Source organism: Tubulanus polymorphus, chromosome 6, assembly GCF_964204645.1.
Source record: "Tubulanus polymorphus chromosome 6, tnTubPoly1.2, whole genome shotgun sequence".
In the NCBI taxonomy this organism is placed as follows: Eukaryota; Metazoa; Nemertea; class Palaeonemertea; order Tubulaniformes; family Tubulanidae; genus Tubulanus; species Tubulanus polymorphus.
This window is the reverse complement of record NC_134030.1, coordinates 1,908,073-1,980,161: the sequence shown is the minus strand read 5'-3', so window position 1 is coordinate 1,980,161 and position 72,089 is coordinate 1,908,073. Positions and strand designations below refer to the sequence as shown.

General features: G+C 37.6%; 4 protein-coding genes across 5 annotated transcripts in view; 2 read left to right on the top strand and 2 right to left on the bottom strand.

Moving 5' to 3' along the window:
• The window catches only part of LOC141907333 (protein canopy homolog 2-like), a 2,899-nt gene extending 1,574 nt beyond the window's left edge, over positions 1 to 1,325 (bottom strand). The window contains exons 1-4 of one of the 2 annotated variants that reach the window (XM_074796943.1): positions 1,276 to 1,325; positions 1,002 to 1,095; positions 765 to 883; positions 384 to 581 (exon numbers count right to left, since the gene is read on the bottom strand). In XM_074796943.1, coding sequence (XP_074653044.1) covers positions 384 to 581; positions 765 to 883; positions 1,002 to 1,077 — 393 coding nt within the window. In that variant the 5' untranslated portion in view covers positions 1,078 to 1,095; positions 1,276 to 1,325. Of the gene's footprint in view, positions 1 to 383; positions 582 to 764; positions 884 to 1,001; positions 1,096 to 1,237 lie in introns of both variants that reach the window. The other variant, XM_074796942.1, reaches the window with a different exon arrangement.
• Positions 1,326 to 1,434: 109 nt separating this feature from the next.
• LOC141906938 (methionine aminopeptidase 1D, mitochondrial-like) lies at positions 1,435 to 4,339 on the top strand. The gene is made up of 8 exons (XM_074796435.1): positions 1,435 to 1,467; positions 1,561 to 1,687; positions 2,172 to 2,403; positions 2,759 to 2,950; positions 3,027 to 3,190; positions 3,368 to 3,465; positions 3,549 to 3,596; positions 4,016 to 4,339. The coding sequence occupies exons 1-8, from the start codon at positions 1,446 to 1,448 to the stop codon at positions 4,186 to 4,188; spliced, it is 1,056 nt and encodes a 351-aa protein (XP_074652536.1). The 5' UTR covers positions 1,435 to 1,445; the 3' UTR covers positions 4,189 to 4,339.
• An 8-nt stretch (positions 4,340 to 4,347) lies between these two features.
• LOC141906937 (tetratricopeptide repeat protein 21B-like) lies at positions 4,348 to 23,564 on the bottom strand. The gene is made up of 29 exons (XM_074796434.1): positions 23,531 to 23,564; positions 23,235 to 23,306; positions 22,711 to 22,846; positions 22,294 to 22,404; positions 22,077 to 22,141; positions 21,518 to 21,616; positions 20,471 to 20,559; positions 18,855 to 19,052; positions 18,353 to 18,536; positions 17,533 to 17,725; positions 17,145 to 17,242; positions 16,958 to 17,065; positions 16,414 to 16,636; positions 15,514 to 15,792; positions 14,981 to 15,093; positions 14,490 to 14,728; positions 14,342 to 14,414; positions 13,101 to 13,264; positions 12,646 to 12,734; positions 11,638 to 11,764; positions 11,031 to 11,199; positions 9,818 to 10,010; positions 8,867 to 9,017; positions 8,236 to 8,397; positions 7,110 to 7,299; positions 6,428 to 6,652; positions 5,802 to 5,922; positions 5,027 to 5,094; positions 4,348 to 4,932 (listed from the first exon to the last, which is right to left on the bottom strand). The coding sequence occupies exons 2-29, from the start codon at positions 23,259 to 23,261 to the stop codon at positions 4,855 to 4,857; spliced, it is 3,972 nt and encodes a 1,323-aa protein (XP_074652535.1). The 5' UTR covers positions 23,262 to 23,306; positions 23,531 to 23,564; the 3' UTR covers positions 4,348 to 4,854.
• A 10,006-nt stretch (positions 23,565 to 33,570) lies between these two features.
• On the top strand, positions 33,571 to 69,226 carry LOC141907146 (bromodomain adjacent to zinc finger domain protein 2B-like). Its single transcript, XM_074796721.1, is given in 37 exon segments — positions 33,571 to 33,752; positions 36,050 to 36,250; positions 38,078 to 38,332; positions 40,908 to 41,116; positions 41,194 to 41,346; positions 41,845 to 41,988; positions 43,314 to 43,583; positions 44,366 to 44,551; positions 45,180 to 45,237; positions 46,462 to 46,602; positions 47,106 to 47,166; positions 47,355 to 47,469; positions 47,893 to 47,988; positions 48,473 to 48,653; positions 48,731 to 48,823; positions 49,777 to 49,892; positions 51,957 to 52,022; positions 53,651 to 53,695; positions 54,084 to 54,125; positions 54,630 to 54,758; positions 55,007 to 55,208; positions 55,608 to 55,741; positions 56,178 to 56,288; positions 56,374 to 56,549; positions 57,354 to 57,519; positions 57,686 to 57,742; positions 58,305 to 59,273; positions 59,349 to 60,164; positions 60,287 to 60,596; positions 60,952 to 61,110; positions 61,667 to 61,839; positions 62,230 to 62,837; positions 63,302 to 63,581; positions 64,517 to 64,686; positions 65,616 to 65,804; positions 66,288 to 66,431; positions 66,994 to 69,226. Coding segments are annotated over 37 exon segments (7,509 nt in total). The 5' UTR covers positions 33,571 to 33,655; the 3' UTR covers positions 67,181 to 69,226.
• The last annotated feature ends 2,863 nt before the right edge of the window (positions 69,227 to 72,089 follow it).

The window sequence follows — 72,089 nt, the reverse complement described above, 5'->3', positions numbered from 1 at the left end:
ATATTGATAGAGATTTGAGATATTCTAGAGAGATTGTTATTTCAAAATATATCAACAAATCAAGAGAGATTTGAGAAACCTATAACTTGTTATTTCGAAATATCGATAGAGATTTGAGATATTCTAGAGAGATTGTTATTTCAAAATATATCAACAAATCTACTGAGATTTGAGAAACATATAACTTGTTATTTCGAAATATCAATAGAGATTTGAGATATTTTAGAGATTGTTATTTCAAAATATATCAAAAAATCAAGAGAGGTTTGAGAAACTTATATTGAAATATCAAAATCATGAGGGAAATTTGAGAAACTTGTAGCTTCTATTTCAAAATATCAAAAATCAGGAGAGAGAGTTGAGAAGAGGTTTTAGAAACTTACTGCTCTTTTTAATCGTAAACCTAGATCTCTATCGGTTGTAATTCCTAGAGTTCTGTATGAAGTGTAATCTCTCGATGTTGATCTCACACACAGAGACTCACTGCTGCCCTCTGGTGTATGTTTCGTGTAGTTGTGTAATTTTCCGCACAATTGTTCGACTACTTCGTGAAGTTTCTCTTCAGACGTCGCGTACGGAACCTGAATAAATTATACAGATATTTAAACACCTGAATAATGAAAGTGCTTACAGTAAAGACTCGTGACTCATAGCAAATTGACTTGGATTATCATAAACCCAGGACTCTGCTTGGCTAGCATGCTTTCCGTCGTATAAATCTGAGGCAAGAGCGCAATATTATACTATAGTTTATTCATACGCACCTGTCTGACGTGTGGTTGGTTTCCCTGACCGTCAACTCGAAAACTTCCAACTTTTATCATCTTTTTTGGATCGACTTGTTTTATTTCATTATTCACTTCATCGACGAGAGCCAAACATGCTGCAAAATATTCAACATGAAATTAACAAAATCTTGAACGCAAAACTGCAGTAGAGAGGCGGGAAGGGAGGCGGGTAGGGAGGCGGGTAAGGAGGGTGGGATAGGAACTTTCAATTACCTCCACATATTTCATCTTTACTCAGTTTCGCAGCGGATGAAAATGTCACCAACAAAACTAACATAAAAACAAACATCGCTGCAGCATCGATGACCTGAAAATTCAACATACTCATCTTTTGATTAATTAGCTTTTTGACAGCCACGACAGAAGGACAGCCAGTGACAGAGAATAAAATACGACACAATGAACAGTTTGATTATAACCGATAAGTTTAATTAGTTTAAATATATTACCACGTTGAGTTTCATGATGAATAGTGAATATATGATACCTGGGTATCTGATTCGAGCCCTAATCTGTATCAACCAACAGAATTCTGCCACATCGGTTCAAATTGTTTATGCGTGGCTGTATTCAATCTAGTTTTAATACAGCCACTGCGAAACAAATTAACGGAATTTTCTGTATAGGAGGTGAGAATGAAAGAAGATGTCAGCGCCCATGAAACCGGCAGCTGTCACAGGTGCGTGTGTTGCTTGTATTGTGTTTTTGAACGCAGGTGTTTCTGTGTTTGACTGTTATAAATGTATCTATCCTCTATATATCTATGTAACAGGTCGATCCTTGGTGAAACTCATGATTCCGTTGTCGCTGCCACTGTTCAGCAGGAAATCATTGTCGACATCGATATGGGTTCAACAAATCAGACACAAATCAGGATGGTTCGACATGTTCAAATTCAGGTGAATTTCAAGTCAGTGCCCGTTATGAATGAGATCACCATTCAGTTCTCAACGCTACTTCCAGGATGACCGCTGAAATATTGCCAATTTGTTTTGTGGCGGACCTCGATCTGATCGAGATCTAGGCTGCTTAACTTACTTAATTCAAATTTAATGAAAACTACACCATTCTCTTCATTATGCCTAGCCAATATCTGTTATAAGCACCCCATTATTCTTGGTCCCAGCAAACTCATAGCCTTGGCTCAGGGGCTGGATATTGAAGTTTGGGGTATTTAGAAACTAAGACGCTCCAATATCCCAACAACTACATAGTAATGATTACGTACAATAAAGTAGCGATAATTATCAATTGGAGCATCTCAGCTACTCAACCCCCCTGACCCCCTAAACTTCGACTATGAGCCACTGGTTTTGATTTCAATTATTAAACTTATGCTCTATAACTCATTGTAATTCTAAGTTATATTGTTTATGTCTACAGGAAACAGAAAACGAGTATAGTTGTTCCAGCTGATGTAAGTTCGCCGTTATCGGTTCCGCGGCGTATAAACTTACCCCCATACGCTGTAACTACTGACAACACAGCAGCAGCAGCAGCAGCTTATCCAATATTGTTGAAACCAGAAATTAAAACAGCGGAACAGATTCGCTGTATGAGAAAGGCGTGTGCGATAGCTCGAAAAGTACTTCATCATTCCGCTAAATTTATACAGGTAATTCATTTTTAGAAATGTTTGTAGCGAGTACGACAAATTCTTAAACTTGTGGAGATAAGGTCTGATTAGTCGCTTAAGTCCTGCTGATAAGTTCTTTCTTTTTGTGCTCAATGTCATGGAAATAAGGTCTAGGCCTACTACTTTAAGTCAAAATTTAAATTGATCGTTTCTTTATAGATTCTGAATTCAGTTGCATGCATTTTATTATTTCATTGATTTAAAACGTTTTTGGATTCAGAAGAATCGTGCTGACTTAGTTTTGTGCATTGAAAAAAAAGATCTGAAACTTCACTACTAGTTTTAATGCCCCTCTAGTAATATCAGCTCATACTCTGTCTTCTCTTCCACTCAGGCCGGTGTTACCACTGATGAAATCGATGAAATTGTTCACACGGAATGTATCCGTCACAATGCGTATCCCTCCCCGCTGAAATATCGCGGATTCCCGAAATCCGTTTGTACGTCCGTCAACAATGTATGTTGTCACGGGATACCGGACAGTCGGGCATTACGAGACGGGGATATTATAAACATCGATCTTACGGTAAATTCTAAATCATTCGTGTTCGGAAATATTCAAAATTTCAAACTGATTTGAAATATCCAATAAAAGTTTTCAGGTGTATTATAATGGTTACCACGGCGATACGTCTGCTACGTATGAAGTCGGTAGTGTTGATGAAAACGGTCGAAAACTGATCGAAACGACAGAGAAATGTTTAATGGCAGCTATTGATTCATGTGACCCGGGTGAATACTTCAACGTGATTGGTCGATCTGTCAGGTGAGACACCGCACATATTTCTGTTGATTTCAAAATAAGTACAAAATTCGAAATCGGGTCAAATCTTTTCATAAATCTTGAAGTAGAAATTTCGACCCACAATTGTAAAACTAGATCCAGTTGCCAATTTGTTATGAAACCAGGGAAAAATTGTGATAAAATATGCTATTTTTTCAGTAAAATTGCTTCCGAAAATGGTTTTAATGTAATCGGGAACCTGTGCGGACACGGGATAGGACAATATTTTCACGGTCCTCCTGATGTTATCCACGTCGGTAAGAACAGATTTGAAATGTTCGATTGCAAACTCTGATTTAGGCCGCAGTTAAATGAATAGTTTGTGCTCTTTCGCTCACAGATAATGATCGAACAAATCGCATGTTGCCTGGAATGACGTTTACAATCGGTAAGATATTTCCGTACCGGCAGAATCCTCTTTAGGGGACGTTCGTAAAGTATGTACGCGATCAGGGGACTGACAAAGAATGTCTACTTCTCCTGATGTTCGTAATGCTTATGCTTCATACATAGGAGCAAGGCTAAAAGTATGTGAAGTGTGAAATAGCGTACAATAAACCTTACCTAACTCAGACCAACTGACCACCAAATTTGGTCTGAATTTAACAAAGTCCGAGTTTTAAGAATTGGAAACATGTGATAAAGGAAATACAGAAAAAGATTTTGTTTAAGTCCCGAGTTGCCCATGTCCAGTTGGGCAAGGTTCGCAGTACATAGGGGTTGAAAATTGGCTGAATTTTGCTTTATCAATGATCCCTGTACTCGCTCGTAATCACTGATGTAATCCACATTGATGTGTAATTATAGAACCAGCTCTCAGTGAAGGTTCACCACAGTATCAGATACTAGCAGACGGATGGACGGCCGTTTCATTGGATAACAGTCGATCGGCACAGTTTGAACATACTGTATTAATAACAGATACTGCAGTCGAGATATTAACATCTGACAACAATATCAACGATCCTCCGATTCAGTGACCTACAACTCGTGACCTCCGACTCAGTGATCTCCAACTCAGTGATCTCCTACTCAGTGACTTCCAACTCAGTGATCTACTCAGTGACTTCCAACTCAGTGATCTACTCAGTGATCTCCAACTCAGTGAAATATTGAAGACATTTTTCAAATGATTCCATCTGTATATTTTGTACAATAAAGTTGAGTACATGTATTTATAAAATTCATTTTATGTAGAATAAATAATAAATATCTGGTTTAATTGAATTAACCAGAAACTGATATTTTTAAATATTTGTTAACAGTCATATTTTCAACATCTCGAGTGATACAATTTTGGAGAGCAGTAAACATTAAGAAAATTTTGCCTTTACAGAAAAATCTACGCAACGGTTTGTACAGGGTTCTAACAGATAAGGGAATTTCGTTTCCCCAACCTTTGACAAAAATTCCCCGATAAAATTGTAAGATATCCTCGGTGAGGGCTGTTTCTGATCAAAAGGTCCCTTATGCCACTTGTGTCACCAGCAAGAACGACAAGATACCAAAAATTCAAATTCCTTAACTTTCTTTTTGAAAAGTCGGAATTCCGTAAATTGCCCTTACTGGAAGAACCATGTTTGTATAGGCAGGAATGTTTCGGACGGATTTGATCCATATATTTCAGACAGTGACGAACGGAGATTCTAAACTCTAAGACTTGCTCGTGCTTTATCCAAGATATCTTTACGTATTTTCGGATAATTAGCGTGACTCGCCAAAACCTACAAAATAACAAAACAGACTCTTGATTTAAAAGACTGAAAACGACGAAAATATTTCCGAACCTTCATCAGGAGACTGTTCTACTTTACTTACATGATGGCAAATATCGATAGCATCAGTAAATCTTCTCGCCTTCAGATAATTAAAACCCAATTTATAACCTGAAACATCATCAAACAATTTATAAATAACAATAAGAGGAATACAGGATCCAGAACGATCCAAAAAACGATTTGAATGATTTTTGGTTTAGTTTTGTTTGTTTTGGCTTTTCGTCGCTTGGATCTTGGCTTCCCAAGACTAACCCTACTGGATTGTTCATTTAACCTCACTACGGGATGGCCACCTTTGAAGTGTTGACCGCACACTGTAAGCAGCCAGCAGGATTCGAACCCACTCATCACTGATAGTGGATACAACAGCATCATGCCTTATCTCGCAGAGCTACTGAGACTACTCCGCGTTGATCTGATAGAAATCCGATCGCATCAATTGTTTATTTGATTTTAACTTTGATCTCGTACCGTGCATGATAACGGTGAAAATACGATAATTTTACTGTTAAGACTCCGTGAAAAAGGTTTGAAATTTAGAATCAATATTTTTAGCACCATTTGCAACGCCACGACGCCTTATCTCACAGAGCTACCGAGACTGCTCTATTGAAATATCACGATTGTGGAACTGGTTGTGATAATGAGACTGCTCTATTGAAATATCACGATTGTGGAACTGGTTGTGATAATGAGACTGCTCTCATTGTGGAACTGGTTGTGATAATGAGACTGCTCTCATTGTGGAACTGGTTGTGATAATGAGACTGCTCTCATTGTGGAACTGGTTGTGGTAATGATGAATGTAAATTTACCGATAGCAGGATTATTCTTGTTTCCATATTTCCAGGCCATCTCGTAGTTTTTAGCAGCGTCTTTATACGACTGTTCTTTCTCCATCACGAATCCCATATATTCATACGCTTTACAACACGACTAAAAAACACAAATATGATAAATACCGAGTGAATGTTTGTGAAATAAAGACCAAGGATTTTCTCTTCAATTCTCCCAATTTACATGATGCTTATAGAATTGCGGAAATGAGGACTTGAATATTTGTCCCAATGAATAATAGAACATTCTGACATATATCTGTTTATCCTGATGATTTCATGACTGAAAACTCATTGAGTGATATTTTTCTTTTCGATAATCAAACCGTGGTTTTGCGTGAAGCAACATTTGTCCATGTTGAATAGAACTTGGACAGATGACTGTAAATCTGGACATGGAAGGGGGTGTGGCAAGGGGGTTGAAAATCGGCTAAATCACTTAGGGCAGAGGCCCGAAGAAGGGCAATAGTATGCGGCATGAGGGGCTACGTTCCCCAAAGTAGCACAGGACCTCTGGAGATACTTTTATTAGGTGCCCCTCTAAACCGAAAATACTGTCTAGACTCCATGCACCCCTGATAAACGAAGGAAACATCTAAACTTACTAGATTATGTTGCAAACATCGTTTCAGTAAATCCTGAGCCATATCGTATTTCCCGGATTGAATATAAATATCGGCGAGTAAGAGCCATCCTTTCTCTAAATCCTCGGCATCCTGCATGTTCCAGTTCACTTTGGCGATTCGTTTTAATTGATTACGCGCGCGAGGAACCTGTTTGAGAACCATGTAAGCAGTAGCCATTCCGTACAGCGCGCCTACGTGGTCCCGCTACAAATATAGAGATAGATAGATAGACAACTCATTAGACAGACCTGCATGATCTAACAATCTCAACTTATTTCCCTAACTTTTCATCGATTTTTTTAAGGTTTTTCTTTTTTACAAAGTTCTGAATCAAAAAGTAACACTAGTCATTACAATGTGGGCCCAGTTTAGATATCCATTGATGAGACACTAATCAACACACTCTGAGTCCGTGTTGTAATCAGATGAAATCTCATACGAGTCCTTGATGTTTCCTTAAGCTAATGTTTGTTTTTTCCTTATGATTTATCCAGCTTTTCGGCTATATCCTTGGAGTCATCTTCAGAATTAATTTTTCGTGTTAAAATTCGTTTTCAACAACTCTCAAATGACGGTTAATTTTCATATATTACGAAAACTCGATTTATTTCTGACGTTTCGATTCAATATTCTAATTAGAACAGAGATCCAGTATTTTTACCTCAGTCGACGCTATTTCCATAAACGCAGATAAAGCTTTCTCAACGTTAGCTTTATTTTTTGTAGCAACTAGAATCATATTCTCGAGTAATCTAGGACGAATATCACTCGGTTTAATACGTAATTCTTTCAGTAGTTTATCAGCGGTACGAACTGCTAATTGTTCACTATCGGCTTTTTCAGCTGCGCTTCTACAAAATATACATTTCAATTCAACTGTTAGAAATACTTATAAAATGATCAATCTGCAGCCCTTCGGTCATTCACCCTGTTTTAGTGTGAAGTGTGGACGTTTTTGAAAGTGTACTGATAAAATGTCTTATATCTGGTGTTCGTAGCTCATTTTCAATTAAAAATGTCACGGGTGAAGTTCTGAACACATGTGAAGTGTGAAGTGTGGATCAGTTTCTGAGAGTTGAAACTGTGCTGATAAAATGTCTAATATCAGATGTTACTAGTTCATTTTCAATTGAAAATGTCTCAGATGAAGCACTGAACACATGTGAAGTGTGGACGATCAGTTTTGAAAATGTGCTGATAAAATGTCTAATGTCTGGTGTTTGTAGTTCATTTTCAACTAAATATCAATGTCTCAGATGAAGTACTGAACACATGTGAAGTGTGGACGATCAGTTTCTGAGAGTTGAAACTGTGCTGATAAAATGTCTAATATCAGATGTTACTAGTTCATTTTCAATTGAAAATGTCTCAGGTGAAGCACTGAACACATGTGAAGTGTGGACGATCAGTTTTCGAAAATGTGCTGATAAAATGTCTAATGTCTGGTGTTTGTAGTTCATTTTCATTTAGAAATGTCTCAGATGAAGCACTGAACACAATATGTGAAGTGTGGACGATCAGTTTTTGAAAGCGCGCTGATAAAATGTCTAATATCTGGTGTTTGTAGTTCATTTTAAATAAAAAATGTCTCGGGTGAAGAACTGAACACATGTGAAGTGTAGACGATCAGTTTATGAGAGTTGAAACTGTGCTGATAAAATGTCTAATGTCTGGTGTTTGTAGTTCATTTTAAATAAAAAATGTCTCGGGTGAAGAACTGAACACATGTGGTAATCTGGAGTTTGTGCAGGTTCCAGGCTGTATTGAAGAATGAAATGTAATCTTACCCCGAATCATTATCCACAGATTCGAAAACTTCTCCTCCGATCGTTTCATTGTCCGGATTCAGACAGATTTCTATCATATTAAACACGGCTTTTTGTCCCCAATCTGTGTCTTTACGAGCTTTGTTAAAATGTCGTAACGCGGCGTTAGGGTTTCCTAAATGCCTGCAATACAGATATACGCATATATAACAGGGTGGCGCCGCTTTAAGCCAAAAAATACCAGGACCCGGTTTCATAGACTGAGTATCGAAGTTATCTCTAGGGATAAATCCTAAATCTGGGTAACAACCACCGTAGTAACGATGAGAACTGACGAATTTCAAAATATTCCCAGGGACTATTTTTCTTCCACATCTATGAAACCCAGCCCTGGAGTTCTACCTTATTTTTCCATGAACCGCAACCGAAATTTCCAATCATGAACTTTGACTTAAACAAAATTATCTGTAAATTCAACCACTGAATTGTAGTAAATTCTACGACTATTATATCTGTACTTTGATTTCTGATTTCAGAATCAAACTCCCTATTTTGCTCCCAGCAGGTGTGGTCGGGTTGTAAGGGACACAAGATCAAACAAAATCTACCAATCAAATAAATAATAGGGTCAATCCCTATAAATAATACGTACCATTCATAGATTCCTTTAGAATATTGAAATCCAGGTTCAATTTGAGCTTTATTCGATGCTTTCTCAGCAGTTTCGAGGAATCTGGGAGCATCTTCTAATTTACCAGCTCGACGTAGTAGATCAATTAACCGGGCTAACGCTTCATAGTGATCTATTCAAATACAAACAATCATTAATGAACTCTGAATACGTTTTGATCAGATTATGCAAAATCCTAAACTAACAATATAAAGATCATGAAATTTCTTTGTATGAGCTAGCATCTATTTCAACATTTCGACTATATCCTTATATCATCTTGAGCAATAATACTATAGCTTTGATTATTACAAAATCATGAGATATGTTTATATTCAATCCAGGGGCCAGTTACATAGTCGAGACTTAAGTCCGAAAGTGGTCTGAAACCTAAAGACTGGTCTTAATTTGTTAGATTGGCTATAGAACTAGGAGAGTCTTAGACTGGTTTAAGCCAGACTGGTCTTAGTCTAAGCCATGAATGACTATGGAGCCAGCCCCAGACGTAAGAAACTAAGAGACTAATTAAGTAGCGGTGATACGATACGAACTAGGGAGTATCGTTATATACAGCATAACAACAGTTACAAACTAAATGATCTAATTAACTACTCGCTCTAGGAAACATTACAGACTCCTATTCTTAGCATGGGATTTCATATCAATATACAATCATTGATAAAGATTGATTTTTTTTCAACACCCCCAACCCGCTAAGCGCCACGCAGGGCATTATAAGCGGGTTCGATGTTTCATTTCCCAATGGGGGAGAGACCAGAGAAGAACCTTCGACCAAGAAACTCTGTCACCACCAGGGTTTGAACCCATAAATCCTGGATTGACGAGACCAGTCAGTGACCGGCGGATTAACCCACTCGGCCACTTCGCCTCTCTCATGAAGATTGATGGTTTTCTCTCTCAGATGAAACTGACCTGGTTTACGTTCTAATAACTGTTGAAAGTGAAACGTCGCAGAATCGTACTCATTTTTACGGAACATTAAATCAGCCATCATCACAGTAGCGGCGTCATTCTCGGTATCGGCCTTCAGTAGGGTCATACATTGATGCTGACACGAATCTAAATCTTCAGTTAATAAATACAATCTCGCCAACTCTAACATTATCTATAAATAAATACATTCATTTATCAGAGAGCTTACAAATACAGTAGTTAACTCTCTCTTTTCATGCAGTAAAGTCTTGAGACTAAAAACTTTACTGCAGAAATGAGGGATAATACGTCAGAGATGAGGGACTTCTACCCTGAGTTGGTGTCAGCAACTGAGTAAGCAGTATGCAACAGGAAGAAATTTCTGTCCTTCCCGAGATTTGAACTCTCGATGCCTGGCGTCCAAGGCAGACGCTCTACCGCTGAGCTAAAGAGTATATTCCCGTTAGCTGAGCTAGTAGGAACGCTGTCATACACTCTGTCACAAGTAGACTCTGTGTCTCTTATTGCAGTAAAGTTAAGACTGGTAAAATTGTACCCCGAGTTGGTGTCAGATACTGAGTAAGCAGTAGACTCTGTGTGAAGTTAAGACTGGAAAATTCTACCCCAACTTGGTATCGAATACTGAGTAAGAGTTTGTGAAAGACCGTTGGCCCTCTTTTCCTAGTTCATACAGAAATCTTATGTGGAGCAGACTCTGTCTTTTCATGAGGTTATGTTTTGAGACTCACAACTTTACTGCAGTAAGAGACAAGTGACTGGTAAACTCCTACCAAGAGGTGGTATCAAATACCGAGTAAGAGTTTGTGAAAGACTGTTGGCCCTCTTTTTCTAGTTCATACAGAAATCTTATGTGGAGCAGACTCAGTCTTTTCATGAGGTTATGTTTTGAGACTCAAAACTTTACTGCAGTAAGAGACAAGTGACTGGTAAACTCCTACCAAGAGATGGTATCAAATACCGAGTAAGAGTTTGTGAAAGACTGTTGGCCCTCTAATTCTAGTTCATACAGAAATCTAATGTGGAGCAGACTCAGTCTTTTCATGAGGTTATGTTTTGAGACTCAAAACTTTACTGCAGTAAGAGACAAGGGAATGGTAAACTTCTACCAAGAGGTGGTATGAAATACCGAGTAAGAGTTGGTGAAAGACTCCTGTCCCTCTAATTCTAGTTGATAGAATAATTCAGTTTTTACCTTGCTGTCATTTTCCATATAAGTCAAAGCCTCTTTATATGATTTGATGGCTTTATCATATTCCCTGTGAGATGCAGCGTGTTCCGATACTTGACAACAGATGTCAGCAGCGAGCTGTTTCTGCGAGGAGACCGCGTCCGGCTGTTCGGTTTGAACTCTCTTTAAAACTCTGTTCACGATAGAAGATTGAAATAACAGTGTGAGAGAGAAAGAAAGAGGGGTTTAAACCCTGGAATAATCAGTTGAAGAATACATAGAAATGTAAAATGAAGAAGGGAATGCCGACTCTTCAAAAACCCACTAGACACGTCTACTAATCTTGTGTTCTGATCAGCAACCTCACCTTTATCAATAAACAATAGATTTTCTCAGCAATACTTTCGATGATATTTTCTCAGCGAGGATTGAGGATTGCATTTTCAAGACTTGGTTAAGTTGAAAGACTTTAACCAATCATGAAAAATGCTTATTAGAAATAGAGGCCGGTTACCAGTCTAGAAAATCTATTGTTGATCGCAACTGGTGAGGACGCTGAACAGAAGATTACAGGCAGATTTTTGTGAAGTCAGCCTTCCCTTCAGTTTACATTTCTGTGAATAAATTCTACCTGGACTGCATTTCCCTCGCTTTATTCAGATTAGTCAACGCCTCATCCACACGTCCAACTTTCTGATAGACCTTCGATAGTAACACATAGTATCGAGTTTTCTGCATTAGACCCTGAAGATCACTGCCTACAAAATAAACAAACAACTCATTATCAACCCCTGCCGATCACTGCTATTTTACTCAATCGAGTCCCTTTTCTCAACATGAGTAAAAGAAGTATGGAACTTGCATTAAGTTTGATGGTTCAACTCACTTCTGCGATTCTAGGGGTTACGTTAAGACCTAAATAAGGTATGTACCCCAAAAATATTGCAAAAAGAAACAAGTTTCATCAACGAATAAAACGATTATTGAAACAAAGAAACAACTCGCAATCATTATTATGATTCTTATCTATTGAGATGTTAGATTTTCCTCAGACTTAAACTAATGAGATGTAAGAAATATCATTAATAATCTCGACCAAATAGAAAACACGCGCGATCTGAGACAGACCAGCAGGTGTCGTCTGAAATGGGATCTTATCTCATACAAGGAAAATAATGTCATCATAGGAAACATCTTACACAGCTGGGACTGTGGGGGGAGGCAGTTTACACAGTCTAAATCAGTTAAATCATTGTAGTTGTGACCAAGATCATTACGCTGATGATTTACACTTAGTAAATTGAATTAGCAATACAAATTGAGACTCAAAAATAGAGATGACTTCAGTAATGTGACGACTTATCCAAATGATGACTTACACTTAGTAAATTGAATTAGAAATACAAATTGAGACTTAAAAATAGAGATGACTTCAGTAATGTGACGACTTATCCAAATGATGACTTACACTTAGTAAATTGAATTAGAAATACAAATTGAGACTCAAAAATAGGGCTTAAAAATAGAGATGACTTCAGTAATGTGACGACTTATCCAAATGATGACTTAGTAAATTGAATTAGAAATACAAATTTGGATTAAAAAGACACAGCTTCAGTAAACATGAATAGATTTGTACCTAAATCATCTTGTTCAATTGCTTGTTTGAGAACTTTTTCAGCTTTTTCGTACTGTCGTAATTTCAGTAACAGGTCGGCGAGATCATATCTGTAAACATCACACACACAAATACAATCAATAAACAATCAGCTCTTGAGTCTAAATTGTAAAATCCCGGCCCGAGGCTTGATTTATGGCATCAAATTTTAGGGAGTATTTTCTCAGGATACAAATTGTCGGTATCATGCAGCATCAATGATTAATATCCCAGTTTACTCCTTTAATCTAAATTTCTAATTAAGAAAACACAAGAAAGAATTGGATTAAACATCTTCTTACGGTGAAATCTGACATTTCTTGAATCCTGCCGGGATAGTTTTATTCCAATTTTTAGTATTCAAACAAAAAGTTCTAGCACCCTAGTACTGGGATACAGCCAAAATCAAGCCTGATTATTCATTTTATTTATCTGACCTGAGGTGAGATTGATTGCCTGATTTTAACGCGGCCTCGTAATAGTTGATGGCTTTTCCGTAATTATGAGTTTTAAACAACGCTTGACCCATTTTACTAGCGAGAGACGAATCGCGAGGATTCTTCTTTAAAGCAGCTTCATACGCTTCGATTGCTTTCTCCGGCTACAAATAGATAATGTATATAACAAGGATATATACATGATGACAATACAGGATTCCTGCAGATCAGTCATTCCAGAATTCAGAGACTTTTGTAACGAGGATATACGTTATGACAATACAGGGCTCCTACAGATCAGTCATTCCAGAATTCAAAGACTTTTGTAACGAGGATATACGTTATGACAATACAGGGCTCCTACAGATCAGTCATTCCAGAATTCACAGACTTTTGTAACGAGGATATACATGATGACAATACAGGGCTCCTACAGTTCAGTCATTTCAGAATTCACAGACTTTTGTAACGAGGATATACATGATGACAATACAGGGTTCCTATAGATCAGTCATTCCAGAATTCACAGACTTTTGTAACGAGGATATACGTTATGACAATACAGGGTTCCTGCAGATCAGTCATTCCAGAATTCACAGAAGATATACGTTATGACAATACAGGGCTCCTACGGATCAGTCATTCCAGAATTCAAAGACTTTTGTAACGAGGATATACGTTATGACAATACAGGGCTCCTACGGATCAGTCATTCCAGAATTCAAAGACTTTTGTAACGAGGATATACGTTATGACAATACAGGGCTCCTGCAGTTCAGTCATTCCAGAATTCACAGACTTTTGTAACGAGGATATACGTTATGACAATACAGGGCTCCTACAGATCAGTCATTCCAGAATTCAAAAACTTTTCAATGAGTTTTCATAGATAACAATTTCAAACTGTGAGGAAGCTTCGGCATCACGTTCATATCCCAATTACAGTAGACTCCTCTAAATCGGTTCTGTTTATCTTAGTAAACCAATCAATGCGATGGAATCTGTGCACAATAACTAGACCCTAAACCTAGAAATTTCCTAATTGCCAATTTCTCAAAATTCAAGGAATTTTCAAGGACTTATGGACATTTTGCTAAAATTCAAGGATATTCAAGGACCTTGAAAAATATTTTTGGTTTAGGCGTTTTAAAAGAATCAAGGAGTCGTAGGGACCCTGCAATAATCTCAGTGTGTCCGACACAATTTCTGACAAACATTATTACGTCATAATTTGTACATACCTCCTGTATTCCCATATAAGCGTCTCCTAGTAACAGGTAAGAATGAGGTGTAGGATTCTTCTCCACTAATTCTCTATACAAATAAATCAGACCAGTTAACGCAACAGAACGATCGGTTAGATTTGAATTTTGAATTATTGAAACGAACCTGTAACAGCCGGCGTACAGTCGTTTATCGTTACGATGTTGTAGATAAATTTCGGCCATTTTTTCACGAGCCTGGACGAAGTACGGCTGACCCGGTTGTACGTTACGTAACGTATTAATAGCCGAATCTACGTCGCCGTGGGCGATAGATATATCGGCGTTGGCGATTGTTATACGTATTTCCTCGGGAGTTCCTTCGAATTCACTGATCGCGTCTTGCATGATTTTAACAGCTTCGTGCTGAAGAAAATTGAATCCGATGAATGCAGCTTCACGAATAAGTTTAACTCTCATATTTTTGGTTTAATTGCAGTCAGTAAATTCATGTTTTCAGCGTTAACAATTCAAACTCATTGATTTTAAGCTTAAAACCTTTTATGAAAGGGAACACTAGAAATTAGTTCATTACCAATGCTGTCACCCAAAACAGTCATATTGCAACCGAAGAGAGAACAGTGAAACCGAGAAGATATTATAAATTTGATGACAAACCTGTTCATTACAAAGTCTATGAGCATCAGCGAGTTCGAGGAACACCGATACTCTGTCGTTCGTGCTGATATCTAACTGTTGTCGACCTGGTTTTCTTTGAACTGGACGCATAGCTATAAACAACATAACAACAAGTTGTTAAAACTATATTCGTCTTCGACATTTGTCAAACTGGGTCCGGCTTCGCGAAAAAGTTTTAACTCAAACGTTTGGGGTTTGATTACTGCTGGTTACTTCATAATAAGTCGAGAAGATACTTATTATCTGTATAAGATGAATACAAGAGAAATCCCACAGTAATTCAAGCACAGGTGTAAAGTTCTTGAGTAAAAAGTTCATATATTTGAGTAATGTTTTAGTGATGTCAAATATCTAGACTTCTTAATCAAAAACTTTGCATCAATGGCTGATTTATTGCGGGATTTTTCTCATGGCGGTTACTTAAACCTAAACCGTTTTAAGCTAAAACATTCTCATGAAACAGGACCCTCGAATGCGTTCACTACGAGTTCAAACTCTCTACTTATATTCACCTCGTTTACGAACTCCCGGTAAACTCATCGCGCTCTGAAGAGTTTTCACTGCTTCCTCGTTTTCGTTCATTTTTTTCTGTATACGAGCTTTAATCAAGTGATAAAGCGGATGTTCGCGAACCTCGAATCGATGACTCAATCCCATTTCTAACGATTGATCCGCCTGTTGATATTTGCCTTTCTCTAGTAATATCTGAGCGAGTAATAAATGAACCATCGCCATCGACGGATCGACGTCCAGACAATGTTCCAGGATACTTTGAGACGCGTCCATATTACCTGAAAATAAATAAATCATTTAAATAAATAAACAAATCAAAATACGAAACGAACTAAAACGGGGCCCAGTTTCACGAAAAAGTTTACATCTAAAACGGTTAAATTTGAATAGTTGTCCTCATTGAAGAAATGAAGAAACCAATAGCGATTACACCAAAAGTTTGAGTTCAACTTTTTTGTGAAACTGGGCCCAGGTATCAATCTACAGCCTAAACTCTGCACTAAAGATTTCAATGCAGCACCGAACCTTGAATCTCGCTGAGACTTTGAGACTTCTAATTGAACATTAACTACAAACACAAGGATCCAATTCTACAGTTGATGATTTAAACAAACATTTGTTATCAACTATTCCAAACTTCAGAATCAAACTTAACAAACAACAGTGGAACTGCGTCCCGGCATTAAACATTCTATCAGCTCACTTTCAAAAACTGAGCATCCACACTTCTATCTCCCCATTATGAGTTAAAATTGAACTACAAACATCGGATTTTAGACATTTTATCAGCACATTTTCAAAAACTAATCGTCCACACTTCACACTTACAATAGTGAATGTCTGTGAATGTAGATTCATACCTGTACAAGGTCCAAAACAGAAAATACAATAATTCTTACCAGAAATATATTTGATTTTAGCCATCAGATAGAGACCCTCTAACATTCCGGGTACAGCGCGATTCAATGGTTCTAATATCTGCGTACATCGTTTCAGTACCGGGTTTCCCTGATTCTGTTGACTCTCGACCTGCTGCGGCGCGTACATCAAATACTCATTAATTACTTGTAGTAGAAAATCAGGATTCAAATACATGTAATAATCCGGCCCCAGCGGTAAATCCTGTAAAAATAAATCATCACAAATATTTAGGTTTTCTCTCTTCTATCAATTTATGCCTCACCCTCAGACAACTGTGCATGAAGTCTCTAAATTTTCAGGTAAAAATATAATTCATTTCAATGCCTTGCGTCCAGACAGGAAAAACTAGTGAAGTCTTCAATCAGTTTTGTAAGAATCACAGGCAGCACATGTCTGAGAGGGGGAGGGGCTACAGGTATAATGAATGAGAGGGGGAGAGGCTTGATTGACAGCTACTACAGGTATAATGAATGAGAGGGGGAGAGGCTACAGGTATAATGAATTGTTTAGTAGTGTTTTTACCTTGATACCGATGAAATGTGTTTCAATCGCTTCATCGAGATTCTGTAGAACTATTTGCGGATCTTGATTACGTTTACGAGCGAGCACGGCGCTGAGATACATCAATTCCTGAAACAATCAAAGATCGGAACTTCAAAATGTGAGTCGCCAAGTAAACTATCAAAGAATTGAGGATTTCAATCTCTACCGATGTTTTTCCGATGCTTTGTTGAATTTCGTTTAAGAATTCTAATTGTTGAGCCGCGTCCTCTAATTGATCCTCTAATAACTGACAATGAATTATACCTGAAATATTCAAAATAAACATCACTGGGCACTGAGACAGTACACTCCACTTAAGTAAAGTCTTTAGGGACTAAATTGGTCTGATTTAGAGCAATATCTGAGTTTTAAGACTCAGCTCAAGTCGGATCTTTTGACTTGAGAGTGATATCTGAGTTGGATGATACAGTAGACTCCGCTCAAGTCTGATCTTTTGACTTGAGAGTGATATCTGAGTTGGATGATACAGTAGACTCCGCTCAAGTCAGAGTACTTGACTTGAGAGCGTAACGGTTATGATTGTTAATCTTTACCTGTCAACGCAGCGACGCTCGTCTCATCCAATTTCATCGCGTTTTTATAACATTTCATCGCGTCCTTCACGCGACCTTGTAACAATAGTTCATACCCGAGCTCATTAACATATTCAGCGTTCGTTGAATCGAGGCCGACTGCTCGTTCAGCCATAAAATACGTCTGCTGTAAGATACCGGTATTTCTACTCGCCTGAAAAAATAACAGATTCATTAGAATTTACAACGTTATTGATCTGCTGCGTGGACACTGAACCCTTCAGTCTGGAGCAAACCAGGCCGCAAGCAAATTCAGTACTTCACCTGAGACATTTTTAATTGAAAATGAACTACAAACACCAGATATTAGACATTTTATCAGCACACTTTCAAAAACTAATCGTCCACACTTCACATGTGTTCAGTGCTTCACCTGAGACATTTTTAATTGAAAATGAACTACAAACACCAGATATTAGACATTTTATCAGCACACTTTCAAAAACTAATCGTCCACACTTCACATGTGTTCAGTGCTTCACCTGAGACATTTTTAATTGAAAATGAACTACAAACACCAGATATTAGACATTTTATCAGCACACTTTCAAAAACTGATCGTCCACACTTCACATGTGTTCAGTAGTTAACGTGAGACATTTCTAAATGAAAATGAACTACAAACACCAGACATTTTATCAGCGCACTTTCAGAAACTGATCGTCCACACTTCACATGTGTTCAGTGCTTCATCTGAGACATTTTCAATTGAAAATACACTACATACACCAGACATGAAAAGGAATGAGTAAATGAGTACAGCAAGTGTCGAGTAACTTACAATTCTACAAAATCCTCTCGATAATTCGTAGAATTTATCAGCATTTTTCGGTTCAACTCGATCCATTAGTTGTAACAGATCGCCCAGACGCGACGCCGCCTCCTGATAGTTACCATCGCGACAAATCAAATTCAAAATCTGAAAACGTATCGCCTCCAAACAGTGAGAATCTAAACTCAACGCCCTGAAGATAATATCAAATAAAACAGATATTACAATCCATCAAATTTAACAAATATTACAATCCATCAAATTTAACAAATATAACAATCCATCAAATAAAACAAATATTACAATCCATCAAATTTAACAAATATTACAATCCATCAAATTTAACAAATATAACAATCCATCAAATAAAACAAATATTACAAAATCCATCAAATTTAACAAATATTACAATCCATCAAATAAAACAAATATTACAATACATCAAATTTAACAAATATTACAATCCATCAAATTTAACAAATATTTCAAATGAACGAAATAAAGATCATACCTATGCGTTACGTCTATAGTCTGTTCCCAATCCTGTACGGCTAATTGCAGCCTCATTTTTTCGATGAATCCCGGGATAAACGTCGGGAAAGCTACGATGACTTGATTGACGAACTCGAGGGCGCCGCTGAAATTATGACGCATCATGAAGAATCTGGCTTTACCCAACAACGCGTCGATCTCTTTAACTCCGTCCTGACTGAAAAATAAAATAAAACAAAAAAATAAAAATAAAATAAAACATTATCATAACCATTAGTGAAACATTCTGTATCATTCTGTAAACATGATGTTCACAATGAGAATAATAAGAGTCTGAAATGTTTCCTTTCAGCTAGTGTAGACTATTCAACATTGTTACTTTATCCTAATAGTCATCTTCAGGAATACTGAATTTTGTCCTCATATTAAATATTGAAATTGTGTGCACTGAGCTTTCTGAGAAACAGAGATTCAATTCGAGTCAGCTTTTACGCAATTTCATGTTTTAATGAATTAAGTATTTTTAGTAAACTACTTTCATTATCAGGAATGTAAAATTTTTGGAACGCAGCAAATTCAAAGCAATGAGTTGTTATATTTTGGTCACCGTGACAGATAGTAGCCAATTCATGTCTGACTATTATTGTGTTGCGTAGCCCTTGCATAATGATGCCTAGCACTTTCAGTAAGGTGAGTGTGAGGAAAAGTGAAAAAATTCACAATAAACGCAATAGGGCTTTAAAATGTTAAATCTACCTACATTTTAATAGAATCAACTAAACTGCAATTATGCAATTAACTTCAATGAAGCAGTTAATGTATGTATTCAACATTAGTTTTAATAACACAAAGCTGGAATTACGGATGATGCTAGAAAGACTACTGAAGCTGAAGAACAACATAATTCTTACCTTCCTTCTTCACTCCTACTATCAAACACATTATAACGTATAAATCAGTCGAACATTAACACAATAGCAACAAAACCCTTAGAAAGCGAAGTGTACCCGCACTCCCTTACCCTGGGTACAGCTAGCCCAGTTCACTTAACCCTTTCAGTGCTGGCTAATTAATACCCAATAGTGCTGAAGATAATTTGAAAATTCTGAAAAATTCCACCCTAGTGTGTTGAATAACGGGAATAGCACTATAGTGCGTCTACACCCTGGCGCGGTACACTATGTTTGACAGGTGCTGCCATCTTTCAAGAGAGATAATTAGTAATAACTAATTAAACAATACACCGCAGTGTGGTGTACCAGCAAAATCCACCACTGATTCGTACACCGCACTGCGGTGTAGACGCACTGAAAGGGTTAATACATAGTTCTAACGGATCAGAGAATCTAGAATTCTTGATTTTCCTGACCCTTTTCCAAACATTCCCTGATTAGTTTTTAAAGATATCCTCACTGAGGGCAGTTTCTTTATCAAGAGGTTCCTTATGTCACTCGTCAACATCAGCAACAACAACATGCCAAAAATTCAGTAAGGCCCTGTACACACAGAAATAACATTCATCTGGACCTAGTTCCACAGTTAAGAGTTAAAATTAGTTCATTTCCAATGAGTTAACTCAGGGTCAAATTTTTACTCTGTGGAACTGGACCCTGGGGTTCACAATTAATTACTTACTTCATTGCATCGTCGAAATATTTGACAGATTTTTTAGCATACGCGTCGCGACCACAGAATAAATCGATCCAACCTTTTATAATTAAACCCTGAAATAAACATAAACAGAAATTCAAACAGATTGAAATAAATCAGCAGAAATTTAGAGGTAGACTCACAGTTCTAAAGTTCTAAACTAATATCGATAAGTCGTCACATTACTGAAGTCATCTTTCTTTTTTGAGTCTCAATTCATGTATTTCTAATTCAATTTACTAAGTGTAATTCATCATTTGGATAAGTCTTCACATTACTGAAGTCATCTTTCTTTTTTGAGGCTAAATTCATGTATTTCTAATTCAATTTACTAAGTGTAATTCATCATTTGGATAAGTCGTCACATTACTGAAGTCATCTCTATTTTTGAGTCTCAATTTCTATTTCTAATTCAATTTACTGGGTATAAGTCATCATTTGGATAAGTCGTCACATTACTGAAGTCATCTCTATTTTTGAGTCTCAATTTCTATTTCTAATTCAATTTACTGGGTATAAGTCATCATTTGGATAAGTCGTCACATTACTGAAGTCATCTCTATTTTTGAGTCTAAATTTCTATTTCTAATTCAATTCACTAAGTGTAAGTCATCATTTGGATAAATCGTCACATTACTGAAGTCATCTCTATTTTTGAGTCTCAATTTCTATTTCTAATTCAATTTACTGGGTATAAGTCATCATTTGGATAAGTCGTCACATTATTGAAGTCATCTCTATTTTTTAGTCTCAATTTCTATTTCTAATTCAATTTACTAAGTGTAAGTCATCATTTGGATAAGTCGTCACGTTACTGAAGTCATCTCTATTTTTGAGTCTAAATTTCTATTTCTAATTCAATTTACTAAGTGTAAGTTGCGAAGTTGTTATATTACCAAATTCAATTCTAATGAATCCATTACCAAAATAAATGTCTTCCCATATATAGTGACTTCAGCGAGTTCAACTGTAATTCATTCAAATTTAGATTAAGAACTGTGAAACTGAGTCATAGTTTTTCTACTTTTTTACCTCTTTAGTTGTGTTAATTTTCAACATGCGATCGACGTACTCTCGAGCCTTGTCGTACCGTCCACATAGAAACAGGAATAAACCAGCAAAATATAAACCCTAAAATCAAACATCATATTTAACAGATTAACCATCATATTTAACAGATTAACCATCATATTTAACAGATTAACCATCATATTTAACAGATTAACCATCATATTTAACAGATTAACCATCATATTTAACAGATTAACCATCATATTTAACAGATTATTCTAAAATTTCTAAGTGCCCTCAATAAATTTTGCTCGCAAAACAATTTCATGATTCATAATGCAGGAAATGGCTTCAAATCAGCGCTGGAATCTCAAAATTTTTCTGGCGAGACCTCAGACCCCCGGAAGGGCTTCGCGCTGAAGCAGTGTTAACCTCCGCGCTGCGCTCGGCGTGTTATCAGTGCCCTTTTCTTTTAGGTATGCCCCTCGAATACAGAGAAGACCCTCAGATTCACCCCTAGATCCGCCCCTGGATACAGGTCGTTTATAGATGAATAGTTCTAGATAGCGACATTCCTTACTTTATCACCAGCTTGTTTTCTTTGATCTTTTAATTTTGTCTCTAATTGCTGCACGCTTTCAGAATCTGTAAAATAAAACATTTATTTCTAATCATTCACGGCCCTGGTTTTCGATTAGAAGTTTACAATATTAGATTTTTAGTATTTGAAAATTAACTATGTGGGTCCAGGTACAGAAGTGTGGAACCGATTCCACATCTGTGGGATCAGAACTTACCAACGGTTTTACATTTTTTATGCGCTATTATCAAAGCCATCAATGAACAAAGATTCACATCTATTTTATCTTTTAGAAGTTCCAACTCTCGCATTCCTTCTTGTAAGTTATCTAAACAAAGAAAAAAAAAACAAAATCAATAACAGAATCTACTAATTAGAAACCAGGGCGTAGTTAAGATGTAAGACCAGTATCCATCAGATAACTCGAGACCAGTCTTAAGATTCAAGATCCCTTTTGGATTTAAATGACGACTTTGAGCAACCGGGACGAGGGCTTGTTATAAGATGTGTAAATTTCATCTTAATTTTTCTTAAATAATAAAATCTTGCCTGGTATGCTATTACAAAAATAGGAATAGCGTAAATAAAATATAATTATTCTATACAAAGATTTACAAATAAAATCAATACGAACCTCCTCCGATAAGAACCATGGAATACGCATTGAAGAATTTCAGAATAGGATCATTGCCATACTTGCGTAATCCGTCTAAAGCTGCATTCTGCATGTGGTGATAATATTTCTCACGACAATAATACGTTATTGTAGCCTGAATGAAATGAATTACAGTTATTTAGTCAAAGATCTACTTCAGTGGAGTTTCAGAAAACTTCAGAAATTTGTTTATGTAATTCATAATTTTTATTAGTTAGTTAATTTGGGGTCCGCAGTCTAACTAAAACGTCAATGAAAGTAACATGAGACGAGTAAGAAAGGGCAACAGTCAGATGGACACAGTGGAATCAGAACACGGCCATCATGGTCATGGATTGGAAGTAGTCGGTAACCTGTCTGTGGTTTAGTTTCACGATCGGATATTTTCGTTGGTATATTTTGATCCGATTATAAAAAGCTTACCACCAACGATTCGATAAGGTAACTAACTAGATTGGAAGAAGACATGGAATTCAAATTCTGTATCAGATATGTTTACTTACTAAAGTGACAGCGTCTGAATCGGCCATGATGCTTGGTAGCTTTCTTCGTTTTCAAGCGCTACGAAATATCTTCTTAAGAACGAAAAAGATCACTTGCAACAACTCGTCATGTCATCAATCGATTTAAACACAGACTAAGCAAATTTCAATTCTAACTGTGATTTTTACGAGTTAACTACAGTTGGTCGCACAGTTCTCGATATCTAATGATGCACAATGTTGTTAGATATATACTGTGTAATCAAACTGCTAATATGACAATCAGAAAAAGTTTAATTTTCTTAACTTTTACTCACAAATTTTGTTCAGATCCAAATATGCGTCGTAAACATTGTTGGCGATAGACGGCGGCACTAGCGCCGGCGAACGAATCACTTTTTTTGAAAGTAAATTCAAGATTTTCCTAAATTTTGAAATATAAGATATATTTCATGCAAATTTCTTAGATGATAATCTGGATAATTAGCTTAAGCTTCTGAATCGAAAGATATTATTGTTCATTAGTTATTCTTAGTTATTAATCAGCGATTAGCTAAATGAAAATTAAGCACCGTCAGAGAACAAACACCTGTAATCTGAGGTCGAGTCTCACCTTCAATCGAAATATCGGGACTCCATTTGCGGGCAATACGGTCAAAGCTAGATATATCTGTAGTCGATGTGTCAATCACGTAGAGCAATACAAAACATTATACAATATATCTAAAATTAATCGCATTCTAGAATTTCACACTATCCTAAGTAGGGTACTTAGATTGTTTCGCACTTCTTACAAAGTCATTGCTTTCAGTAGAATGGATTTCAACCCCAAATCTCTACAAATTCTAAAATTTAAAATATAGAGACTAAAGTTTCAAAGGCACGCCAACTACTGTCCTCACAAACTCAGAGTCGATGCATTCAATCCTATCCAGGCCCGTGATGGCATTTATTCCAAAAAAACGATAGGAACTTAAATCTGTCAAACCTTGTTCATTCTTTAGAAAATTCCCAGTTTAGTAGTTTCAATCAATTCTATTTTAAGAGTCGGTTAGAATTTTTTCTGGAATCCGGCCCGCAAATCGGTAAATAGTTTGTCCACTTCGGCCGTATAAAGTGTCTGGCAAGCGAGTATAATTTTAGTTCACGTTTTCTCCGCTATCGTAATTCATAGGGGCAGCACTATACGGTCGAGATTGTGACCTCGCTTTTTACTGTGGCGGGCGAATTGTTTCATTGTCACTCTTTATTTAACCAGGGAGGTGGGACCTCTTTCTTAACATGATCATTCTCTTAATTAAGATTTTAAACCACTTTTTAGTAAAAAATATTCCAATCTATTCCATCCGATCTTTTAGTGTGGTCATTAAAAGTGACGGCTAATCGAACCCCCGGGCCCCAGCGTCTGGTTTGGCGCAACAAGCAGCTTCAATGTCTATAATGGGTGCAATTCACTAAAAAGTGCTAATTTTATTATCCACGCCAAAAGTTCTGTAAATTGATAAAAGTGAAATTTGCTAGGGATTGGATTAGGGCCCAACTGATCATCAGCTCGAGACGGGACAGCACCACGATAACCACCAAGTAGAGGTCCGTAGTACATTGGTTGGATTCGAACTTCACACCTGTCGCATGTCAGGCCAACACACTAACCACTAGACCACCGAGGCGAAGTGACTGCATCGCTTGGAAGTTTGTCTCTTCAGTCCCAGAGGTGGTTGGTCAATTGCGAGGGTGACCAGCCAGGTGTGAAGTGTGACTGACTAATGTTCAATAGACTCACTTTCTGGATTTGGCGCGTGCGTCATCCTTAATTCAATCACCCCGGCCTGGAACACTTCAAAAACCGGGGTTCAAAAATTTCTCAGCCAAAAAAATTAAATTATCGCGGACTAGATATAAAAAAACATCCAGGCAGAATTCGCGCGGTTCATCAATGCGATGTTATGAGATTCAATTAAAGATATCCGTGATTCATTTTCCTTGATTTTCTAATTTGTAAATGACTAAGTAATTTCAATACTGATAAGGATGGGGGGAGGGGAGGGGCGGGGAGGGTCCGCGAGAGCAAAACCCCTGGGTTTGTTAAGGGCGCCTTTGTTGGAAAAAAAATTTCCATCAGGAAATTTTACGCCCCTAATTTATCAAAAATACCGTAATTCGCACATGGAAATTAGTACATTTTTCGATTGTATATATTGTCGAGCGCCTTGAAAATTGACCATAAACCCTCGAAATCGAACCGTCGCTAAAAATAGATTGATAAAAAGTTCACCCGGGAGATGTTTTTTTTCGTCCTGAATGAAAAGTTAGTCCGAGTAATAGAATCGCGGATAGCTCGCGCACGCACCGGCCCAGATTCAAACCAAACCCATAAAATGCATCAAACGCTCGTTATAGAAAAGGATCCCAAACAAAGAAATTTACAATTCATTTTGTGTCGACTAAATATAAATTCGGTCGCATTCAATAGACCCGTCCTTCATTGTGAGAAAATCGATTTCTTCTTCCAACCACTTTCCCGAATTTCAAACGTTCAAAATTCACCGTTATTTCAAATAATTCGGAGAAATTAGTTCACCATTCGTTACGTCTAAACGTCATGCGCATTGTGTCGAAATTCTGCGCGAATCCGTCGTTTAATAAACGAGTGAGATGGATTTTAGTAAAGCTTAGGATACAGCGATTTAATGTCGACGAATTGTTTGCTATGAATGGTGACGTCACAACGTCGAGAACCACATGCAGGATAATATAAGATTCCTTCGACTAGAAAACACAGAGAGCATCGTCGCAATTCCGCTCAGATTCCACAGGTAAGAAATCCGTTTATGCTCTCAGAATGTACCGTATCGTCTTCGGGGTTGGTTCGCTTTCTTCGTAGTTACTGTTAGGTCTTGCAACGGCTGAAATCGGCGGTGTTTATCAGGGTAATTTTATTGAAAATATTCAATTTATGATACTCAGCGCTGTATATATCTCCTGTGTAGTAGTAAATACTATGAATTCCTCGACGCGATTCGATCGACGTTTTCGGGTATAAAATCACCCGAAATCGTCGATCTAAACTCGCTAGTATCGACGATAGAAAGCCTACTGATCATAGGTAGTAAATTAGACCCTGAATTTCGTTTCCGATAGCGCGAAATTTGATGTTTTAAGATGCTCTGTTTTCCTTGTCTTGCTCGCTCTCTCTCTCTCTCTCTGTCTCTCCGCTGCGCTCACAGTCATTATTATTGACTCAATCCCCGGCTACACACAGCCATTTTTATTCCACGACAATAATCTAGTCAAACTCTTGGTGGCGTTTTACAAGAATTTTCCTGTTGTTTCACTGACCTGGCAGTTTCTGCTCGCTAAGCACACGCGCATTGTTTTTGTTATTGTTTACGCTTTTCAGCTGTCAGTTCAACAATGCGTTCTAACTTTGTTGACCGTAACATTTCTGGACGGTTATATTTTTGACGGATTTTGATACGGGAAATCCGTAACGCTCATTACATTCAACAACATCATCTCAGGTAAGAATCATGAATATATATATTTAGGAAACAATTAGTGAATGTGTATTGATGATATTTCTCCTGTCATTTTCAACTATCATTGCGGTGCGATTTACTATCATGTATTTTTAGAATTATTTCGTGTTTGAATTGGACCTATCAAACTATGCTTGGCTAATTAAATGACAATTAATATTTGATTAATTTATATTTATTTCCTAATCAATTATCCCTTATTTCCTGAGTAACCGATCAATTCTAACATATTGTAGCCTATGTCTCGTACCAAGCGTCAGACTGAGATTTTCATCATTTTGAAGCTCATTTCGATATTTCAAAAAATTTTTCCAATATATATATATATATCGCCAACAGCAGCGGCAGCAGAAGCAGCAGAAGTCACATCAGTCGAAATATCTCTAAGATCAATAAGCAATCTCGCTTGATTTATATCGATTTTTGATATTTTGTTATATCTCAAGATACTGAGAGTGAGATATCTGAGATTATTACCGGCTAGGATGAATTCACTGATATATCAAGGTATACACTGTATGCAAATATATATTACACTTGAATTATTGATGTTTCCCGTCGTAAATAGGATGAAAACCGAGCAGTTTAAACACAATTGAATGTAACCTCGACTACGTATTGTACGGGTACTTTCAAAAATATCCTTCTGAGGTCACTCGCTCTAAGATGTTCGGCTTTCTATCTTTCATCAACCTTTGAACAACTGACCCTTGGACTTTTTCGAAAATAACTTCGATGACAGATTTTTAGCGAGCTCCGCGCTTTTATAGGGAGAAGGCAATAAGTCGTAAAATAAACAACGTTTCTGACCTATACCAGCAGAGAAATATTTTTTTCCCAGCCGGCTTCCTATCTTCCCTGTTCATTTCTTTTTAAAGATTGTGATCAATTTTTCCATAACAGACCCGGCCGCTATAGAAATGAACTGATTACAAATTTTCTTATATTTTACAAAAATGAACCGGCCGCTGCGGAGAAACAAGGTATCATTGTTGTTAAGTTTTTTTTTTTTAATTGGGAAGAAAATGTCTAAAGGTTATTAAAAAGAATGTATTATTTATAGAATAAGCAGTGATTGATCAGATTTGTCCACAAAGTGACAAACTCCTTTGTTGCATTAATGAAACTCTGGTTCATTGACCTCACACTCAGTAGTCGCATATTTCAACGACCTTTTTAACCTGGATGATGGATATTTCCGCGGTAGGAGGGAAAAAATTGGGTTTTTTTTTTCAAAATTCAGTTTTTCATTGATTGAAAAATTTCCGGCATTCCAATTTTAACTTTTGCTGCTATTATTTCTATATTTTTGATTGAATCATCTTTTCCTCTAGATCTCAGCCAATTTTAACTTTTGTTACTATTATTTCTATATTTTTGATTGTATCAATATGATTTTCCCTTTGAAACTATCGACCCAGAATTAGGCCTATAATAGTGAAAGTATGAATGAAATCTCTTCGATTTTCCGGCATTTTCAACTCGAATTACAAACGCAATTTTTCTTAATTAGATTCAACTTTCACTTTGGGAGAAACATTTTCAATTTTGATTTTCCCCGAAGACTCATCTGTTACGTTCAAATAAACAACAGTTTCTTTGTTAATATGAACAACAATTATTCAACGTTCTGTATCTCTCTCGCGCGGAGAGATCTGTTCAGAGTTCTTTAAACATACCGTAAACGGTTTTAATGAGATGAAATGAAATTCATTTTGAGAATAAATTACAGTAAAACCGACTTAATTTGGATCATCTCTTTTTGTTTATTACAGAAGTTTTATTTTATGAAAAATAATGTTAATATATGCAAAGTATGTTAAACAATACTGAAGTCCTAATTGGTTATCTGTGAGACTGATGAATTTAATCCAGGTTTTTTATATGGAAAGTTTTAAATGCTTTGAACGGTTGAATTGTTGAAAACATGAAATTTAAACTAAAATTTTTGGTGTAATTACCATTGGTTAGTCTTCATGTTTTCAATGAGGACAACAATTTCAAACTTAACCGTTTTAGGCTTAAAACTTTCTCGTGAAACTTGACAGAATTTGAAATCACTGATATATTTCATTCATCCTCTCAGCAGAGGTCCATTTTCGCCAAGAATTTTAACTCCAATCTTCTAGTCTCATTGCTGTTGGTTGCTTTCAACAAAGGCAACATTTCAAATTTAAAACCCTTTTTCAAGAAACTAAACCCTCCGGGTTTGATCAAAATCCAGATTCAACTGATCGTGATCTGCAGTATTTTAATAATCTCCCAATCTTTGGTTTAAGTATTATTTCAATGATGTATAATTTTCTGGTCAGTGATCTCTACGATTAATGATGGATCTCATCTGAAACTCTCGGCGGATGCTGCTGAGTAGAGGATACAGCATCAACCGCGGATAATAATACAGAGCTACTCGAGATGCTGAGAATGACTTTGATATTATTATCGATCAAAGAAATTTCTGTATTATTTTTTCAACTCTGAGCACGTACCGTTACAATAGGCACATATACATACGATCCACAATGCGTTAATACTAACTAACGCACATATGTTTTATACCGCGCGAGTTGAGAGAGAGAGAGAGAATGAGAGAGACTTTATAATCAGACTATGTATACATTTATTATCTGAACCTGGCTAGGTCATTGAAAAATACATGCTTTTACTGTATATTTAATTGGAAATATATCTAGATATGTAACAACGGCGAGAGTGTATGTAGCGTATGGATTGGATTTATAGCATTATCTCCTCTACTACTCGTCGTCTAGTGTACGTACCACTATTATATTAGTTCATACATTATTTCTATACTTTGTCTCCGTAGGTTTTTCATCTAAAACCTGATATATATGAATATATATATATGTATATTTATATGTATACATATGTTCCTGTATACCTATCTGTATATGGCATTTATGAAACGTAAAAGTTTAGTGGTGTTTATCTAAATATGTGAGTATATTCAATCATTGGAAATGAAATAGATTTTGCTATTAACTGAAACTCCCCTTCTCTTCGCTATCCTCTCATTCTCCCTTTCCCCTTTCCCTTACTTCCTTCTCCCTTCACTTTCCCCCTCTCCCCTTCTCTCTCCCCTCACTCTTCTCTCTCTCCTCACTCTTCCTTCTCCCCTCGATCTTCCCTCTCCCTCACACCCATCAGTTTTGAAGTAATTCTGTACTTATATGAAATGTAATTGCAAACATGTTTAACACAGTCGGGCATTCCCAGGTGTCTGGACTCCCCTCCGCCCGGCCCCCCTCTTAGAAAGATCACACTCTATTGAGCAGTTTATCCCACCATCTCTAGGCTTCTATTCTTACAAAAAACTCATCGCTTCCTCTCTCCAGCTGCAGGGATACCGTTTGGAATCCCCCACTTTCATTTCTAGATCATCGCCTGCTGAATCTGAATCTCCAAACTCACGAAACCTTCAGAAAATTCCATCATTGATTCTCAAACAGTCCATAGCTTTGATCATACAATACAAATTTGAATATTTCCTCAAACCTGTAATCATCAAGCCTTGTAAAGATATTATCGTACCCCTTGTATTGTAAAAAGACATTTTTTTTCCGGCAAACTCAGGTTTCGGTAAATAATTGTGGATCCTTTGTTGGATAATTTCTTAAGTTTAGACTTAGCTCTAATTACGGGACTATAGTTACATTTCTGTATGATTAAATACAGCGGAACCTTGTAATATAAACACCTCAGATATAAAACGATCACTGGAATCTAGAATTGTTGTAATGAGGTTCCACTGTTTTGAACTATATCTTTCACCAATTGTTTATCGCAAACAATTCGATTATAAATAAATCTATCACGTGAGATTCACCTTTAGTAAAACCTGTTAATGAACTTACTGCCAATTTAAATATAGAAATACGTTATCTCAAGTTTATTGGACTAGAATCAAAACTGTTTGTTTCATATGATAAAAGGTTGGTTTATTTGTGTTAGGGACACAGGTTCTGAATGGGTTGGATACCGGGTCCTGTTTCACGGCCCAGCTGTCAAAAATGATTCAATTCCCCAATTGATTTTTGATAAACTGAAAAGATAAGGATTTGAAAGAGGTAAATCTGTGAAACTGGACTCTGGGCTGAAAGTTATGATATATAATCAAGTAGCATCACGGGCGTGGAAGCGTTTGGATCAATTTCGTTTAACAGCCCTGAGGCCTCTTGTTCATTCTCTAGAAGTGTCTGCAACTGGCGATTATCTCGATGAAGTCTCAAGGTCCACATGGATCTCTCGTTCGCTCTCTAACTTGGGATTTTATATCCAACAGCAAAACGATTTTCATGTTGATATCTCAAAATATCAAATATCTACCATTTGATATGATCTATAATTGATATGCGCCGCGCATTGTGTATCTTGAATTTTTCACTAAAACTGATGACTGTCAGTGTGCTGCTGCTGTTTGTATTATTATCATTATATACCTGTGCGTGTGTGTAATATATTTGATTGTGAGCTGTTTATCTTCTATAAATAGACACTGAGACATTGGCAGAGAGATGATGATGTCCATAATTCATGAAGCTTCATAAATGCATCATCTACATGTATATATATATATTGTCAATCGTGCACCACCCTTCTTCCATTTCTGATCCTTTCTCCTCCTTCTAGTCATATATATATATATATATATATATATATATATACCGGTAACTTCTCACTCTCTCTTCTCTTCTCCCTCACTTTCATTAAATTATATTGACTCAGATGTGATGAATATAAAAAATTATTATTTTTCACTCTCACTCTCTCTCTCTCTCTCACTCTCTCTCTCCTCGCTCTCTCCCTCTCACTCTCCATTTCCTCGATCTATATCTGTTCATTGTGTAAACATAAGAAATTAATCTGAAGCAAACTGTGAATAAATAACGCAGGCTTTCAACAGAACGCCTGAAAAAAGTTCAATATTGAACAGATTTTTTTTTTATTCAGAATTTTGTATCATGATCAGGAATCATGACTGGAGATATGTTAAATTCTATAGGGCCTCTAATAAAACGTGTAACATTCCAACGAGAAAATACTAACATATTACTGGCTCTCCTCTCCCTTCTCTCCTCTCCCTTCTCTCCTCTCCCTTCTCTCCTCTCCCTTCTCTTTTCCCTTAACCTTCTCTCTCCCTTTACCTCTTCCTTTCTTCGTTCCACTCCTCCCCCCTTCTCTCAGCCTCTATTTGCCTTCTCTACCCTCTCCTCTCCCATCACTCAGTTCCTCCTGCCTTCTCTCTCCTTTCCCTTCTCTCTGTTCCTCCTGCCTTCTCTCTCTGTTCCTCTCCTTTCCCTTTCTCAGTGTCTTAAAAAAAATCTCTATCTTTCATTAATTGTCTTGTTTTTCTTGCAGTACACAATGTTTTTCCCCGTCCAATAATAATCATACATTATATTAATGATATAAAACGATGATGATGGGATGAGCTAGTGAGCAGACGGATGGAAGGACTGTACTCCTCGGTATTCCTCATTACGTTTATAAATCAGATCAATCATTGATGACGACGCTGCAGCCGCTTTCCTTCTCTACCCCTGATGAAAATCAACTTCAGATCAATATATTTCACTGAAACGTTCCATCTGTAGACTATTTAAAATCTCTCGTGTATATATATTCACGTCACAAAGACGATTAAATAAACACTGTTATTATTTTATGTCTGTGACTGTTTGCTGTATTCGTCACATATGTTCTTATCGTGCATCGGGTTTTATAGTTTTAATACCTAACAAGGAAATAGAATTCGGATGATCGATAAAAGTGATGTATTCTTTACACGAGAGTGATCCTTCCTCGCTCCTCTCTTCTGCTCACTCAAGAGATATGTACTACTGCTGTCTGTATAAAGTATGATCATTTTTCTGTTACTTGCTTCGATTAACATCGCGCGCTGCTGCTGTCACACACTAACTCTCCACACATGAATAACAACATACCGGTAACCGGTATTGATTGATTGTTCATTTAATGTTTGAAATTCATTGTCGTTTGTGATAATTAATTAATGAAATTGTGGTTTAGAAGGCGTAGAGCATGGGCGTAGTGGTCTGTACAGTACCCAGTGCTGCTGCTGCTGCTGCTGCTGCTGCTGCTGCTGCTGCTGCTGCTGCTGCTGCTGCTGCTGCTGCTGCTGCTGCTGCTGCTGCTGCTGCTGCTGCTGCTGCTGCTGCTGCTGCTGCTGCTGCTGCTGCTGCTGCTGCTGCTGCTGCTGCTGCTGCTGCTGCTGCTGCTGCTGCTGCTGCTGCTGCTGCTGCTGCTGCTGCTGCTGCTGCTGCTGCTGCTGCTGCTGCTGCTGCTGCTGCTGCTGCTGCTGCTGCTGCTGCTGCTGCTGCTGCTGCTGCTGCTGCTGCTGCTGCTGCTGCTGCTGCTGCTGCTGCTGCTGCTGCTGCTGCTGCTGCTGCTGCTGCTGCTGCTGCTGCTGCTGCTGCTGCTGCTGCTGCTGCTGCTGCTGCTGCTGCTGCTGCTGCTGCTGCTGCTGCTGCTGCTGCTGCTGCTGCTGCTGCTGCTGCTGCTGCTGCTGCTGCTGCTGCTGCTGCTGCTGCAGAATGCCCATACAAAGCTGACTACGGTTCCTCATTTTCAGATTAGTTACTATTCTATAACAAGAAATACTTCGTAAAAAAGCTTAAAATCAGGGAAAATGTGTTGAGATTAATGCAGTTGCCGTCTATGTCTTAGGTATATGACTGTTTTAATTGATTGAATTCTTAGCAGATCAAGTCAGGGAAAACAACGTGTGCATGTCAGGGAATAATCAAGGAAAAAGCAAGTCAATTGAAAGTGGCCATCACGCTAAGTGTTTCCCCTCGGTTGGGTCAATGATTTTCAACTTCGCTGTTTGATATGTTCTATATATGTTTATTTCTAGGCTGAATGGCCATGGATCGCGGAGCAGCAGAACAGCAGTTAGCTCCCTCTCAGCCAAGTCCCGGTCCATCCACTAACTATTTCGATGCCGGTGCTTTGTTGGGTAAGTAAATGATAAACCCATAACATGAGGACATCTACCCGTATGTCAATAGAATGGACCAGAACTCGAGTAGACTCATGAGCAATTGATCTTAAATCATTAACTTTCGTAAAAAATGATTTGTTAAACCGAAAAGCAGATGTTGATTTGTTATATCGGGACTAGATCACTGAAAATGGCCAACTTCACGTTCGGACAGAGCAAGGATAAAGTAGTATCTTAAGTTTTAGATCGTACCATAGAACCAAGATTGCCTTTCTAGACTTGCCCCAGGGCCCATATATATGTATATATATATATATATATATATATATATATATATATATATATATATATATATATCTTTTAAGTTGTTAGATTGGTCAATAAACCAGAATAGAATGGTCGTATTGTTAAACTTAGATGGTCTTAAACTGGTCTTCAATCTAAGTTTTAAATGTATAACTGGCCCCTGGAATATCGGTATCATAGCGCGGTGAATAAACAACAATGTTAAACGGTAAAATAATGCGGTATCCGGTAACAACAGAGCAGCAGCAGTAGTCAGTTAGTCCGATATAAGACTATACTCCTTCTTCACCGGCGACATTTCTAAATGGATGATCGCAATGAAAATCGCTACGGCAACGGATGGATGCTTCGTACAATAATGAAAAGTAAAGAGATAGATGGATGAGAATGTCGGAGCAGATCGGAGGAGTAAATCTCCGTCTAACTCCGACGGAGTGATTCATAATACAACCAACGCGTATTCGATACATCTTTGTTTAATCAATAATAACACCTTTATTTCTCAAGGGATTTAGCAGCAGCAGCAGCAGCAGCAGCAGCATTGTCGTATACAGAATTATACACTGATTTTCATTCATAATTAACGACATCAGCATCGGAGAAAATATGTTTATATCGCTGCGTTTATATCCGACAGTGAGGCCATCGGTGAAAACTTGACTGTGTTCCAGTTAAAATCATTTCATTAACAATTATTTCACGACGGTTTGGTTCCGTAGTCGATGCTCAATCAATGAAACCTCGTAATGATAACTATAAAAACCATTTGTGAGTAAATCCCCCCCCGCATACTGTATGCCCTATCCAGCCATCTTAAATCCCTCTGTCGAGATTGAAGAAAATTTGATCACCCTGACTTTTTTCAAATGGGCCGTTTGACAGCAGGCAGGGATTGTACCGTCGATAAAGAGAGGGCAATGATGATACAAATATTCCGTTGATAGCGCCGATGAAAATGCTTTGTTCAAAATGACTGCCACTTATAAAGATTACTATGGCAACATCTACAAAAAGCAAATAATACATTTTACATATTAATGCTAGTCATCAGATTTAAAAAACATTGATCTACCCTGAAGTATCTTTCTCTTTCTCTCTCCCCCTCAAACATCTCCACTCATAGCTATCAATTCAAATACTGAATATCTGTAATATGATATTTGCCTTTAAAAGACACTGCATTTTTCCGCTGATATTGGATAGAGCTATTCGCGCCAGTACGAGCTATAACTGCCAGTAAATTTTCACGAACCCACTCGTTAATTCCAAGGTCTCTTTGCTTTTTCAGTCAATTGTAAATTTGTAGTTCTCATGTTTAAATCTATTTTACATTATTTATATCTGTAGATAAACGATAGCCATTTTAACTCATAGCTGGAGGATAGCGTTGATTTTTTGTAACGTTTTATTTTTTGCATCATTCAGTGTCAAATTCACATTTTACAGAAATATTGTTTCACGTAAAAAAATATCCGACTGTTTTTATCTCGGATCAAAAAGAATCAAATATCAACGTTTAAAAATATCTCGTTGAGGTTAAAACGTTCTTTTCATAAGAGTTGATTGAAAATGGTTTTTTTCAACTTAAACCATGTAGCCTAAAATAATTGTGGAACTGTGGAACTGGATCCTGAACTGTGGAACTGGATCCTGAACTGTGAAACTGGATCCTGAACTGTGAAGCTGGGTCCAGAACTGTGGAACTGGGTCCAGAACTGTTGAACTGAGTCCTTAACTGTGCAACTGGTCCAGAACGAGAACCGAGTCCTTCTGTGAAGCTGGGTCCAGAACTGTGGAACTGGATCCTGAACTGTGGACTGGATCCACAGTCCACAGTTGGCAGTTTAGAATTGTGATTTTTTGAGTCGACTAATCAAAAATAAACCGATTAATGATAACCATTACTAACTGAGTCAAGAACTTTAAAACTGGTCGCGGGTATAGGGCACACCCCTCCCCTCTAATCATCTCTAAATAATTATTCATATAATTAAATGTATTTACAGGTCATCTTCCATTCAGTTCAGTAACCTCAGCAGCAGCGGCTAATCCATTCTCTCATCTATCTCATCTACCGACTGCATTCTCGATGTTAGGACGACCTCCGCTGTTTCCTACTCTGTCACCTGCGCTGGCTCTAGGATCGCTCGACGCGTTTAATACCGGTTTACAAACACCGTTTACAGCTGGTCTTAATTCTACTACAGGTCAGTATTATACCAGGCACATCCAGCAGGGGGCAGCACGAGCTGATGAAACTATTAGAACTGGCGAGTTAAGCGTCCGCGTAGTCAAAACGGATGTTGAGAAATGTTTGGAAATTTAAATGATTTTTAATACAATTTCCAGGAACTCGTGTGATGACAATAAAAACAATATAAGGCTAAGTGTAAACTCCTCCCCTTCCTCCCCTTGAGTTACAGGTGAAGAATTGTCCCTGAATAATATACAGGGACTTGTCACAATTAATAGTGAATGAATAAAACCTGCCTGAAGTTAAAAAAACTGCCATCTTTGCTGTCCACCATAGAATCTGTACACCTCCATTTTGAGCTATCTCCCGTAAATAAACAGTGATTTCGTTGTGAGATATTTGTCGTAGAGTGGTGGTTAAAGGCTCGTTGGAAGCAGAAAGTTTTCTAGTTTGTATTAAAGCTGATTTCATGTGAATCGGTTGAGAATTTTTGGAATTACAGTCGATTGAATTAGAATTGAATAGGAAAGGTCATTTTCACGTAGACGATTAGTTGTGGCACTCTTGTTTCTTTTATTATACAGGGATACTGGTGTTGGTCATTGATACTGATTTTATTCATTCACTATCAATTGTGACGAGTCCCTGTTGAGCGCAGAAAAATTGTGACGGGAGCATGAGCTCCTTGTGCTTCCATCTTGATTCATCCCTAGCTGTTTAAATGATAGATATATTTTACATTCAATTTTTTGCCTGAAAAACTAGGAGTGTTTGTTTTAAAAAAATGATTCCAATGGCTTAGATCTTCATGAATGGTTAAGTAAAATCTGAAGGGAAATTTTGAGGATCTTATAGAAGTATAATGACTAGAGTTTGAGATCAACTAAAACCTACTGAGAACTGTGAAACCTGTCAAGTTAAAGCAAGTTGTTTGTGTCCAGGAATGTGGCCGGGAGTATGCCCAGGGTTTGGTCCAGGGGTGGGTATGTGTATATGTGCGTTTGTCCAGGCCCGGTAAACGGACGCTAACATAAGATGACTGTTAATAAAGATAGGGAGAGAGGGAGAGATATTATGTACTAACCGATGATGTCTAATAGAAAGCACTGATAATGCTATAAACTGAAGTAATTGACTATGCGATTCAGTGCAGGTTATTCTGTTTTTGCCGGCATCACTTTCAGATATTAAATTGCCTCAGAATCCTAGTTGTTTCCATGGTGATGTGTCATCTGTGTCATGTCATATATAAATGCAAAGATAAGCGGCAGGGAGAGAGAGAGAGGGAGAGAGGAATGTTCGCCAGCTAGCTTCGACACAAATTGTCTTTAATGTCTGTTACATTTATTACTCTGATAGAACGCGTGCTGCCATCTAGTGTTAAATGACTAAACCGATGACTAGTACCTGGATCATTAACTTGAATGAATCAATACAGATTCCTCTATTGTTGAATCAATACGGTTGAGAAATGGAAAGAATCTGAGGGCCGCCTAAAACGATATTTGGTTTATTTCAATGTTTCAACCTATAATATCCTAATAGTCAATCTTCAGGAATACTTTGGCTAATTTTATATTCTACCCTAAAAAAATCATACTTCTCAGAAATGTATTTAAGTTCATTGAGTTCGTCTTTGCACTGATTGATAAAGTGGATTGTGTATCTATCTCCGATGATTATCAGATTTGGAAGACAAAATATCAAGTTCAAATTGCATTGAAAATGAATATAAAAATAGTTGCGCCATCTGGTGGTAAGAGCCGGTACCCCCTGCATATCCCGACATAAGCCACAAATATAAGAGAAAAGAATGATTAACGGTTAATGTACAATATAGGTGGCGCTGATTGGTGGCGCTTAGCATCTGAGCACGCTCGTAGAATGGCTGCAGCTGGTTCGACTGGTACAGCAGCAGCAGCGGCGACCGGCTCATCGGCGGCAACCGGTGACTATTTCACGGGTAGTTTAGGTTTATCGATTATGTCGCCACCTACGTCATCGTCGTCGTATTCTAACAATACGTCTGCTGTAACCGACCTGTTCGGATTCAATACGTTACTGCAACAATCGGCGCACGTAGCAACTCCTCAAAGTAAGACCTCAACGTCGATCAAAATGAATTATCTCGAAATTGTTGATATTTCAAAGTTTATCTTTCAGGGGCTGCGGTTACTGAAAAGTTGTTTAGAGTAAATCAGCACAGTGGATGGTTGACATAGTGACCATTGAAATTGTATTGTTACTACGGTTCATCCACCGGTTATCTTTAACCAACTTTTCAGCAACTTCAGCCCCTCACTTGCCAGTCTTAACCAATCTGGAATTCTCTTCTGACACGTTAGTTTCAACTAGAATATCCTCTATCCCGGAATGGCGTAATCAGTAAACCTGATAGAAGCGGCCGGTGGAATGTGTTCAAATAAAACCTGTCTAATTGATGATATTAGTTAAACCTAAAAACTTTCAGATTAAGATAAACTTTGAGATATCATAATTGAGGGATTATTTATAACTGAGAATAGATGATCATGATGTATATATATATATATATAACTGTAACTTTTCTCTATCTGTTTCTCAGATACTATTCTTACCCCCTTTTACTGTGTAAACTTGTGTCGGTCTTGATAGATTTAGTATTTTTAAAAACCTCTATTTATCAAACGAAGTGTACAGATAGATATTTGTATTCCTTTCATTTTGTAATGTGTACAAGTTTTATATCTATTATTGTTTTTGTATTGGTTAGAATTATATCCAGTCTTAAGTTCCTCATTCCAAATTCCAACTCGGTTCAATGTGCAAAAGCCTACCATAACAGACTGCAAAGGAACCTGATGCCGTCTCGGGACTCTGCAATGTTCCTCTCTCAACAGGGATTTGAACTTGGCGTTATGAGACTGCCACGTTCCTCCCTCGGCAGGGATTTGACCTGTAGTATCTTGTGACTTTGCCACAATAAGATGTAGTAGACCAGGACTCAGTTTCCACAGTTCTAGGGTTAACATTTGTCTCTTTAACTACAAGATTAAGTCAGTCAAATTGAACCCTGGAACTGTGAACTGTTGGTACTATAGTAGAACATTGTTACCACTATCATCATCAGGATTGAGGAATTCAGTGCCAGCTCTTCGCGATATCCAGTTCAACAGTTCTGAGCGTTAAAATTCAAATCTGAGTTAAATCTTTGAAAATGAAGTCTCATAGTGGACTCACAACTGTGGAACTGAAAGAGGACTGATAATGACTTCATCTCTGGCCTGTTTTATTTCTTGTATCTGATACGAATGAACGTTTAAAGCATTAACTCCACCCTTATTACTGATACTGATTCATAATCAGTTCCCATATTTACTTGAAAGTGTTGTGTATATATGAAAATTAATGATTTCTTCGCTGTTTGTAACTGCTGCATGTTTTCTGATCTATCTCTCTCCCTCCCTTCTCCCTCCCTTCTCCCTCTCTAACTGATGTTTATCATTTTAATGCATGCAGACTCTTGATGTATTCATATTCTCTCTTAATCTATTGTTTTGTATCTGCTGCTGGAATGTATAACGTTTTTTATTGATTCAAATGAGAAATAAAATATTGGAAAACTGAAAATCAGAGAAAATTTTACTGTAGGCTCTACACAACTCATAGATAAACATTGAACTCAGAGATAACTGTTTAACTCAGAGATAACAGTTTAACTCAGAGATAACTGTTTAACTCAGAGATAACTCTGTAACTCAGAGAAAACTGTTTAACTCAGAGATAACTGTTAAACTCAGAGATAACAGTTTAACTCAGAGTTAACTGTTTAACTCAGAGATAACTGTTTAACTCAGAGATAACTGTTAAACTCAGAGATAACTGTTTAACTCAGAGTTAACTGTTTAACTCAGAGATAACTGTTTAACTCAGAGATAACAGTTTAACTCAGAGTTAACTGTTTAACTCAGAGATAACTGTTTAACTCAGAGATAACTGTTAAACTCAGAGATAACTGTTTAGTTCAGAGATCACTGTTTAACTCAGAGATAACTGTTTAACTCAGAGATAACAGTTTAACTCAGAGTTAACTGTTTAACTCAGAGATAACTGTTTAACTCAGAGATAACTGTTAAACTCAGAGATAACTGTTTAGTTCAGAGATAACTGTTTAACTCAGAGATAACTGTTTAACTCAGAGATAACAGTTTAACTCAGAGATAACTGTTTAACTCAGAGATAATTGTTTAACTCAAAGATAACTCTGTAACTTAGAGATAACTTTTTAACTCAGAAATCACTGTTTAACTGAAATGAAAAATCTAGAATAAATCTGACTTGAGTTGGCTCTCAACTATACTATGTAACTCACTGATATCACTCTCAAGTGACATGAACTATTTCCTGCCCGTAAATATCCAACCCGCGTTGAGTCTACTGTATTTAAAGTTCAGACCTGACTCTACAACTACTGTTTGAGAGAAGTTTCTACTTCCCAAAAATTATCAAAATTCTCACAAAATCAGAAAAATTTCTGGTTCATTTTCAATTGAACTACGATTTTTCGATGATTTCAAATTAATCTCATTTTAGTTGAAAACTTCTACAATTAAAGATATCAATTAGACTAGTTTGAAAGTGTCAGAAATTAAAATCATCACTGATTACGATATTTTCTCTCATTTTTTCAGGTTTATTTTTACCGTCATCTTCTCCGTCATCGTCATCACCGGTTTCATCCTCAGCATTAGCCGTCAATCAACTGTCGTTATCGAACAAATCATCATCATCACCGCCGGTTCATCCTCCATCAGCCGTTTCCATGACAACAGCGACGACAACGGTCATGACGACCACGAAGTCGAGTAGCGTAACCAAGGCAACCGGTAACAAAGACAAGGTATCTACAGTAAAATACGACTTAAAACATAATTTTTAAGAATTCTTCATTTGAAAATTTGAATTTTGAATTTTCAGTCGTCTAACAGTAAACGAGGACGGAAACCGAACGTCGCCGCGGCGACGGCAAACTCCGGCATTCCGACTCCGGTTATAATGACCATTCCTAAAATACCGACCAGCAGCAGTAGCCCTGATTCTAAAAACACTGTTCAATACTCCTCGAGTAAGGTAAATAATACTGACCTATACTCTAACTACAGAACACGGGGCCAGTTGCATAGTCGTGACTTAAGTCCAAAAGTGGTCTTAAATCTTAAGACTAGTCTTTAAGCTGTTAGATCGGCTATAGAACTAAGTTGGTCTTAGACTGGTCTTTAGTCTAAGCCATGACTATGCAACCGGCCCCAGGGACCAGTTCCACAGTTGTGAGTTAACTCTGGGTTAAAATCAATTCATTTTTGATGAGTTGAATCTTAACTCACAACTGTGGAACTGGGTCCAGTACTGATAAGTCTGTGCTGAAAGAGTTCAGGGGCCGGTTGCATAGTCATGGCTTAGACTTAAGACCAGTCTAAGACCAACTTAGTTCTATAGCCAATCTAACAACTTAAGATCAGTCTTAAGATTTAAGACCACTTGTGGACTTAAGTCACGACTGTGCAACTGGCCCCAGAATTAGATTCTAATAGAGAACTATTGATTATTTGTTGTATTACGCGTGTATAGTGCGGTGGCGCTGTCGTCGAACAAGGTTCCGAAAGCGATTCCGACATCAGTTCGGGAAGTTTAAGTATGGATACACCGAGCGAACTGAGCAGCGAAGAGGATGAGAAGGATAATGAAAACGATAATGACAACGTAGAGGAAAAGGTATGTTATATGGTCGAATAATCGTGATTTGTAAAAAACAACGATTAGTGCCCGGTAGTTTAAACAATTCAAGAAATATCGATATTCTATTAACTCTTATATAACTCTGTATTCTATTCAAGCCCAGAACCCAGTTCTACTGTTCTACAGGGTCCAGTTCCACAGTTATGAGTTAAGATTTAACTCTGAGTTAACTAATTGAAAATGAACTAACCTTAACTCAGAGTTAACTCTAACTCACGACTGTGGAACTGGGTCCAGGTCATAGCGGAAATTCAATGAGTTAATTTTATCTTGCCTCAAATCATTCATAGATCCGATTTGATCACATTTAATGATTGAACTCATGAAAATAACTGTAGATCCAGTTCTACTGGTTGTGAATTACGATTTGACTCCGAGCATTGGAAATAGACTACATTGTAATTTCAGCTCTTTTGAGTCAAACTGTATAACTGAGTCAAACTGTAACTGTGGAACTGTGGAAGTGGATTCAGTTCTAACTAATGCATCTATTTATTCTTGATTACTCCAATCTCTCATCTCTCATCAGCAGACTTCAATTTCAAACTTTCACTTAGATTATTTTTCATTTCTCCACAATCCGCGACGTCTTCACTTTCTAAATTCTCTTTCTTTTTAAATGCATTAGTTTTTAAGTCGAGATATGAGTTTTTTTTTCCATTTCGCTTCAGTTTCACGCAGTGTGAAATATTGGGTCAAGTTTTTCAAAATATTTTTTCAATTGCCAACAAAGTTGCCGCGTAAAGTAACGTTATAAACAGAGTATTTATTCCTAGAGTAAAAGGAAGGTTTTTTCCTTTGTTTGTTGATGATCTATTTTTTTTTCAAATTTTTGTTGAATGTTTTGATCGAGTTTTTGTGGTGGATAGTTTTGTGTTTAATTGTGGATATATTGTTGTCTGCTGGTGGTGTTGATGTGAGGGGGCGGGGTGTTCAGTCATAAATGGTTTGAAACCTCTTGTTTTATCAAAATTGATTCCAAATTCATAACTGTTTGGTGATAAATCTTAACCCTAGTTCTCAAGAGTTTGAAACTAGAGTTAAAATGGAACATATTTGAACTCTATAGAGTCAAACAAGGACAAAACTGTGGAACTGGAACCAGTTCTCTGGACCCTGTTTCACGGGTTTTGGTTCAATTCGGCTCCACTTTTGAATTAGTTTTGTATTTTCAATGTTTGAACTCTCCTGAGACTCTCCTGAGCAGCCGGGTCCAGGACATGAGTAAAACAAAAGGTCATCATCGTCATTTTTGTAACGGGAAAAATTTTTTTCTCCGCTTTTTAAACCACTTTTTAAAGAAAAAAGAACAACGCGATCGAAAGAAAAACAAACGGAGGAATGAAAACTCTACTAGTTCCGATCAAGCAGCCATCTCGTCTCAAACATCACCGTTAGATTTAACAAAGAAAGAATCAGGGTCGTATATAGACGTTAGCGACGGATTATTTGACCCGACCTGGTGTTTAACACCCGGCTTTCATTCAGTATTGACTCCTCAACCAAAGAAACGAGGTCGTAAACCTAAAACATGGGTTCTCCAACAACAAATGCTTGAGGCTCAGATGAAGGTAGGCTGAAACAACGGCGCTGAAATGAACATACTTGGAATTGATGGAAGGGTTACCCCGATTAGAGGGAGGTAGATTGAGGGGTAGAGGAAGTAGCCGGTTTTATAGACAAGGGTTACTGAGGTCCTGGGGCCGGTTGCATAATCATGGCTTAGACTTAAGACCAGTCTAAGACCAACTTAGTTCTATAACCAATCTAACAACTTAAGACCAGTCTAAAGATTTAAGACCACTTGTGGACTTAAGTCACGACTGTGCAACTGGCCCCTGGGCTCAGTTGCACAGTTGTTATTTAGGTCATTCCAAAAGTTGAGTAAGTGCGAGTTACCTGTGGGTCAGTATGAGCTGTACAGTCCTATGGGCTGTACAGTCATAACTTTAAGTCCAAAAGTGGTCTTAAATCTAGTTCTGAGTTGTAAAATTGGCTATCGAACCAAAATGAACTTAGACTGGTCTTATGTTGTTAGATCAGCTATAGAGCTAAGATTGTCTTAGACAGGTCTTATATATAAATGATAACTGCGCGACTTTGAACCCTGAGTTCAAGTCAACGCTAGTCTATAAATCCTGGTATTATCCGAAGACAGGCTCCGGTGGTTTCTGGTAATCGATGGTATTTGATGTTGTGTTTGGCTTCATGAATTTGATGTTGTTAACTCTTTCTCGCTTACAACGCACAGTTTTTACACCACAAATCATAGACGATAATCGCAAGCGCCCGGTGTGTGTACGGGGGGGCGGGGTTTAAAAAGCCTTTGATTGATTGATCATTTCTCGGTTAGGAGCAGAAACGTCAACAAGAAGAATTGAAGATTCACCTGGAAGCTCAAATAAAACAGCAACAGTTACAACTGAAACTGGCGAGGAAAGCAGAGACAGATGCTTTAAAAAAACAACAGAAACTTAAACAACAACAACAACAACAAAAGACGTCAGTGTCACAAGTTACGGCGACAGTTTCTAAAACTGTAAGCTCCCACCACCCCCACAGCTCCCACTGCCCCCACCTCCCTTCATATATGGTCATACACGTCTGTTCTTTGTTTCGAAACTATTCAAGCATGTGTGAAAATGATTCTGGCAAAGTCTAAAAGTTATCCTACTGGATAAACTAAGATGACTTGAAAGAACTTTCCCGAGATACGTTTTTGTTTCAAGACAAAGCTGCAACTGTCCTGCCTACCTATACAGAGTTTGAGGACTTTAATTACCTAATAATCCTAGATGTTGGGTCAGTAAGGGTCAGCGATGGTCAGTTAAGGGTCAGCGATGGTCAGTGTGTTGGGCTCTAGTAAGGACCAAAGGGGTCAGTGTAGTCAATGAATGGTTTAGTTTCACATGCCACATAAATCCATCCGATTATAAAAGTTGACCACAACTTACACTTAGGATCAGTGATAGTGATAAATCTGTGCACTTTCTGCTGCTAAACTTCATCTCTTTTGTGTTATCTATTCCTCTCTTTTTTCAACTTTCTTCAACCCAACAAAAATGGATTGATTGAATGATTGATCAATTGGTTGATTGGTTGATTGATCGATCGATTGATTGATTGATATTGTTGTGATGTTTATGTCGAAAATTTTACGATTTCAGGGAAAAACATCAAATAAAGACAAGTCTAAACAGGATGAAGAGAGATCAGGAAATTCAGGTAGTAACCCGTCCTCTTGCTTACATCTTAAAATTAAAACAGCTATGAGATATCTCATAGTTCCAGTTCAACCATCATTGCCACTACGAGATATCTTATAGTTCCAGTTCAGCCATCATTGCCACTACGAGATATCTCATAGTTCCAGTTCAGCCATCATTGCCACTACGAGATATCTCATAGTTCCAGTTCTTCCATCATTGCCACTATGAGATATCTCATAGTTCCAGTTCAGCCATCATTGCCACTACGAGATATCTCATAGTTCCAGTTCAGCCATCATTGCCACTACGAGATATCTCATAGTTCCAGTTCTTCCATCATTGCCACTACGAGATATCTCATAGTTACAGTTCAGCCATCATTGCCACTACGAGATATCTCATAGTTCCAGTTCAGCCATCATTGCCACTACGAGATATCTCATAGTTCCAGTTCAGCCATCATTGCCACTACGAGATATCTCATAGTTCCAGTTCAGCCATCATTGCCACTACGAGATATCTCATAGTTCCAGTTCTTCCATCATTGCCACTATGAGATATCTCATAGTTCCAGTTCAGCCATCATTGCCACTATGAGATATCTCATAGTTACAGTTCAGCCATCATTGCCACTACGAGATATCTCATAGTTCCAGTTCAGCCATCATTGCCACTACGAGATATCTCATAGTTCCAGTTCAGCCATCATTGCCACTACGAGATATCTCATAGTTCCAGTTCAGCCATCATTGCCACTACGAGATATCTCATAGTTCCAGTTCTTCCATCATTGCCACTATGAGATATCTCATAGTTCCAGTTCAGCCATCATTGCCACTATGAGATATCTCATAGTTACAGTTCAGCCATCATTGCCACTATGAGATATCTCATAGTTCCAGTTCTGCCATCATTGCCACTATGAGATATCTCATAGTTCCAGTTCAACCATCATTGCCACTATATCTCATAGTTCCAGTTCAGCCATCATTGCCACTATGAGACATCTCATAGCCGATCCATCTTGGAATCTGATTGGTTGGCAATGTTAACAAACTCTTGTTTCATTCTCAATTCCCAATGGTCAGTTTTGAACAACAGCTGTCCATGTAACAGTTTGATTGCCAATAACTGGTATACTCTTAGTGGCAATAGGGGGCAGCGCTGTATAATCACAGTGACAGCAAACGTGCTAAAATTGTAATAATATCGTAATAATATCGCGTAATTATATTTTCAGAATCCGATTCTGGCGATAGTTCAAGTGAATCGGGTGAAAGTAGTTCCGACCGTTCGATGAGTGAAACACGAACTGAAAAACAACCGAAACGTAAAAAACGAGTCAACAAAAAAGACGATAATCAACATTCCGACGCTGAGGGTGAGTTTCTCAAAACAGACCGTGTCTGAATTCACACTCTTTACATTAGAATGGTGAATGTCTACTAAAGATATCACAGGTTGCAGATTCAGGGGGGGGCACTGACCTGGAAAACTCAGGGAACCAGGAAAATATAGAAAAAGGGAAAACTTAAAAAGAAATTGCTCAAAAGTTGTTGGTAAGAGTTAACTTGTGGACAAACCATTGTAAACGTGAGGGTGAGTTATAACTGACTGCGTCTGAATTCACACTCTTTACATTAGAATCGTGAATGTGTAAAGATGTCACTGGTTAATGTCTATTTCATCTTTGCTTGTGAAGACGCCGTGTGGCCTAGCTCAGTCAGTATTGGTTACCTGTCTGAGCATCGATGGGCAGCTGTTATTTCAATTGTCATTTCAGCATTTATCCATCAAGCAACTGTTACCAACTTTAGAGCTATTTTACCCCTAACCTCTGAATTCCATTTATTCATCTCTGTCTCTCTTTCTGTTTTATTGTAGTTAAACCTAAACGTAGAAAGTTACTGGATGAAACAGAGTTAAGAATTCCATTAGAATACGGGTTCGTATAAACTATTGTCTATTTTATTCTCGAAGTTTTTAGCCATTGAGAGTCATATGTAAAGTACGTTGTCATTTTCAACAGCCCCTCCCTATGATTGAGCTTATAGTAGTGTCAGTTCAAAAATGCCACCATTTTCTGGTTGTGGCTGTGTATACAGTATCGGTAATGGCTATGTTTGTTTATAGGTGGCGCCGCGAGACGAGAATTAAATCAGTTAGTTCTAGAGGTGGATTATTGGGTGAAGTTATTTATCATACTCCATGCAGTAGAAAACTACGAACTTATCCTGATGTTACGCGGGTAAGATCTGAACCCATCCTCTCCTTAACTATCAGTTCATTTAGAGTTCAGTTTTAACCCTGACTCGTAGTCAGAGGTCAGTTGCACCGTTGTGGCTTAGACATGAGACCAATAGTCTATAGATTTAGCCCCTTGGGCCAGTTGCAGAGTCAAAACTAAGATATACGACCAGTCTTGGCACATTTTGGTTCTATAACCAATCTAACAACTTGCAACCGGTCTAAGCTTATTTGATTCTATAAAACAACAACCCATCTAACAAGTTCAGACCATTTTCAAACTCATTTAGCTTCCATATAAAAACTAACAACTTTATACCAGTCTTATGGTTTTCTTATGGTTATGCAATTGTACCTTATGATGAACAGACACAAATATAGTTGCAGTTAAGTAGATCCTGAATCTCATTGTATTGTATTTCAGTATCTGGAGAAGAACAACATAACTGATCTGACGTTAGACAACTTCACGTTCCGGCCGCGAGTGAACGTCGGTGATTTCTTAGAATTACGAGAAAATGTAGGTTTTCATTTAACTACTAACTTCATCTATTCTTTACAAACCCCACCAATCCTCGAAAATGATTGTCCCGCTTATTTATTGGATGATTTGATTTGATTGGGACTTGATTTTGAAATTGAAAACCAAATAGATAGAGTCGAATGATCGGTTGAATTTACAGAATTTTTGTTTGAATCAAAAGTACATAATTGTAAGTTTCGATTCTGGTTCTTGTATATATAACAACTTGGGAGTTTTATGGAAATTCCAGTGGCTGTTCATATAAACAATCTTCCAACCACTTTCATTAAAGTGTTTAAGCTAAAATCAGTAAAGTTTGAATATTGTTATCCTCGTTGAAAACATGAGGTCCAACCAATAGCAATTAAAACCAAAAATTGGAGTTTAATCTTTTCGTAAAAACAGGACCCTGTAGACCATCAACACCTCATAGAGAACTAACTGTATCTACTTATTAATGTATTACATATGTGTATTACAGCAGGGCTATGTATTACTGTCGGAAACCGAGGTGACAGAACGATTCATGTTATCACGAAACCAGGCGGCGCTGACCGCTCTAAAAACTGACAAATCATCTTCTAAAAAACGTAAACTGGTCGGTCTGCGGGAGGGCTGCTCTTACAGCGAGACAAAATTAAAACGAAAACTCGAACAACAAGGTATTGTATTCGAACTGTTCTAACTGCGGTAAGTGACTATATTTCGTCGTTAATTCTGCGTAATTCATGCGTTTCAGAAATTGCCAAAAAAGCGGCGGAAATTAAAGCGAAAAAACGCCTGGAGAAATTACAGAAATACGAATCGTTGAAAAAAGCCAAACAAATGAGAGGTAAAAATATCATAGTTATCTGTATCTGTAGAGTACATAGCTGCATCTGAATGTGTAGCATATACACAACAGGAGAGTTAAACAAACCGTAGGCGCTGGTCTTAGTAACGCAGAGGGTGACTTCTGGAGAACTTTGGCTGACGAAATCAGAACTCCAGTGAAAAACCATTGATGAACACACTCTGAGTCCATGCTGTGTTGATTACATATAAAGTCCCACACTAATGATGTGAAAATAAAATCTGAAATGTTTCCTTGAGCTAGTGTAGTTTGATCAACGTTTCGACTTTATCCTAATAGTCATCTTCAGGAATACTGTATTCCTTGAACTAGTGTAGTTTGATCAACGTTTCGACTTTATCCTAATAGTCATCTTCAGGAATACTGTATTCCTTGAACTAGTGTAGTTTGATCAACGTTTCGACTTTATCCTAATAGTCATCTTCAGGAATACTGTATTCCTTGAGCTAGTGTAGTTTATTCAACGTTTCGACTTTATCCTAATAGTCATCTTCAGGAATACTGTATTCCTTGAGCTAGTGTAGTTTATTCAACGTTTCGACTTTATCCTAATAGTCATCTTCAGGAATACTGTATTCCTTGAGCTAGTGTAGTTTATTCAACGTTTCGACTATATCCTAATAGTCATCTTCGGGAATACTGTATTCCTTGAGCTAGTGTAGTTAAATCAACGTTTCGACTTTATCCTAATAGTCATCTTCAGGAATACTGATGTTGTCCTCATTATAACCATTGATGAAACATTCTGAGTCCGTGCTGTAAGGATAATATAAAATCCCTGCACACTAAGAATAAAAAGAGTGAAATGTTTCCTTGAGCTAGTGTAGTTTGATAAACATTTCAAATCATCTTCAAGAATACGGCTGATGTTGGTTCTGAATATAACGTATGAAATAACGATAGATTTTTTATCGTTGTTTAATAATTTCCAGCACTTGAACGAAAGAAACAACGAGAAGAATTGAAGAATCATAAAGAACAGGAAAGACAGCAACGTTTAGAACAGATACGCATTGAGAGGGAAATGAGAGCTCAACAATTACTAGAGGTAAATAATGATAACTGCCTCAGTCTCTGATATAGTGCTACCTACAGCGTGACAGATTTAAACTCTGCTGGTATTGAGAGCCAATCGATTAAATATTCATCAGAATCCAGTTCTACAGTTCTCTTACCGTTAGAATCAGTTCGTTTACAATGTTTTAACCCAACAAAGTGAAGTTTAAATCACGAACTGTGGAGCTGAGTTCTGTGTCCTGCGATCTGACATGTTCTTGAACTCTACAGTCAGACCTGAATCAAGTAAAATTGACCGGCTTGGGTAGTTTGCACCCTCACACATTGTCTACGGTCACTCTGAAGCCAGGTCCTATTATATTTACTGATACTTAGTTCATTTGTGATTTGATGCACATATTTTACCACAAATTCAGATAAAACCAGTCTAAGCTCATTACATTTTCTAAACTATAGATCTAACTTAAAGCGAGACCGGTCTTGACTGTGCAACTGGGTCTAGATCTCGTATATGAGACCTCCAGGTTCCCCGGCGAGTGAGGTTTTTAGTTTTCCTTCAGAAACAAACAATAAAAAAACAGAAAACCATGAAAGGAACATTTGTCATTATGTATCATTTCAGCAGCAGATTAGAGAACAAGTAAGTGAGAGATAGAATGATACAAATCTTGCTTACAGTTGTGCGTTGGATATCTTGAAATCCATGCAGGATATGTACATACAACGGAACCTCGTTACAACGAACTTCAGGGCACCAGAAAATCTGTTCGTTATAACGGATAGTTCTATATACAGTGTGGAACCTTGATACAACAAACTTCAGGGAACCATAAAATCTGTTCATCGTAACAGATAGTTTGTTATAACAAGGTTCCACTGTAACTAGCCTTTTCCCCTTACTTCTAATACAGATTTTTTCATATACCGGTAACTGCTTTTATAGATAAATCTTTCATTAACAAATAGATACTAATACCAGTAACTAGTAGAACTATTTATGAAGATGAATTTATCAAACTTTCTAACTAAGTTTTTGGCAGAATTTCTTTAACAAACATGTTGAGTATAGCATCGAAATTCAAAACATGATATACGTCTGACCCCCCTGCATGGCTTTCATTATAAAACTCTTTAAGCTGCTAAAGGTTCATGCTGTAAATGTTTCTATAAATCCTCATTTGCTTGGAGCGAAGAAATACAGAGGTGTTTAGTGGTTTTAGAGAAACAGGTAGATAGAGGTTGAGAGTGAGAGAGAGAGAGAGAGAGAGTCTCAGTCTCCCTGTTGAGATTGATTAGACTTTCTAAAGCTGGTAGTAGAATCGAGATCCGCAATCATTCTTCTTCTGATTGTGGGTTATTGATTCTAATAACCCCTCTCCTCTCCCCTCTCTCCCCTCTCTCCCCTCTCTCTATATCTGTCTCTGAGTAAATGAGGGTTTATCAAAAACAGAAAAAACTGTTCATCGTTTTCCACCATTATGGAAACAGTAACGTTGTGTAAACGAATTCGAACTAATTCTTGTTTGGATTTTGTCTCTCGGTATTCTCTAAATGTGATTCCATCATTTTAAATACCTTCGGTGTAGTGAATTTGTAAAATGTAAATCAGACGTTTGGACTTTTTTAGCGAAACGACGAAAAACGTTGTTTTTTTTGCGAAAAAAACAAGAAATTATTTTGAACTCGTCAAAAACTGGAATCTATTTCATCGTCGAACATGAATACATTCAAATTTCAACATCTTTCACTTTCGAGAAATTAATATTTTCTATCCAAAAACGGAAACAGATATTTTACTCATCCGCCATCTTGGTACGATAACCACACTCAAATGTGGTGGACAGATGATAAGATAAAAACCCACTATTTACAAATTAAAAGAATTCGAGAATTCATTTATTGAAACAATCTAAAATATAAGAACACGACGTTTCGATCTCACACTAGAGATCATCTTTTTATTTCCAATGGATTTCGTCCCGTGTGTTTTTAAATGTCTGCATGTATCTCTCGGCTGCGTGCGTGCGTTCGTTCGTTCGTCCGCTTCAAATCAAAATATCTCTCGCATGATGACATTTTTATGCATGAACTGCAGGAACGAAGACAAAGAAAACAGGAATCTCAACGCATGAAGTTTATCGAAATGATCGAAAAGGCCAAGGTCAGTGTGGTCGTCCGCTACATACCAACAACACAAGTGCGCCTCCCTTCACGTGTGCGCCTCCCAATTACGTGTGCGCTTGCCTTCATGTTACACAGAGTATCCGGGAAAAATACACGAGTGTATTTCTGACCAAAGAGCGAACTATTTAGTGGTTAAGTTGAAAATGGCCATCTTAAGAGATGAATTTTGTGAAGTAAGAAGACTCAAGAGTGCATCAGGGACAGATTTGGGAATGGTCTCGGGGTCCTAACCTCCGTGTTGCTCTTATCATCAAGATAGATTTCATTGAAACCTACTGCAAATTAAACACTCACTTTCTAAAATATCTTGTTCTGAGGAAGGGACCCCCACCAGTGGGCTTTGGTGTGGCTGTATCATCCGAGAAATGCCTTTTCTTTTCACCCTGGTCTTCCAACTTACCTAGATCCGCATCGAGCTCACTTTCAGATCTGAAACTAATCAGTAGTGTATCTATATTCTACTCATTAGTCGATTCAATTGTCAGAAATAAAACATCGTTTCCTGAACACTCTGTATAACTATAATTATTACGCATTACTATATTTAGACCGAGTTGAGCTTTTATTAGGTTCATCTTTAGCCGCTGCTGGGATTCCACTAAACACCTATCGTCCTGTAGGATGAATGATTCTGCACTCTACAAAAAACAATACGATATGGGATACACACGTACACAGCATTGTCACTATCGGTATACTGCATCGATCAATGTTTAAAAACAATATCACCACTAAATCAGGAAGTTGATACAATTCATTGCTTCTAGTTTAGATCAGTGTTGATTATTATATCATCTCCCGACGTTGCACAGTCATCACTTCATTACAAATAAATGGGCTTTAGACCGGTCTAGATCGGGCAGGTATATACAATCTGAATTAGGTAACAGCGATCTACTAAGGGTTGTTGGCATGACTGCGACGACATGGCAGAAGATTTAGTTTCACAAAACGGCTATAGATCCAGCTCCAAAGTTGCACAGTTATGTTAGCTCAGCTCAGTAACTATTAGTTGTTTGTGAAACTAAGTTTTGAATTGAAGCAGGACCTAGTTCCACGGTTCTTAGGATGAAGTTTGACTTCAGTTAGAATTAGTCGATGAAATCGTCAAATTTAAACTGATAATTGTGGAATTCTACGTGTAATTAATGTGTTCTCGTTGCTGCTAACGCTTTAGTTGTTTATGTGTAAAGTGTTTAGATGTTTTCAATAGCATGAATTCCATTCTCTGCATCATTAATAACTGTATATATTGTCACATATATTTATCATATATAGCAAAATGTAAAGACAAATAGTAGAACTAGATTTATTCTCGAGTACAAGCTTTTGCTACAAGTGCGCATTGTAGCAACATCACGTAAATGAGTACCAGTCAATGCTGAAACAACAGTATTTATAGGGAGTTTCACATATTGTTTCTACATCGACTGGTACTCATTCACCTGATGAAGCTACTCAATTCCCTAGTAGCAAGAGATTGTATTCTAAATAAATCTCGTTAACATTAAAAAAGCTATTCGTTTTCACATTTACTGATCAGATTCTACGCCAGGTTAACACATCTCTTCTATAACTCTTCTTCTCATTTTACATATATTTCAGGAGCGTGAAGTAAAAAGGCATCAGGCTGTTATCATGAAAGAACAGGTAATGAGTTCTGATTCAAGCACTTTAACTTGTCAGAACAGACAAAATCGGTCAAGTCTTTATTATATAGTCAGCACATCACTGCGCACTGAACCCCGCCATTTCCACGCTGGACTCAGTTCAACAGTTCCTTACATCTGATTCTAGAGTTAGAATATTCAAAATGGACTTATCTTTACTCCGAGGAACTAATCTCAACTCTAACTCAGAAGTTTGGAAATGGGTCCTAATGTAGTCTCTACTTTTGAGTCCGAATTTCTAATTCAATTTAGTTGTCATTTGGATGATAAGACTTCAATTTACTAAGTGTAAGTCATCATTTGGATGATCACACCTCTGACACAAATGTCTCTTATATATTTATTGCTGCATTTCGATATAAAAAAAGGAAAGAGAAAGAAGGAGACAAATGTTGGTTATGGTGAGCATGGTAAGATAGGGAATCGTACTGTATATGTTATATCAGTATAGATGTAGAATATCCAAATACATCGTATAGAGTACCGTACATCTCTGGAGGTGACCGTACAATTCACATAGATAGATATCTATCACATGGAGATATTTCAAGTACTATTTTAGGTATCAAAATTCTGTCAAAATAAGACACGAGACCCGTATAATAGTGGGCTTAGACTCCAAGGGCCTGTTCTATACTCTAGACTTGGACCAAAAGTGGTCTTAAATGAATGGCCTTAAGAATGTTAGATTAGCTATAGATCTGAGATGGCTTTAGACTGGTCTTTACTCAAAGCCCTGACTATGCAACTGGTCCCAGGGATAAGGGATGGATAGTAATTCATAGGTTAACTTGTTTATTTGAAGTACATGTACGAGCTTACGATACCCAGGAGTTTTCACTACTTATCCTGTACAAACGATACTTGTCCAAAATATTTTAAATATGAGTTGTTTATGTTGTCGTTGTTTCAAGGAGAGAGAAAGGAGACGTCAACACATGATGTTAGTGAAAGCTTTAGAGGCGAGAAAAAAACAGGAGGAACGCGAGAGAATGAAAGAGGAAAGAAAGGAGGAGAAAAGAATTAATCGCCAGAAAAAATGGGTACGATAAAATTATACAGATCATTAATGATAATGATAATAATAATGATTTATTTGTTTATATACCGCTATGCTATAAGGCAGTCATAGCGCTTTACAATAGTGATACATGAAATCATAAAATTATTAGAATGCCATTGCAATACAAGAATATAAAACAAGTTGTTAGAGACATTCATTCTTCAGGAAACAAAAAGAAATCTAGGATTTATTTGAAGCTGAAATGTTTTTGATTATCGATTTGAACAGGAACAGAGACAGGCGGAATTACAGATGGCTTTAGAATTGAAGAAACCGATTGAAGATATGGAAATCGCCGATCATCGTCCGATGCCGACATTCCAACGTTTAAAATCGGTTAAACTGGCGGCGAAGGCGTTCTCGGATTGTTTGATGATTATAGAGTTTTTGAATAATTTCGGTGAAGCTCTCGGATTCAGTAAATATTTCAGTAAGTTCCGTCGATCAATGAAAGATCAGTAGCTCACTAACTGGTGTATTAACTCATCATTAGTGCCTGGTTTCAATATAAAACTGTAGAACCTGCAACCCACTGATACCTGCGTCCAGTTCACAAATTCAGTTCAGATTTGACTCAGTTTCAGATAAGATAAAGTTTCAGAAATTGAGAACATATCTAACCCAAGAGTCAAAAAAGAATTGTGGAACTGAATCCTGGTACCTTATTTCCTGCATTTGGCAGCCGTAAAAATTGTCCATAGTCCTGAAATGATAGAATTTGATTTTAAAATTTGATGATTCATATACGATAATATATGCAATTGTCCGGGGGCGATTGTCCTGATAGGCCTAACAACTGTATAACTGTTGAATTGTGTATTTATTTCAGCTTCGATACCGACTTTAAACAGTTTACAGTTAGCTTTAATCAATGATCCCGAACATGAAGACGAATTGATGTCTTTAACAACGCATCTATTGAAATCAGCTCTACAGGATCCGGGCGTTCCTAATCCTAGAGAGGTATGTATTCTATCTTGATTTACATCCAAACTCAGTTTCAATGTTTTACCCCTGGAATCAAATTTAAACCGATAACTGCAGGTCCTGGACCCCATTTCACTGTTCTTTAATATTGACTGTAGATTTGATAATGATAATAATAATTTATTTTCTTGATATAGCGCGATATCTTAACAGTAATCTCTGCATTTATAAGATTAGAAAACAGATTAGAAATTGCAATTATGGGTAGAATACTCAACATTAAGATTACGAATAATTGCCAGTTTGTTATAAACATTCAGACAAATATGTTTAGTCGAACAGTCAAATATTGACAGAGATCTTTAACACTGGGTCTAAGACTTGCTTCTACTTTTAAAATCTTAAATCATACAACTTAAATCATACATTTCTTAAACACTCATTGAATATCATCAACTCGTTTATTTTTCAGGCTACGACGTTACTGCATCAGAGAATCGCAGATGTTGAAATCATTGACGAAAATATCTCCGAAATTCTTCGCATTTTCATCAAAGCTCGATCAAATAACGAGGAAACTAAAGTATGTCGAATATAAAACCTCGGTCGGGGTCGTAGAAATATCAGTAATCTCGCATAGAAATTGTTCGTTATTTCAGCACGTGAAGCTGTTAAAAGAGCGCCCTCTACAGGCGTTAAATCCGACGCATAAAGCTGAGATTTTAGCGTTTCTGTGTAATGAATTATTGTGCAGTAAAAACATCGTGAATGAAATCGATAGAAATATTGACTCGATGAATAACTATCGTAGAGACAAGTGGGTCGTCGATGGAACTCTGAGGAAGTAAGTTTTATATCTATCTCAAATAAACTCTCTTCGCCACTTGTGTTTTATTTTCAGTGGTATTTAGGCTGAATCTTAAAATCTGCTTCAATTAGGGTATTATAAGCAGGTTCCCCTCAACCCGCTGAGCTCAAATCAGGGCAGTATTAGCAGGTTCCCAGGCAACACTCGGGACATTATTGGCAGGTTCAATGTTTCTTTTCTTTTCCTTCTCAAACCCACTGACTCTGAGGGAGGGCATTATGAATGCATTAGGCATTAGGCTGAGTCAGGGCATTATGAATTTTGAATTTATGGCCTGAGAAGAATCTGCAACCAAAAAACCCTAGACATCACAAAAATTCAAACCGATGAAGACCAGCAGTGATTGACAGCTCAACTGCACCTCGCTAAAAATGTGTTAGATGTTGCTTTTAGGATAAATCTTAACATGTGTTTCAATTAGAGTATTATAAGCAGCTTTCACTCAACCTACTGGGCACCAATCAGGACATTGTTAGCAACCCTTTGAGCTCAAATCATGGCAGTATTAATAGGTTCCCCTCAACCCCCTGAGCTCCTATTGGGACATTATTGGCACGTTCAATGTTTCTTTTCCTTCTCAAACCCACTGACCAACTTAACTCAGGGAGGGCATTATGAATTTTCCCATTTATGGCTGGGAGAAAGAGGGGCCTGAGAAGAATCTTCAACCAAGAAACCCTTGTCACCACAAAAATTCAAACCGATGAAGACCAGCAATGATTAACTGAAAATGTGTTAACGTATTGTGAGAGTGAAATGAATGAGAAATTCTATTTTTAGACTGAAAACGATTCAAGCTAAAAAGACAAACCGTCCAGATAAAAGTGTGAATGAATCGTTGAACGATTCTACGATGGATGATGTGAGAGGAGATGAGGAAGATGAAAGCGGGAACGATAGCGACGGAGCCGTCAGTGAAATAGGAGCTCATGTCAACGTTTCAGAGGTATATATATATATATACAAACCATTTCAGAAAAACTGATAACCACAAGTATGCAACTGGATCCAGTCCAAGTGTCAAATTACATCTGCAGAATTGTGTAATTGGATTCCGCGAACCCGGAATCAGACTTCATATCCTACTACATTTATCGTGTTACTCGTTTTAGGTCGAAGAAAATTTATCACTGGAAGATTTGGAGAAAAAGATAGAAAAACTGAATAAGGTAAAAATATATATGACAGATTTAACCAAACAAGGTTTACAGTTACAAAGTCCAAAAGTGGTCTTCTTTTATGAGACTGGTCTGGAGGTGTTAAATTGGCTATAGAAATGAGATTTTTATAGACTGGTATTTAAGTTATTCAGATTGGTTGTAGAACTAGGATGGTCTGTTATATGTAATTATGTAATTACTCAGAAGCAATAGATCTTTGTGTAAATGAATTGAATTGGTCTTAAATCAGCTGTAAGCTGCAGCTGCTAGTAAGTCTAAACTCATTAATCTATCTACTAACTAATCTAACAACTTAAGACCAGTCTAAACTCATTTTTGTTCTATAGCCAATCTAACAACATAAGACCAGTCTAAACTCATTTTGGTTCTATAGCCAATGAACAACTTAAGATCAGCGTAAGCTGATGTTGGTTCTATAACCAATCTAACAATTTAAGACCAGTCTCAAGATTTTAAAGCCTCTTTTGGACTTAAGATGTGACTTTACCCCTGATTTGTTGAATAAATAAATGAAGATTTCTTCTAAGTTCTCGGTGTTTATATTTTCCAGCAACAAGCGACGCTGAGGGAACAAGTATTCACGTCGTCTCATAAACTGAGAGGGATGCAGTTCGGTCAGGATCGATATCACAGACGTTACTGGGTTTTACCTCACATCGGAGCGCTCTACATCGAAAGCATGGAATCATCGACGCACGAATTCTCGGAAACTTTAAACTCCAACGACGACGAAACGTCGACCGTCGTCGTACCGGAGCCATCCGACGATAAAATAGGTTCCAGTGCGAAATCGGAACCGGGTTCGATTCGTAAACCGGATATAAAGAAGGAATTCCTTAAAAAAGAATCGAATTCTACGGAATCGACGATTCCTCCGGTTAAAACGGAATCGGAGTCGGATACTTTAATGAAAAGCGATTCGATTAAAGAAGAATCGAAAAGTGAATCAGTGTCGTTAAATTCGGACGGAATCAAACGAGAGATTTTAGAAACGGATGAAATTCCCGTTAAAATCAATACGAAAATCGAACAAAGTCAATCATCATCGCGTGAGATTAGTTCTGACGAGAACCACCAGAGGGGGGATACTGCTGAATCCACGGAGATTAAAACGGAATCGATAAAACGCGAAAACGATTCCGTTTCGACGGACGTCATGAAAATAGACGTGAAACGAGAATCGTACAGTTTACTAACCGGAAACCGGTACGTGAATTCATCGGAGATTAAATATAACAAACCGGACAGCGTTGTCGACGCTACTGTCACCGTGACAACCGTACAAAACGGAGATATCACCGCAGAAACAAAAATACCAGCGGTGGAAAATAATCGATTAAACGATGATAGTTTGAATGATAAAACATTGGATAGAAAAACATTGGATGAAAAAAATGATAAAACAATCAATAAAACAACAAATAAAACAACTGATAAAACATTGGATGAAACAAATGATAAATTGGATAGAAAAACATTGGATGAAACAAATGATAAAACATTGGATGAAACAAATGATAAAACTGATAAAACATTGGATGAAAAAAATGATAAAACTGATAAAACATTGGATGAAACAAATGATAAAACTGATAAAACATTGGATGAAACAAATGATAAAACAACTGATAAAAAATCGGATGAAACAAATGATAAAACATTAGATAAAACAAATGATAAAACATTAGATAAAACAACTGATAAAACAAATGACGGTGCTAAAAAAACTTCTTCAATAATTTACGACAATTGTTCGTCAGTTGTGAATGGAAAAGTGTTCAATGATCAGAAATCTTCGGATTACAATTTATTCCTGAAAAAACCGACATCGGCAAAACTTTGCGAATTGATCGAAATAGCGAAACAAGACGGAACAATGAAAACATCATCGTCGGGGCAACCGTCTAAAAACTGTGAGGAAAAAACGTCCAATTCTCCTTCGAAGCAAAACGGCGACAGTCCTACTACGCGTGATCATCATACATCTGCATTTAATGAGAAAAAAGACTCAGATTTAACAAACGGTGCTATTACCCCTAACCCAAAACTACCTGCCTCCTCAACTCATCCGGGATTCATGAGCATTGACTCTATTCTCAGTAAGAAACATCCGACGTCTGCCAACCCCTCGTCGTCGTCGCCGCAAATTTTCAACAATAATAATTTCTCCGGACTGAACGCGTTTAATTCGCTGCCCGTTACCGTGGCGACGTCGTTATCCGCGGAACAGATGCTGAAAAATTTGTCGGATCGCCAGAAATCGTGGTTCAGTGTTCTTCCGAAAATGCCGTGCGATGAATCGAGTTTAACGAGAGTTACGACTGCTGTTACCACGCCGACTATAACTCCGCATATAGGTGGCAGCACTTCATCTCCGTTTTTTCTACCAGTACCGTTTAGTCCATTCCAGGTAAGTTATTAGAGATGGAATGAGTACAGTAGACTCCGCTCAAGTCGGGTCTTTTTTTGATAAGATGAAATTTGTCCCGTATAAGAGTGACTGTCAATGAATCATTGGTTGATTTCTTTCAGCTTCAGAGTCCGATGTTTGCATCATTCCAGATGGGACAGCTACACTATTCAGCAGCAGCTGCTGCAGCTGCTAGTAATTACGGGTTAATGGGATATCCCGGATCAGCTACTGTAGCGCCCCCTTGTATTTTAAACGGTAACGATTCTAGTCTGATAACGTCGACTGCTGCTTCACCTTCGTTTTACGGTCCGGAGTTAACGAGCTCACCGGCGACTTGCTCAACGCCCGTTACCGAACACAACGTCAGTTTGACACCTGTCAATCAAATTGACACCGTACGTCTGCCGAAACCGGAACCGATTCCTGAAGGTACGTAAAAATACAGAACCATTGAAGGATTGTCGAAGTCTGGGTGGCGCCACTGACCTGGAAAACTCGAGAAATCGAGGAATTTGACAAATTTAACCAAAAACCAGGGCTGGGTTTCATAGATATGGAAGAAAAATAGTCCCTGGGAACCTCTTTGAAATTTGTCAGTTATAACCATGGTTTCTCATTGTTAGTATGGTGGTTGTCACCCAGATTGAGGATTTAACCCTAGGGATAACTTTGATACTCAGTCTATGAAACTGGGTGTTGGAAAACTTAGGGGAAAGTCCATCGCCTATTCATACACCTCAATAAACTTGATTGATTCAAAAATTAAATTTGATTATCTATATAGAAATGAAACGCGGCTGGTGGAAAACATCATCGGTAGACGACGTGCGTCTGCTGACTCGATGTTTACATCCGAGAGGAATTCGCGAACGAATGCTACAGAAACAATTACAGAAATATTCCGATTATATTTTACATTCCTGCGAGAAAGCAAAACAAGAAGGTAATATATGAGAATAATATAGAATCGTACGCTGAGGATCAAAACAAGTCTGAAATGTTTCTTACTTGATGTTTCAATGGATTCAGTTCCACAATTGTGAGTGAGAGTTAACGCCGAACTACATTTTCAAGTCAAATCTTAACTCACAACTGTGGAACTGGATCCTGGAATACGAAACTAGTTACTTGAGTATGTGATGACTATAAGAGGCTGAGTCAAAACTATCAGCGCAAGGAAACATTTCAGACTTTGTGCATTTCATATCACCTCTACGACATGGACTTATCAATGGATCATAGTTGAATATCTCTTAATGTCTATTTCAACCTGACTTTTGACCCCTTTCAATAAAGACTTTTTGGATATCCTTCAATACAGTTTCAAACAGTTTCCTTTCTGGTCCTATTACGACCTTTATCAGGTATTTACTATCAAAAATGAGCGAGCTAGGCTACCAGGAATGCTCTCAAGTCAGGTTGAAATAGACATTAGCTTAGCACCAGTCTCGTAGTACTTGCTGTCTGCTGTTTGGTGATTTCTGAAATGTATAATTCAGGGGTTGAAGATAATGATGAAAATGCGAAGAATGCGGAAGAAGAAATCGTAATTCCTGAAGCTGATGATGAAGACTCGTATATTCACAGAGCTCTTATAGAAGTGAATATGACTCTGATGGATGATGTGGAAACATTAGCAGAGCGTGTGATGGGAGCGAGTTTACAAATCAAAGTAAGTTTTGATAGAGGGAGAAGAAAGAGTGAGAGAGAGAGAGGGAGTGAGAGAGAGGAGAGAGAAAGAAGGGGGAAAAAAGAGATGAGGGAATTAGAGAGGAAGAAAGGTAAAGGCTAATGAAGAGGTCCATACAGGATGTGGAAGGGATGAGAGGGGAGTGAGATAGATGGAGGGAAGTTGAGAAAATTAGGAAAGTGAGAGGGAGGCAAAGAGGGTAGAGATAGAGGGAGGAAGAGGGAAACAAAAGGAGCAAGAAGAGGCTGAGAGGGAGTAAAGCAAAGAAGGCAGTGAGATTAAAAACACTTTATATCATAGTCTGATGACTGACCGAAAGATGAGTTCACTTTGAACACATTTCAAGTTGTTTGTGATGCTGATTTTTTGTAGGGTTGGAAAATGCCTCCAAAACCGGATTATTCCGATGAAGACCAAGAGGACGGCGATGATGAAGATGTTGATAATAAAGAGGAAAAACCGACATCATCGGAGGATAAAAAAACCGACGCAGAAAAATCATCCGCAGACAAAGAAGAGAATACTGAAAATGAAATAGAAGAGGATAAAAATGATAAAAACGAAGAGGTGACTGGTGACGAGGATGCAAAAACTGATGAGGAAGATGTGAAGAAGGAAGAGAATGAGAAGAAATCAGATTTAGATTCTCATCTCGATGATTTAATCGCTGAAGTCGTTGAAAGCGGAAAAACGGAAAAACCCGACGAGAACCCGTCCACCGTAGTCGTCAAGGAAACCACTGCGGGAAAGAAAGGTCGTCGAGCGAAAAGACGACGCGAATCGAAACGATCGCGAGAATCGAAAGAATCAGTGAAATCACCGGCGTCCAATGACGACGGGATCGCGGTCGTTAAGAAGAAGCAGCGTTCACCTGAGGAGATGTTGAACGTCGCGCGGGAAAGATTGTTAGCTTTAGAACGTAATATTGAACGCAGATATCTTAAACCACCGCTTAACAGAAAGTAAGTTCAATTGAACGCGTGAATTCCAGTTCCGCAGTTCTCTGTCCAAAAACATGATTCCCACAGTAAATCAGGAAATCAGGAACAACTTGGGAATTTTGAATTGTGAAAATTTTGAAATTTTCTAGTTTGGAAATATTTCAGTTTTCAATAGATTTTCCTCTAATCCAGGAAATATTTGAGCAATTTATTTTACATTTCATATAGCATACTTATGGGATGTCAATTGGAAACTTTCTGCAGCAATTTTTTCTTGAAAATAATCTTTATCATCCAGTTACCGCTGAATATTGATGTCCCTGTTGTATGATAGTATCTGTTCATTTCCATCTGTGTGAATTGAAATATCACCCATGAAATACTTGGGAAAAACTTTTGAATTATGAATTGATGTTGCTGTGGGAACCATGAAGTTTTAACAGTCACTCTCTATATTGAACTGAGTCCGGAATGTTTGATTATTTCTCTCCTCTGATTTTCAGCGTAACGTTAAATCTTCCGACCGTTCTCGGCAGTCGCGACAACTCCGGCGGCGATCACGAGGAAGATGCGCCACCTGGTTTGATAAACTGGCGAAACGCTTCTCGTAAATGCGTTACAGCCGCGCAGCTACAACTGTGTTTGATTCAGTTGAACTGCGCGATCGCGTGGGAGAAATCAATCATGAAAGTGATCTGTCAGATCTGTGTGAAAGACGATAATGAAGCTGAGTTGTTACTGTGTGATGGATGTGATAAAGGTTATCACACTTACTGCTTCAAGGTATGTCTTCCTTTTATCGCTTTCATCTTTTTGGAAAAATCTTTTTAATCCCCAGTTGTACAATCAACGCTTTAGATTTATGATCAAAGCCAAAGCTTGCTTAATGGAATACGAATTTGGAATATCCCCTAATGGATTACCACGCGCGTAACTGATCATCATACCGATAAAGGCGGCCAGTTGGCAGCTCTGATAGTGCTCAGAGTTCAGATTTGACTCTAGAGTTAACTCATTGTAAATGAACTGTTGACTGGTGAGTTGACTGACAACTAAATGAATAGTTAAATTGAGCTTAGACTTGTCTTAAGTTGTTTGATTGGGCTATAGAACATAAGAAGATGAGTTCAGATTGGTCATTAGATTGTTAGATTCCTTTTCCTCCGTATATTATCGGTATGAATCTAACAATCTAATGACCAATCTGAACTCATCTTATGTTCTATAACCAATCAAACAACTTAAGACAAGTCTAAGCTCAATTTAACTACTCATTCAGTTGTCAGTCAAGACACCAGTCAACAGTTCATTTACAATGAGTTAACTCGGAGTCAAATCTGAACTCTGAGCACTATCAGAGCTGCCAACTGTCCCTGATTGACAGTCCTTGGGGGTGTTTTTTGATGCTATTGAAAAAACTATTGCAGCCCCTGACACAATTTTCTACTGTCCCTCTTATAAAGATTGTTCTAATTCTTCAATTTCCCTTAATGCGTCTCTAAAAATAGTTTTATTTTAGTCCCTGATGCGGTAATTGATAAGATAAGTTGGGGCCAGTTCCACAGTCGTGAGTTAGTGTTAACTCTGAGTTAAAATCAATTCATTTTCGATGAGTTAACTCTGAGTCAAATCTTAATTCGCAACTGTGGAACTGGATCTTGGTGATTAAGTCAATATATTGATATATCGATAAAACTGATGTATACCCTCAATTTCAGCCTCGTATGGACGCGATACCCGATGGTGAATGGTATTGTTACGAATGTTTAACGCAGGTAACTGGTGCACCACATTGCGTTGTATGCGGTAAGAAGAACGGTAGAATGGCGCAGTGCGACGACTGTCCGCGAGCGTTCCATATCGATTGTCTAACGCCACCATTACCACGGTAATTAATATATACCTCTATCAAAACACCGAAACATTCTCAAAATCTACACTGGATCTGACTCGACAAGTTGATATAGTAGACTGTGTTTACCCCGGAGCGTTGATTGCCTCAGATTATCACGTGACTCCGTGACACGTCATTGTATTTTGTCTAATTTATTGACTTGTCGACTGATAGTTACACACGTGAATGATGTTACCATTACATACAGCCTTACCGCATCCGATTCGATACGACCACGCCCAGATTATCTGTAATAGGTAAACACAATGATTGTACAAGGAGAACATTTGTTGAGAATCTCATAAAATGTTCTGTAAAACGTGAGACAGTCAATCAATTCATTGTATTTTTAACTTGTGTATGTACGGTATTTGTAAACATAAAGTGTCCATGAATATTAAAAAGAAAAAAAAGATCCCACGAGATCTAAGGTAAACGCAGTCTGCTCCATGCTGAGATGGTGCATTGTGATGATTTGTGTTGAACAGTCCTGTGCAGTTAGCTCAGTTGGTTGAGTGGAGGACTGGGATCCAAGAGGTCCCTAGTTCGAAACCACCTCTGGAGTTGACTGTCGAGACACATGCATGGACTAAGCCCTGCTGACTTAGGGACCATTTATTTATGATGTACACATTAGGGGGGAGGGTCAGTGCAATGGCGTACTGAAATGCTTAATGTATATGAAAAAATGGTTGATTTTGCGTAGAGGGGGTAGAAAAAGTCAAATTTCATGCGTATGTAATAAATGAATGATCCCTTAGTCAGGTTTAGTCGTCACTTAGTCAGCCCTGGTCGTCTCTTAAGACCCACTAGGGTTACACTGTTACTCGCAGTTGGGACATAAAACTCTTCTAAACTCTTAAGTTGGTTCATATTCTGATTCTGTTTTAATTACTTACCATGTTTTCATTTATCGAATTCAGAATTCCGAGGAAATGGCAATGTGCGTCGTGTGCTTTACTGAAAATAAAACCACGCCGGAGGCGAAGTAGTAAAATTCTGAAAGAAATCAAACTCGAAAAAAAACCAGATGAAGACAACGACATTCCAGAAAAACGGGCAAAACGTGAAGTTTTAAAAACTGAATTATCCGATGATATGACGCCTTGCAAGTGAGTGGAAACATTGGTTGAATAGGTCGGATCAAAAACCTGACGAGGGTGGTCACTGACCTGGAAATCCTAGAAAACTCAGGGATTCACAAAAATCAGGGAAGGCTCTGGGAATTTGACAAATTTTACCAAAAGCTCAGGAAAACTCGGGGAATCAAGAATAGAAATCAAGAAAAAAATCAGGGAAACTCAATTTGATAAATTTTACCAAAAGCCTGCAAGGAAATCAGAAAATGCTATTGACCTCAAGTACTTGATTCAATGAAAAATGAATGAATTATAAACATTTTAACCTAGAATTTCTCTGATTCACTCAGGAAATTTTGTGTATTCACATGAAATAATCAGGCCAACTCAGGAGATGGAAAGTGGTCACCGTGCTGCCACTAATTACTTCCCTCAAATCTGTTACCGAATATTGTTAAACATGTGACTCAAAACTTTCTACTGAATCGTAAAAAAATGTGTATAATTAATTTCTAGGTCAGTGTTGTCAGATCTCGAAGCTCATGATCAAGCATGGCCATTCCGAGCTCCCGTAAATACGAAACAATTCCCGCAATATAAACGATTCATCAAACATCCGATGGATTTACGTACAATTTCTAATAAACTCAGGGATAACAGGTAGGTGGCGCTGAAAACAGAATATCTATTGAGAAATTGAGACGATCAAAATCAAAATATTCATTTTATATGCCCAGTTTAAACTTGATGTTTCTAGCTCGCTTAGTTTTAAAGCTTAAGTCTAGACTAGTTAGATCCAGATTGTGGTGGAAAAGAAAGTATTTGACATGTACAATAGACCTTATTACTATTTGAGAGTAGTGTCTGCTATACTTAAGAGCTCGACTACTCCCTAAAATGAAAATACTATCAAAATCAGAATAATTTCTAGTTCATTTTCAATGAAAATGCTATTTTGATGATGTCCTCTCTCATAGGTGATCCATATTGTTTATTCGATTTCTGTACTTGAATTTTATATTTTGTTGCATTTGACTTACTTATATTTCACTTGATGAGGGGATATCACCTCACCTGATGAGGGGTAACCCCTCACCTGATGAGGGGTAATCCCGAAAGGTTAATAATTTTTAGAAAATAAGGTTTATAACGTTATCAGCTTTATGAATTTTCCGTACGTTCGAACTCTCTCTGATTTCCTCATTGTTGTATATCTCTATAGTTACACGTCTCGTGCTGAATTCGCCGCCGATGTTCGTCTCGTGTTCGACAATTGCGAGAAATTCAACGAAGATGAATCCGAAGTCGGTCAGGCCGGTCACGCTTTACGGAAACTATTCGAAAAACGATGGCTCGAACTTTTAAACTCGTCGACGGAAGCGCCATCTAGCAGCAACAGCAGCACATAGTACGACAGCTAGACTACTGTCTATATATGTAGTGATGTAGCTGTACACTATAATCTAGTTTAATAGACAAATATAAAGTGTACACAAATTTAGCTCAAAACGAAACAGTTTTTATTCGGCTACATGAATGTATTCATTGTTTCTATTTTATGGTGATTTCGAAGTGTTTTTCATAAGGAGCAGTTCATAGAATACACCAGGGTCCGATCTAAGGAATGAAAGCCACTTGCCTCGGGGCAAGCATATCTGAAGTTTTGCTTGCCCCCTCCAAAAGCTACTTGCCCTACACAGGCAGTGGCACTATCATCCGTTGTATCGAGTGGGAAAAAAGCTTTGTGACGTAAAATTGCACTAGCCCAGGGGATAAGTGATAATGATAACCTACTTTCCCTGATGAGAGTGTCCCATGTAATCGGACAAGTGCTTAGATCGACCCTGCATATACATACATGGTGGGAGGTGAGGGACCCAAAATTATCCCCATTTCTCCCTTGATAACATACAGTAAAACTCGTTTAATTCGGATCGGTTTTATTTGTGGATTTTCACATATTTCGGACTAAGATTCTAGTCCTTTATTGGTTATTTCTTTTCAAATGAGAGCACATAATTCGGATTTCGTTTAATTCGGACAAAATTTTCCTGTCCCCGGTGATCTGAATTAACCCTTTCAGCGCTGACTAATTAATACCCTATAGTGCTGGAGAAAATTTGAAAATTCTAAAAAATTCCACCCTAGTGTGTTGAACAATGGGAATACCACTATAGTGCGTCTACACCGCAGTGCGGTGTATCGTTAGTTACTAGTATTTCACTATGTTTGACACTTGCTGCCATTTTTCAATAGAGATAATTACAAATTACTAATTACATCAATACACCGCAGTGCGGTGTACTAGCAAAAATCATCACTGATTTATACACCGCACCGCGGTGTAGACGCACTGAAAGGGTTAAGTGAGTTTTTCTGTATATAATACTTGAAATTGAATTGGAAGGTTGAAAATAAAGAACTTAGAAACTTTATGAATGAACCCTATGACTTTTCCTCTTCAGTAAACAATTGTAAAATTTTGCTCTTTATTACGTCACATTTTGAGATTTAAAAATGTCCCTTAATATTCCATGTTTTCAGTCTGGTTGGTACATGAGCGCGATATGAATTTCTAGTTTTATTTTTTCATTTCAATCATTTTTGAGTGAAATATCTCTTTGAAATGCGTTCACACTATCAGTAGTTGGTCAGTTCTAATTTGGTCCATATCCAGAATTTTGGCCAGCGCGAATGCTGGAAAGGACCAAATTCAGTTTTTAAGTATCCGATCGGTCCTGCTACTATCCACACACTGTAAACTACACTTAATCTCTGATGAAATCTCTCTTCAAGGAAGAATGTGTATGACACGTATAGCTAAGAAACAGCTTGACTTCGTATTGATTTTCTGGTCAATCCTTTTACAGTTATCAATGATGTATTACTTCACTTCAGATATTTAACTGTTCTTATGTCGAATAGATTCTAAGAAAGAACCGGCTGTGGATGTAATACTTAAAATTGTTTTTGCTGCTGGTTTGTCGATCCAGTACGCCCTCGCTCCTCCATTGTGGAATTAATAGAAACGACATCGCTCATTGTAGTTAATAAAATCATGCAATATTTCATGGCTGTATAATTTATTTATTTTAAACTGTTTACAATTTCTAACACGTTGAAACAATGTACATAACTGTATCTAATGACGAATTATAATCATATTTATTTTTTGTTACTTTATATTTCCATTGTATACTTAGTATGTATTTGTAACTGTAGAGACCTTTGTTGCAATCAGTGACTTAATTGATTTAGATTTCAGGATTATTTTCTTTTTCAGGAAGTACTTTTGAATATTATAAAGGTTCTTAATGTATATAAATAAATTATGGTATCTTATGAATTTTAATAACTTTAGTGAATATCTCGGAAAGTCGTCTCAGATTTGTAAATATAGATATATTTCTGTGGAATACTATAACATTACAATATCTATTGTGTAAATGTGTACAATTGAAATAAAGATAAGATAGCAACAACAATTTGAATGTCTTAGTTTATAAAAATTCTGTGGGAGGTTTTGGCCTCCTTGGGTGATAACAAGCACAGGAAACTAGTATTCAGTTTATTAGCCATTTGAATATTAGGCCAAGCCAAGTGCGCATCACTTGTGGGCAATTCACTTATCCTAGTGCATGAATGACGTGAGTGAAATTTATTTGTCCCGTAAGATCCGGAGTGCAAATAAAGAACTGTGTTAGTAGAATATTGATTTGTATATTTAATGGTTTGAAAATCTTTAGGAATAAAGTTTTATTTGCTTTGAATTCTTCCTTTGGCATGTGAATCTGCCGCTTCACCGGATGCTAATTCATTCGCTGTGCAAGGAGTTCTATTTAACATGGGGCTTGAAAATCGTTTACGAATGCAGATTCCCCTTAAATGAAAACGTCGTTACGAATTTCTCGTTCGTTACGACTTTTCATTTAAAACAAACTAGTGTTGGCTGATGACTGGAACTATGACTTACGTATCAGTACCCCTGGCATGCCACAGTAGAACATATTAGTTCAAGTCTTTCCCGCTATATTTATGCATACGGGCAGCACTAGACGATTGACACGCGGCTTTCGCTATTTTTACGGCCGGTCGATTCAGCCGTACCGTGTTAATTGCCCGGCATCAAATGATTTATTGAATAAGGTTATTCTCTCAAAAACTTTAAAAGCCACTTCCAAATAGAAATGATTCCGATATTATTAAACATTTTTTTAATTTCTTAAAGCCCGTGCACTGGGTTCACTCCGGGGTCGCCAGTCAACTCGGTGGGAAACTGACACTGGCACTAAGGGAGAATCAATGTTACTAAATGTGACGTTTCTAATGTTCGATTTCAAATTTCGCGATGAATAAAGACTTGGCGTTGTAGATACAATGTCACTATATTGCCGTACGGTTCACGACGTGACGTCCATCACCTCTGTCGCGGGGCCCTGCGCCTCTTGGATTGAGAAGAGCCGATTTTTAATTCGATAGTCATTCGTAATTCGGGTCCCTGTTTTATCTCAAATGTAGGCCCTACAACACGAATTATATTCGACGTAGAAAATATATCTTAGTGTCATCGTAATTTTCAGCACCAGCGCCATGCTGTTGTACATATATTATGTTAATGATATGTACTAGAGTGAGGTTTACTACAGAAATACGCAATCTACCCTAGTATACACGATAGTCGCTCATAGTAACCTTCTACACGCCAGTAAGCCGCGCTCTCATTGGTCCGTACCTAGATATGACGTGTCTGCTAATAAAAATTTTACAATTTTCACAGCTTTATTTGAGTATTAAACCGAATAAATCGTCAACTTGCGAACGTGCACGGGATGAAAAATCCTACGATAGAATTCGTGCACTTGTTTTATCAAAAGTTGCAATTGCGATTTTGATGCTTTTTGACAATTTATGCAATAGCAGACCCTTGTTTTGGCCACCGATTGACTAAATGACCCACGTGATATCCGACCAATCGTCGAGCGAGAAAATTTCTATGAAGGTCACGTGACTAGTGGCTCGACCAATCAAGGTGCTCGCGTAGAGCAGTATCAATTCATTCACCTATTTTCTAGAAACGAAAGGGGATCTACGGCAATACTGACCGATGTTTCCGATCCCCTGAAACCGGACTTAAGGTAAATGTTTTTGATTTTAAGCAGGTTATTGGGGGATTTTGAATTTTTTACGCAATTTTGGTAGTAACGAGAAACGCGAATATTCGAGATCTATCTCAATATCGCAGCTCATTGTTGTAATGTCTGGACGGGTGGTAGGGACTAAAATTAAAATTTTCACCCGGTCCAACCAACATTTCTAATATCTTTATTTTTGGGTATTTTGCCTTAATATCGGTCTATATTACTTTCTAAAATGACTTAACTTTAGAACTGGTCTTAAATTTTGTGGAATCCGTTATTTGAAAAGCTACGTGAATTATAATTTATTCGTCTTTTCACCTTGGCAAATACGGGTGGTGCCTGGTTTTCTATGCAATCGTAAAAAAAATTGGGAATCGTAAATTTCAGCAGTAATCGTGTTTAAAACGTCGCCAAAACGTGTTAAATCGCGGCGATATCTGCAACTTATCAATGAAAGCATGCTCTATGGGATATCTAGATTAACTATTCAACTGATTTCTGTAAGTTTAAACCTGTTAAATGGATGCATTTGACCACTATAAGTGACCTGATGGTCTTTCATGTTACGTGTCTGTCTTCACAAATGTCGATAGTTTCAAGTTTCAGTCAGGTTGTATTACCATTCCTCGGCATTGTTCGAGTCTTTAATCTAATTTGATTAATTTTCACTCATTCAAGTGTTGGTAACAAGCCTAACTGGGCTGCATTTTCCCCGCAGAGATGGCTGCGATGAGGTGAATTTTGCGTAGGTTTTTTACAACTTGACCTTTTCACGTTGTTGTGACTAATTGTAAGATTATTCCGGTACTGTGTAGTGTGTGGTTGTAAAAAGCCTACTACACTGTACTAGGAAAACTACTGGAAATCCTTTATAATGATGGACTTGTTCAACTCATGCTGTCTGCGCATTTCCCTTTCATCATGACTAATTAACAAACATGTCATTGTTATGGATAGGCCTATGTTGAAATAGTATGAATCTGTTTTTACAATCTTTTGGTTTCACAATTGTGGTTGTCTACCCATTTTGTTAGGATTTGGGTTATCTTTTTACTTTAAAGTTAATCGCGAACTGTGGGATTGGATCCTTATTGATACAAGCCGTACGTGTCAAATAATTAGACAGCCTATGTCGTCACTATGTTGTCCTTGTTTTTAGTCACAATTTGTAAATAGGCTA

Bases quoted from the DNA above. Each gene is read 5' to 3' on its own strand.
- LOC141906938 (XM_074796435.1), top strand. From the start codon at position 1,446: ATGAAACCGGCAGCTGTCACAG. The intron at 3,191-3,367 runs GTGAGACACCGC...CTATTTTTTCAG, and splicing joins GTGATTGGTCGATCTGTCAG to TAAAATTGCTTCCGAAAATG. The intron at 3,597-4,015 runs GTAAGATATTTC...GTGTAATTATAG, and splicing joins TGGAATGACGTTTACAATCG to AACCAGCTCTCAGTGAAGGT.
- LOC141906937 (XM_074796434.1), bottom strand. From the start codon at position 23,261: ATGGCCGATTCAGACGCTGTCACTTTA. The intron at 19,053-20,470 runs GTAAGTAATTAA...TTTATTTTTCAG, and splicing joins TATTTCGACGATGCAATGAA to TCAGGACGGAGTTAAAGAGA. The intron at 17,066-17,144 runs GTAGAGATTGAA...TGATTGTTTCAG, and splicing joins AAAGCATCGGAAAAACATCG to GAATTGATGTATCTCAGCGC.